General features: G+C 38.5%; 2 protein-coding genes across 4 annotated transcripts in view; both read right to left on the bottom strand.

Annotated features, from left to right (window-relative positions):
• LOC118985050 (putative selection and upkeep of intraepithelial T-cells protein 1 homolog) overlaps positions 1–26392 on the bottom strand; it is a 30599-nt gene extending 4207 nt beyond the window's left edge. The window contains exons 1-8 of the mRNA XM_037043355.1: positions 26198–26392; positions 20407–20487; positions 15914–16261; positions 13589–13870; positions 10661–10771; positions 7855–7944; positions 6952–7059; positions 57–179 (exon numbers count right to left, since the gene is read on the bottom strand). Of these exons, the coding sequence (XP_036899250.1) occupies positions 57–179; positions 6952–7059; positions 7855–7944; positions 10661–10771; positions 13589–13870; positions 15914–16261; positions 20407–20482 (1138 nt within the window). The 5' untranslated portion in view covers positions 20483–20487; positions 26198–26392. The remainder of the gene's footprint in view (positions 1–56; positions 180–6951; positions 7060–7854; positions 7945–10660; positions 10772–13588; positions 13871–15913; positions 16262–20406; positions 20488–26197) is intronic.
• Positions 26393–40778: 14386 nt separating this feature from the next.
• On the bottom strand, positions 40779–63728 carry LOC118985018 (selection and upkeep of intraepithelial T-cells protein 8-like). 3 transcript variants are annotated; one of them, XM_037043328.1, is made up of 10 exons: positions 63675–63728; positions 63185–63383; positions 62095–62238; positions 61167–61247; positions 54620–54967; positions 53793–54074; positions 49731–49841; positions 47606–47713; positions 43865–43987; positions 40779–40904 (listed from the first exon to the last, which is right to left on the bottom strand). In XM_037043328.1, exons 4-10 carry the CDS (start codon positions 61243–61245, stop codon positions 40819–40821), a joined length of 1137 nt encoding a protein of 378 aa, XP_036899223.1. In that variant the 5' UTR covers positions 61246–61247; positions 62095–62238; positions 63185–63383; positions 63675–63728; the 3' UTR covers positions 40779–40818. The 3 variants fall into 3 exon arrangements, with proteins under 3 accessions (XP_036899223.1, XP_036899225.1, XP_036899224.1); XM_037043330.1 differs by lacking the exon at positions 49731–49841; XM_037043329.1 differs by lacking the exon at positions 63675–63728 and having other exon boundaries at positions 63185–63405.
• Between the last annotated feature and the right edge of the window lie 8361 nt (positions 63729–72089).

Genomic DNA, 72089 nt, shown 5'->3' with positions numbered 1-72089 from the left:
AACACCTGGAGATCAGATGATACCTTCTGAGTTACCACCCTTCCCCTTCCACTTACCTCTGAATCTAAAGTAAATAAAGGAAATGAACATGGTGATGAAGACCGTCAGAACACACAGGACCATAGTCAAGTCCTCCAACAAGATGGCATCCAATTGGAAATGTGGATCTGAAACAGGAACTGAAAGAGGTGCAAGAATTAAGAGGGTCACAGACTTATAAGAGATTTACATTTCAAATTCTTATTCCTCTTTCTGGGCGGATAGGAGGATAGGGAAGAAGTGGGCTGAGCTATGAAGATGATCATGGGGACAAGTATGTTAGGGCTGAGTCTGTTAGAGGGTTGTGTAGAGGCAGATACACATTCTTCCACTCAAGCAGCATGGCAGTTGCTTTCTGTTTGACCAGTATTTGCAGTAGAGACAGACTCATTGTGTCTTTGTTGTTTCAGTTTGGTATTGTAGGCCTTCAAGAATAGTCTAAAACGAGCAGAATCTCTGAGATGGAGGAGATCTTAAAATTTTCAAAAGTCACCCTCTTACCTGGAGCAGAAGTCTCCTTTAAATAATCTTTTTTGGGTGTTTCTGAAGTAGAAAACATCCCCATCTCATAATATTGGTTAATATATCTTGTGATGGGAGCATTATTGCCAATGGTTAGGATATCTGTTTTATTACTGGGCAGCTATACCTACTTTCCTATATCAACTGTAGTTTGCCTCATTGACAGAGATTGTTCATTGATTCATACTGAATAGGTTCAAAACAGACCTCCCCAACATGTGCTGCTTTGGCATATGGATTACTTTGAGCTGAAGGCAGTCAAAACCATGTGAGCACAAGAAAAATTTTTACCTCTCCTTTAAGCAATATAAGTGAGGCCTTGCCCATTGTAAGAGTTATTACCAGAGATAATGATTTAGGACCTGTCTATAGGGCAGGGCAAATGTCTAGTTCCTTACCATTTGCTCTTCTTATTGTCCTATGAATTGCCCTTCTTCCCTCTGAAGCCCCAGGCATATGAACTTATTCCTTAGTTCAGTGTGTCGCATACACCTCATTTTACCATTCTGTCTCTAAACCTCTTAGGTATGTGAAGTGTCTGACTTTCTCACGTGTGTGGGGTTCTTGTATGCACATACGTTATATTTGGTTATTTTCTTTTGTTGATGTGTCTCATGTTAACTTAATTGTTAGACCAGCTGAAAGAGCCTAGAAGGGTACAGTAAAATTTCTTCCTCCTCTGACATGTCCTTTTTAAAAAATATATTTTATTTATTATGCTATTACAGTTGTCTCATTTCCCCCCCTTCATTCCCCTCCACCCTGCATACCCTCTCCCACCCACAATCCTTCTCTTTAGTTCACATCCATGTGTCTTAAGTTCTTTAGCTTTTACATTTCCCATACTATTCTTGCCTTCCCCCTGTCTATTTTCTACCTACCGTCTATGCTACTTATTCTCTGTACCTTCTCCCCCCTTCTCCTCCCACTCCCCTGTTGTTACCCCTCCATGTGATCTCCATTTCTGTGGTTCTGTTCCTGTTCTAGTTGTTTGCTTAGTTTGTTTTTAATTTTAGGTGTGGTTGTTAATTGTGAGTTTGCTGTCATTTTACTATACATGTTTTTATCTTCTTTTTCTTAGATAAGTCCCTTTAACATTTCATATAATAAGGGTTTGGTGATGATGAACTCCTTCAACTTGACCTTATCTGAGAAGCACTTTATCTGTCCTTCCATTCTAAATGAAACCTCTTGGATGTAGGTCCTTGTCTTTCATGACTTGGAATACTTCTTTCCAGCCCCTCCTTGCCTGTAAGGTCTCTTTTGAGAAATCAGCTGATAGTCTGATGGGAACTCCTTTGTAGGTAACTGTCTTTTATCTCTTGCTGCTTCTAGGATTCTCTCCTTCATTTTTATCTTGGCTAATGTAATTATGATGTGCCTTGGTGTGTTCCTCCTTGGGTCCAACTTCTTTGGGACTCTCTGATCTTCCTGGAATTCCTGGAAGTCAATTTCCTTTGCCAGATTGGGGAAATTCTCCTTTATTATTTCTTCAAATAAGTTTTCCACTTGTTGCTGTTCCTCTTCCCCTTTTGGTACCCCTATAATTCAGATGTTGGAACATTTAAAGATGTCCTGGAGGTTCCTAAGCCTCTCCTCATTTTTCTGAATTCCTGTTTCTTCATTCTGTTTTGGTTGAATGTTTCTTTCTTTCTTCTGGTTCACTTCATTGATTCAAGCCCCAATTTCCTTCCCATCACTATTGGTTCCCTGTGCATTTTGTATCATTTCACTTAGTGTAGCCTTCATTTTTTCATCTAATTTGTGACTAAAATCAACCAGTTCTGTGAGCATCCTGATCACCAGTATTTTGAACTGTGCATCTGATAGGTTAGTTATCTCTTTGTTGCTTAGAAGTATTGGCTGTGGGGCTTTGAGCTGTTCTTCTGCTTGAGCCATAATGTTTTGGTCTTGTCACACCTGTTAAGCATGAGGAGCAGAGCTTTAGGTGTTCACGGGGGTGGGGCAACCCAAGTCGCTGGGTTTTGATGCTGTATGTGAGGCGGGGTCTGAGAGGAAACAATGGCACTTTGCTCCACTCTCTGTTGCGCCTCAGTCCCTTCCACCAGTTCCCCCAAGCAAACTGGGCCTTTCTGATGCTGATCCCCATGTGGGTGGGCTTGTGTGTGCCTAGGACCCTGTGGCTCTCTCCAACAAACTCTCCTGGGAAGCTGGGAGTCTCTCCCTGTGCCTCAACCCCCACAGGTATTTTCAATTGGTGCTTTGAGGCTTTATTTCCTGGTGCTAGGACCCTGGATTGCTCCATCTTTCTTTCTGTCTCACTCCCCAATTTATCTGCGTGTGAATGTGGGACTGCTGGCCGATCAGTCAGCCACCTTGTGCACAACGCCCCGCTCCTCAATCAGTGCCTCGCGGGGTCTGCCCGTTGCCACCCCACACCCGGGGTCAGCTAGCTACCACCTGGGGCCCAGGGTCTGCCCAGTGCTGTCTTGCACGCTCAGAGTGCCTTGCGTGCCCGGTGTCACCGCTTCCTGTGCTGCAACCCCCTCTGCTCGTGCTCCCGACTCCGCCCCACCTACCACTCTGGGTGAACGTGTCTATTTTAATTCCTTGGTTGTTGGACTTCCATACAGTTCAATTTTCTCTCAGTTTTGGTTGTTATTTTGTTTCTAAATTGTTGTTATCCTTATTTTGGTTGTTCGAGGAGGCACAGTTTGTCTACCTACACCTCCACCTTGGCCAGAAGTCTGACATTTCTATCTTGTAGAGAAAGACAACCAAGATGGTGAGAATGGGGAAGTGGGGTCAGGGTGTCTCAAATTCGTGTCACTGAAACAGCAATTGAAATAACTGATGATAGTGTTATTAGAGAAGAGAAGACTTATAAGGCAGTATGATTGCTGGCCTCAACTCTCATATCATGGAGATAGAGGATCCAAAATACTCCACACGGTCTTAGACTGTACAAATGAGGAGGTAAAGCATTCAGCTAATTAATATCTACTTTCCCCCCATAATTTGAGATAAATTATTTGCCCTTGATGAGGTCAGAGATTCCTTTTACAATGTTAATAGAGTAAATTTTTAAATAAACAAAATTGCTCTGGATAGGTGTGCAAAAGGAATCAGAGTGAAGAGTCATCAAGTCTCTCTCCCAGTCACATGTATCTATTTTCCAAACATTAACATTTACAAGAATTTCAAGCTTCTTCTCATAAGGCATAGAAAATAATTTAAAACAAATCAAAGAAAAAACTTGGAAATAAAATAGTCCAAAAATGCTAGAATATTAACTCAGAGGAGTGTGTGCGTGTTTAAGCTAAGCTGAGTTTTTTCACTTTGTGATTGTGCTTCTTTTTATTATTATTATTATTCAAGTACAGTTGTCTCCATTTTTCCCCACCACTCCCCTGCACTCCACTCATCCCTACCTCCCACCCTCAATCCTACTCCTCCTTTGGCTTTGTCCGTGTGCTCTTTATTTATGTTTCTTGGTGACCATTCCCCTTTTTCCCCATTATCCTTATCTCCTCCCCTCTGGTCACTGTCTGTTTGTTCTTTATTTCAATGTCTCTGGTTATATTTTGTCTAAGCTGAGTTTTTCATTTCTTCTCCTCCTCCCATGACTAGAGCTATTTTATGCTTAGAAGGTAAGTTAAAGTCATGGAGGGAACACAAGTGAAGAAAGACATGGCATGAGCTCAGGAGGGAAGGGAGAAGGAGGATGGCAAGCACATGTAGTCCAGTCTTCCTACCATATGAGGTCACCAGAAAGGGATTTAGGAAAGAATTCATGGCTGATGCTAATAATAATGATAATGATAATAACAGCAAACAACAATATTGCTTGTACCATGTGCAAAGCCAGGCTGAATGATTTTGATATATTGACAAATTTAACTTAAAATAACATTATAAAGTATGTATATTTTATCAATATTTCACAGATGAGGAAACTGTAGTTCAGAGCCTAAATAACTTCCCCAAGTTCACACAGTTAATAGTATAACCAAGGAAGTCTGGCTCTCATCTGACACTGATTCTTGGAAATCAATGGTGTGTATCTCTTGAAGGTCTCTCTGTGCATAAACTCCACAGAGAACAGGCACAGTGGAATGTGTCTGCTGGGGACACCAATGCTGGCTATCTCTTTTTAGAAGAAACAATTACCTGCATTTAGGAAAGCAATCTGATTCACTGTAAAATATTGAGAAGAAGAGATGCATGGTTTGAATCCCAGGAATAATCCATCTTATTGCTTGTTAGATCAATTGATATAAGTTAATCAAATTTTATGTTCTTCTGTATCTGCATCATCTAGATAGATTATAATAAGAATATTACAGGATTATAGTACTCAGTGATTGAGGAACTTTCTGGCAATTCATGTTTGTTCAATGAATTAATAGGTGATTTCTCAATTGATAAGCACCAGGAAGAAAAATTAGTCCAGAAAAGGCAGGGCAAATAGAATGTTGCCTGGGTAGGGAGGAAGGTTGCTAAATGAGATGTTTATAAAGGAAGCAATATCCCCAAGGGAAAGTTTATTTTAAGTAAAGAGAAGCAGAGTCAGTAACAAGCAGAGAAGAGGGTAGTGGATGGGCCAGGGTTATCTTCCTATTATCAGGCATTGTCAGCGATGTGAAGTAGAGGTGGTAACTAAATTTTAAGTTCTCAGGGTAGCAAAAACAAAAATAAAGTTATCATCTCATGGATTTGAAGTCAGTTATGACAATGACCATGACCTAAAGCCTGTCTTGGGGCTTTTGGTTGTCTCCTGGATGCCCTATGAATCACTAAGTGCCCAGGCTACATTTCCCTGCAGTGATCTATTACTTTTCATAAAATAGCTATGACTAAATCTCTTTCTTTTTACTTCCTTTTAATTTCTTTTCATAGAGGAACAGTTCAATTGTTGACACATGGGGCCAAGCGATCTAAGTGCCAGAGCTGGGGTCCTGGCTCCACCATCAGCTGGCTGTGTAAATAAGCCGTCTCACTTCTTTGTGCACCAGGTTTCATCACCAATAAAATCTATGCCACTGGAGAGTAAGGACAGTTGACTCTTGTACAACTTGGGGGTGAGAGATGTGAATCCAATGACCCGTCAAAAATTTGAGTGCAACTTTTGACTCACCCAAAGTTAATTACTAACAGCCTATCCTGTTGACCAGAAGACTTACTGATCACATAAAAACTTAGCATATACTTTGTATGTTATATGTATTATATACTATATTCTTACAACAAAATAAGGTAGAGAAAAGAAAATGTTATTAAGGAAATCATAGGAAAATACATATGCATATTTTATGCATTCATGACACACGTAACTCTTATTTTTTGTCAGTATTTCCAGGCTACAAGTTTCATCTGCATGTTTTGCAAATTGTCTCAAATTTCCAAATAATTTTTTAATATTATTTATTGAAAAATATTTTCATATAAGTAGCTCCACACAGTTAACCCATGTTGTTTAAGGGTCAATGGTATATTAATCTAGATAAAATCCATAGAGCACCTAACACGTATATAATATATGTTACCTATTGCTATAGCATCTTGCTTATTTCCTCTGACACTGAGGACTATTGCACTGAATCTGCTAACACAATTAATATGTCAGACTTAGGTATGCACTTTCTTTGAGTGATATAAAAAGCAATTTCAGTTAGGTTTGACTTAAGGTCATTTGTGTCTTCATTTCACAGGAGAAAACTAGTAAATAAAATCCTCTGAATAACCCAGTCCTACTTTCTGACTTCTATATTGTAATTTTTTTTTACTGTAGCCTTACCTCCAGCTTATAATAAAGAATTACCTTACCTGACTGCTCATTACCTTATATATGTAATTTCCATGGGGACCTCAAAGATAAAGCTGAGGGCACTTTTCAAATGTGTTAGTTTCAATTATTCCAACACTTACATAACTACCATTATCAAAGAATTCACTCTCAAAGAAAGCCAAGAGGAGAAGGATCAATTTCAGGTGTCCATGCACACTATGAAATTGAGCAAAATATGTGTGGACATATGAATTATATAGACAAGAAGGTCCTTTGCTTTGCTTCCATCTCTAACAGAAATCTGTGACACCCCCAGAAGTTAAGATATACTGAATTATTACCTCCTCTAAGCTAAAAGTATGAAAAGAGTTGGAACATTTTACTAGGTGAAGTGATGACTGGAGCTATTAAAACTTAAACAATTATTTTCCTTTCCTAGGGGGCAGAAGCATTAGCAGTTCATATCATGAAACCCAAAATATCCAGGAGGCTGAAATCCAAACCCTATGACATGAGTCCCATTTTTTTTGTCCTGTAATTTAAACAAATATCATTCTTCTTTGGCTAAATGTTTTACCGGAGATTGAACATTGGGAAAGGAAATATTTTCAGGAAGTGTTGACCTTTTTGATCCCACATACCTCTGCTTTTGTAATGCAAATAGAGAATAAGTGAGATGAGTATACATAGCGAAGACAGTATTATTGCTGCGCCCATTACCAAAGGGCTTCTCCTTTTGCAGAGGCAATCTGAAGAAAGAGAGATATAATGATCATTAGTTATTGGTTTGGAGATGCTTTGGACTGGGAGAAAATGCACCAAACATGCAAGAGCTATATTATAATGCCATCCTTTTAGATTAATTTAGAATAGAAATAAGAAAAACCAAGAATAGGACTAAGGAGTTGTCTAAAGGAGCTAGCCAAAGGACCTAAAGGTTCTACAGGGTTAGGTTGAAAGCTGGTGGTGACCAGGGCAGCAAGCAGAGCTGTTTCTAGAATGAGACAGGTTTCTGACCAAGGCTAAATAGACCTGGAGAAAGGTGACTCATCTTATTTTTTCCCTTCATCTAGCCCATCAATCAATGTGTCTCATTAGAGAGCATAAGACAAGGGTTTGCACTGGTCATTATTTTGTCGAGTTTTAAAAGAGCCCAGAAGGATAGCTTTGGAGACCTCTTACTGCCTGAGAATCTCATGAATCAAAGGGTCATCAGATAACATATTATTTAAAATCTTGTTTAGCACATGTCATTATATTGTCATGTGGCTACCTAGTTTTTCCATGAAAATATTCTATGGTGTTGGGGTTTACTGCCACAGGTAGTGGCCACCCCCTTTTTTTGCTGGAGAATTATAAGCACAGTTTTACTTAGTGGTTAAATTATGGCATACAAAGGTCATGAGCATTACGGTGGCATAAGAGGTCCCTCATTCCCCCCATCAACAACAAAATTTGGCACCCATCTACAAACAGCTGTGTTTCTGTGGGAGTTGCGGGACACTGGGCCCTATACCAAGGAGCCTAGAAGGAGTCTTGCCCACCTGTGCATCGGGTAACAGGCTGATAGTCTCTGGTGCAGACTCTGGAATGTACAGAAGACTGCGAACTGCATCTGGCTCCCTTCTGCTGATCTAAAACACATGAAAACATTGACTTAAGCAATTATCTGCTACCTAAAAGAGAATCCTGTGCAAGTTCTTATTTCTCAAGGAGAGGTTCCTGCACTTCAGAGGAGGAAGAAGAAAAAAAATAAGAGAGAGAGAGGAGAGTGTGGATGCATTAGTGTGCTTAAGAGGATCAGCTTGACCCCTCCCCAAGTAGGAAGAGTTTTGGGCTAAATGAGATGGCTGTGATTTCTCCCTTGGGTGATGGGAGAGCCAGTGAGTAAATGCCTGTCTTCCCCTGCTGTGCAGGAGGCTTCCAAAAGACTCATTCATCTCTCAGAGTATCCGGTGTATTCAACCGGAAGCTCCATGAGTGGGAGGAGGGAACAGATCCAGAAAGTACATATCAGATTTAAGGAGGGCATTAATGGGGTGTGGTTCTTGCTGACTGCATTCTGAATTCCATGAAGAAGCCTTCCTGTGAGCTATGGAATAAATTTAACCCAAGGATCTTCCAAATCGGCCTGTTGGCACACCCAGCACCCCACCTGCCAAATCAATGCCTCCCTCGCTCTGTGGCTGGCTCCCACTTCCTGCTGGGTAGCCGTGAGAGCAAGCACTGGTCGATAAGGGTCATAAGCAGAAAGCGGGCCAGGGTGTGTGGGACAAGGAGAACTGTTTTGTTTCTCACTGAGGGAAATGAAAGAGACTGAGAGCAGCCAGCATTATGTATTGTAAAATCAAGAAAAGATACACAAGCTAAAGAATTCTGCCACAAAGGGTGTAAGTGTGGGGCAGGTATATCCATACAGAGCCTGAGAATCTATAGCAGTTACAATCATGTATCTGATAAGGGTTTTTTTTTTTTTTTACCAAAAGTATACAAGAAATTTATACAAGTCAATATAAAAAATCAATTTTAAAAACAGACAGAGAATCTGAATAAACATTTTTTCCAAAGATCTACAAATGGTCAAAGGTTACCTGAAAATATGCTCAATATCACTGATCAACAGGGAGATGCCAATCAAAACCACAATGAGTTATCACCTCATACCTGTTAGAATGGTTATTATTAAAACAAGAAATAAAACGTGTTGGCCAGAATGTGGAGAAAGGGGAAGGCTTGTGTACTGTTGGTGGGAATGTAAACTGGTGCAGCCACTATTGAAAACAGTATGGAGCTTCCTCAGTATGAAAATTAGGAATGCCATATGGTCCAGCAATTCAACGTCTGTGCCATGGACATTTATATCAACAACAGACCACAAGTATGATTGTGGCCCCATGAGATTATAATGGAGCTGAAAAACTTTTACCTCCTGGTAATAATGTCTTAGCCGTCACAATGTGGTGGTGCAATGCTTCACATGGACACACGCCATCATGTTACGGTTGCCAACAGTACTCAGTAGAGTGACATGCTGTGCAGATTTCTAGCCTAGGAGCTGTAGGGGACCGGACTTTGTCACCCCCAAAATACATCTATGTGGCACAAGACTTATTTTAGTTTTGTTAATATTACCGAGCAGACATGGGAGAAGCTCTGCAAACCAAGTACAAGACAGCCTTTGTAAAATGCATGTACCTTTGTAAGGGTGTCTTCCTAGTTTTACCAGGAAGGAGGGGATGGCCTTACCTCTGCAAACTTTTGTCAATGCAAAAGAAAATGACTTAAAATGCATAACCACTTTACACTTGTTTGCTGTGCTATTCTGGTAATCCCACATAATTGACTCCCCCAGTTATAGTATCTTCTTAGTCTTCAGCTGAAGATGGTGCTGGATTCAGCCATTTCATGGTTTTCCTGGGTCTCACCCATGTATGTAAGAAAAATACAGGATATTTAACTTTGGTTTGTTTTTCTCCTGTTAAACTGTTTTTTTAATTACAGTGATGATGTTTCAGATAAGAACACAGAAATGTAAAGGGGAAATTATTTTTCTCTTCTCCACAGAGCAATAAGCAATTCTTTATAGCCAAGGTGTGTGGTAGGTTATACCATCTAGTTTGTGTAAGTGCAGTGATGAAATTGCCTACGATGCATTGCTCAGAATGTATCCCTGTTGTTAAGTGGCACTTTGGATTTATTTAAAGAAAACAAAAATACTAACTTAAAACTGTATGCATCCCCATGTTCATTGCAGGATTATTTACAGTAACCAAGATATAGAAACAACCTGAATGCCCACCAATGAATGAATGGATAAAGAAAATGTGAGATAAACACACACACACACTGAAACAGGATCTTGCCACTTGCGTCAACATAAGCACTATGCTAAGTAAAGTCAGAAAGAAAAAGACAAATACTGTATGATGTCACTTACATGTGGAATCTAAAAAAAAACACAAAAATTTAAAGAAAGAAGCTTATAGATACAGAGAATAGAGTGTTCATTGCCAGAGACGGAGCATTTGGGGATGGGCCATATGGGTGAAATGAGTCAAAAGATACCAACTTCCATCTCAGTTAGAAAATAAACATCATGGGAATATAATATACAGCATAGCAATTAGCATAGCAATGATAATTAATAATACTGTATTACACATTTGAAAGTTGGTAAGAGAGTAGAACTTAGAAGTTCTGTTCACCAAATATATATAATATATATATATATATATATATATATATATATATATATATATATATATACAACTATAGTGATGGATGTTAACTAAATTGCTTACAGCTTTAGCTCTCCCATCCCCTTTGGTATCCTCCACCCTTTAAACTTACCTTTCAACCTGAAATGTAGATCAACAGAAGGCACCATGACAAAAAACAGCAGCAGAACCAGAATTGTGCTCAGAATCATTATCCAAATACTGTTCCATGGAAACAACTGATCTGAAACACAGAGCCACAGATTTTACCACTTAGGAAACATGGAGTGTTTGGACCCTTCAAACCAGGAATGCTAATTTATCCAAAGCATGTTTTCATTCAAGAGCCCACGGCCCAGGGATATCAGCCCTAAGCCAGTTTGGGAAGACAGTGACAACTGGCTCATTGAAAAGACGGGGTCTGGAGTGGGGCGGAGCCAGGTGTGAGCAAAGGTGAATGGAGGAATGCTCCCCTCCCCATTTCTTCCCATCCATTCTATCTCATGTTCTCCCTGACTAAAGGGGAATTGAACAGGCTAGTTTCTCCCAACCAAATCTCAGACCCAACTCAGTCCTTCATTCCTTTTGTCTAAGCAATCATTATAAGTGCAGCCCTGAATTCTCCAAAATATTCACTGGGTCTGGCATTATGATTCTGAATACATTTATAGACATATGTTTATATAAACTTTTCTTCTTTTCTATTGCATGCACAAATATCTTTGGCCCTCTGCTTGCACATACTAGGCATGGACCCTTGTCATTTTGTTTGGCAATCAATTCTTTCTTCCCAGGGAAAACTCTCTAGTCTACCTACAACACCCCATTATGTACAAGGAAGTAAACCCAAGAGGCTGCTAGAGAGCTAATTACAAATTCTGCCACTCATAGTTTTAGGTATGTTTGGTGGACAGGAACCTGGGTGGAGCTGGTGCAGTTTATGGGACCCAGAACCCCATTACTTTGGAGCCTTCTATCCAGATGAGCTTCCCTCCACTGCAACCCGGTGAGCTGAGGAAGAGCTTTGTCATGACGCTCCCAAGGCAGACAGGGGCAGAGTCTTAAGTGAGGCCGAATTTCGATTATGACCTTTTCTTTATCATAAGTTTTGGATCTTATTTATGTTTTGTGATGTTCAGTGAATGGAAAACAAGATCTCCCTCAGCTGTCTCTAATTCCCAGAACTTTAACTTGATCCCTAGAGTTTGTGTTAATTACATTTATTTTAATACATGTTTTAAAAAAGTTAATACCTATGTTAGGAATGTATGAACTCAGAAAATAGGCCTCTTGTTATTTACTGAAGTTGTGAATAACTAAACAAAGATTTTATCCATTTTCTTTTCTTTGTTTTCTACATATATATCCTGCTAAAAACTCTGGGAGCAGAGGGCAAGTAGTTCGGTCTTTCTTTATCCCATGTAACTGCTTGTCTTATAGAAGCATCTTGCTGTTCCTGACACACCCATACTATGAAGCTTGGGTTGTTTTCTGGAAAATCAAATGAGCTAATAAACATAAAAATAATCTAAAAGTAGCAGATTGTTAAGCCCACTAGGGAACTTTTTCCTATTATAATATTCTTGAATTAGAAGATTTCTTTCAGCACCTGGCTCCAACATTAATTTCATGGATATACACAAATACTGATACATATATATTTACTTGGTGGTTTATAAGGCACTCATTTTGTTTTGTTCCAGATAGGTAAGCAATATATACTGCTTACCTACTATGGGCCATGCAATACTTGAAGCAGTTGGAGTTTATCAAGTATATAAAAGCAACAAAGATGTCTATCTCCATGTGTTAGGGAGGTAGATGAGGGACAATAAAAATAATAAATAAGTTACAGGGTAAATTAAAGAATACAATACCAGGTTAAAAAAATAAAGCGGGGTAAGAAGATAAGAAACTCCAGACAGTAGGGTAGGTTGCATTTTTTAAATTGGCTTGTCGAACTTGTCCTTATGAAAAAGGTGAGAGTTGAGCATGGACTTGAAGAAGATAAAGAGATTCAGTGGAATTACAGTGTTCTGGAGAGACAGAGCAACCAGAGCAAAGACCCCCCACAGCAGGAGCTAGTCTGGCATGGCTGTGAGACAGCAAGGAGGTCAATACGACTAGACTAGAATGGAAAAGGAGAATATTTAGGGATGAGGTTAGATAGAAAATGGGGGCACAGATAATACAGGGCATTGTGGGGCGTTTTACTCTGAATAAAATGGGGAACCACCAGAGGGTTTTGAACAAAAGGTGATGTTGTGTGCCTCATGTTTTAAGTGGGTTCTCCTAGCTGTATGTTGAGAATATAGCATAGTGGACATGAGTGGAAAGAGAGAACTTTTCAGACTTTATTGCCAATATCCAGACTGTGGGTGATGGTATCTTGGACTTGGATGGCAGAAATTAAGTGGGGAGAAGTGGTGAGACTCTGGACTTATTTTAAAGGTAGAACTAATATAATATTTCTGACAGATATGATGTGGAATATACAAAGAATATGGGAGTCAAGAATGACTTTAAGGATTTTGTTCTTTGAAACAAGAATATGAAGCGTGATTGGAAAGGCAATAAATTACACAAGTCAGAAGGTGACTAGGAGTATAATGTTTGAGTGTGTGATTTGAAGTATTTATTAGACTTCCACATTAGGATGCTGAATTTAGTTTATCAATGAATATTAATAAATAATAACTCTTACACGTATTATTTTCATTGTCCCTTATCCATCTCCCTCTCTAACACATGGGAGAGAGGTCTGGGTAGGAGATACCACTGGAGAGCTACTGTCATATAGATGGCACATAAAGCCATGACATGAGACTAAGGTACAAGAGAAAATGCTCAAAAACTGAGTCTTAGGCAACTCCTATATCAAACAGGCAGAGATAGAAGGTAAAGTAGCAGAAGAAAATAAGAAAGAAAATGGGTGAGAGGATGGATAAAGCCAAGAAAATGTAATATTCTAGAAACCAAGTGAAGAAAGTGTATTGCTTTTTCTCTTTAGTTTATAAATTTTACAACAATGGCCATTTTTTGAAAAACACACAGATCTCACCTGATAGAACAATGCTGGTCCTTTCCTCTTGACCAGTTACAGGGTTTCGAAGGTAGCAAGTGATATTCTCACGAGAGCTCTGTGTAAGGAGAAGGGCTATCTTCATGTTGAACAATTTGTCCACATCCTGTGAATGGGACTCAGATGTAGTTGGAATGACCCCTCCTTTACTGTTTCTCCACTCCATTTGAGGCTGTGGGAACCAGCCTCTTGAATTACACTCCACTAAAAGACCTCTGATATTAGGAGGATGCACATGAATTTGTACTTCTAAGCTTGTAGCTAGTTGGAAAGAAAAGGGGGAAAACAGTAGTTTTAGGTGAAGAGAAGGGAAAACTGAACAGAGAAAGAAACTCCCCACCCCTACTCTGATCCCTGTTCCTGTAGACTTACTGATAGCCAAACATTTTGGGGCTCTGATTGTCCCTACAAACTAATCGCAGGGGAAATGGGATGAGTCAGACTGATGGGTTTGATGTACAAATAAAAACTCAGGGGAGAAAGTACCTGTCAGTTCCATTTATTAATTCAAAAATATGTGATATACTACTATTATAAAAATAAAGCAGGACATATCAGTTTAGAGAAAATAAACTAGTGTTTGAGAAATTTCAGGACATCATCTGGAACATAAGAACTTGACCAAATGTGTGGGCAACAAAAGAATAATAAAGATTTAAAGTGTAATGCAACAGTAGTTCTGCCCAGTAATAGTTTCTGCAATGATGGGAATACTCGATATCTGTGCTGTTTGATCCAGTAGCTGTTGGGAACCACTGTGCCTGGTTTCAGGAGTTGTAACTGCCCCCCATGGCTAAGGCTGAGTGAGCGACCTCTGGAACGTGAGCCACTAAGGAGACAAAGCTTGTCCCCTGCCTCCAATGCTTGGTCGGTTAGTCTATGACAGGTAGGACCCCCTCAGAGGGGGACAACCTAAGTCAGACACGATCACTTGGGAGTCCATTGTGAAAGGACTCGGGGGGCTGCAACAAAGGGGGAATGATGGACCCTCACCCCCCAACTATTCTGACATAGCCCGAGTCCCCATTTCCATCTGGGAGAAGTGCTTTCTGGCTCTAATCCACTTAAGCCTAAAAACCTATGATGGGGAAGGTGGTGCAGCCCTTTGCCGGCTAGAGCAGGATCCAGGTGATCAGGCCTAAGACAGAATATGTAAAATCCTGTGAAACCTGCTTTGTTTAGAATGTTCTCATTTAAACAATAAGGGTCCAAGCAAGAAGTTTGTTCCTCAAAGTTTTATGGCTCATTAGCTATCTGACCCTGACTGGAAATAAGCCCTCGTAGTTCTTTGAATGCTATCTATTGTTTGATCCTTACCTGTATTCTTGTGCAAAATGAACCCAATAAAAGCCTATTGAGGAAAAGGCTCTTGGCCTTTCTCCTCTGAGAGATTGGCCACCTCTCCTCCCCAAGCAGATCATGTCTTGGTAGTTTCACTTTCATCTGTGGTGGACAGGGGGACTTTGCAGGCAAAGCTACCCCAACAAGTAGCTATTTGCTACACAAGATTGTTAAGCACCTAAGAGTTGGTCAGTGAGACAGAGAATTGATTTTTAATTTTACCTAATTTAAATAGCCACATTGTGGCTAATGGCTGTCATATTGGGTAGCTCGTCTGTAAGCAATAGAACTGAGCGTCATATTAGCCTATGAAAACCCTAAGTGTGAGTGCGCCTAATGTCTTACACTAGTGCTCTCACATTTGTGAAACCTTTCAGTTCAGTTCAAGTCCTCCATCTCAACCACTGTTTCTTTGTCTTTCAAAATACTTCATGGGTGAGGTGGCTGATTTACATACAGTACTCTTGTATACAATACATATATGGCATATATATTTTAGAGGACACTAAACATAGTAGATGAAGGCTTTTTGAAATAGATTTAAGAAAATCAGTCTGAAACTAGTCAGTGAGTTGAATCAGGGAGAAATGGGAATAAAATTATCATTAGGTATACTGTTGTAAAGATTTAGGTAGTTTACCAAGATGGGTTTCACTAAAATGTTGTCAGGAATAATTAGAAGGATAGTACCAAATCCTGAAAGGGTTCTGTTGATACTTTACAGATCTAACAGTGCAGGTAGACACGGGAAAAGAGTTCTGGCTGATAGACGTAATATCTGCAGACACAATTTGCATTCTTAATCCTACACTCTCCTCAGTTCTAAGAAGAAATTTATGGATTTGAACTTGCTAAACATGTAATATAAAAACAGGCAGAAACACTGAGAATTTTCCTAATATCCAGCCTCAGATGGTTTGAGAATCACAGATGCATAGAAGCCTCAAAAGGTTCCACCCTCACCTGTAACCTTCACTTCTTTGATGGCTTCTTCATAGAAATCACCGTCTCTGAAGAAGCAGTGGTACTGTCCATCGTCATCAACGCTGACATTGAAGATCCTGAGGGTCACTTTACCTTCTTGGATAGCTCCTTTCAGGAGCTCTGTCCGCTCCACATACCTGGAGATAGTTTCTCCATACAGGTCTTTACCATTCTTGTACAGGTGAACAGGTTGAGTGTAGCGGTCCCGGAACCAGCGTATCTCCATGTGTTCTGCACTTTGTGGTGGGGACAGCTGACAGCTGAGCTCAGCTACTCCACCCAGTGGAGCCAAGATTTGCCCCTGTAAGCCAGTCACTGTAAAGTGTTCTGGGAAGGCAAATAATAACCAGTGAGAGTGTGAGCCAGGTCATACTTTGTATTTGAATCACTGTATACATATATGTAACCACATACACACATACATAAATGGCATTCCACATGCTTCAGTGAGGTGTTGGAAGCCATCCTACCACATTCACATATTGTACAAATATGCATATACATACCCATTACATATTTCTGTTCCTCATAATTCCACATCAGTTTTGTAACTTGACTTGTAAGGACAATCTGCATTTCTAACATTCTCAGTAACAATGGGTTCTAAACACCCCCTACAAATACCACCTATAGGACCATCTTACTGTTTTAGTACCTTGTCAAAGACCACAATTTAATTCTCATTAAGCTTAAGATGAAAGTTTCAAGAAAATAGAAAAAGAAAGACCAGTTAAAAGGGGCGTTCCACCAGTCTGTATTAAAGGACTCTGTGTACTAAGTGGTTAATCAAATACTGTATGTAGGCTGACCAACCAGCGCAGGCAAGTGAAGTCTTCTCCAGAAAATATTTGTGGTCATTATTCTTGCTCTTTCTCTTACCCTTGGGCCAACCACCAACCATTCCTGCTCAGACTGCAGAAATCTGCACTGACCTTGACACTTGACAGATTACCCTTTTTCACTCTTTTGAACACAAAGATCGCCCAGTAGGTAAGTTTGGTTTTTTTTTTAATTAAAAAGAAATATTCTGCATATCTCTCCAAGGATAATACCTCACTCTAATAGACTATGCAGGGGAGACTTCAGCACCATCCACAGTATGTTGTTCCCCACAGTTGCTGGAGGGTATTTTTAATCTTTGGAGTCAAAGGAGAATAAGAGTTTACAAAGTCATTGTATATCTCTTCCAAATGAATTTGTTAGTTTTTTGTTTCCTACAATAGAAAGCCACATACAGTTCCAACTACACGACATTCTAGAGAAAGCAGAAATATGCAGGCAGTAAAGACAGAAGTGTCTGTCAGGGCTTCAGGGGGAGGAAGAGATGAGTAGGTGAAGCATAAGGCATTTAATGTGGTAAATAATTCTGTATGGTACTATAATGGTGGATATATAACGTGTGTAGGTGGTAAATTGGATAATTGCAGGGCTGATAAAGGAAAAATACACAACCACAGGGTGGCAGTAGCACACAGTGAACTTGGATTCCAGCAACCCCACAGAGCTGCGCAAACACAAGCAGTCCTCCTGCCGGAGACCCTCTAGTGGCCCCGGGAGCACCAGCCCAGAGGGAGGAGGGCAAGGGGGAGAAGTGGGCTGAGAGGGGCTCTGTGTCTAGGTAACATCGTCCGTAGCACAGTGGGGAGTGAGGAGCTCCGAAGAAACGAAGTGGCTCGGGGCCTTCATGTTGGCTGGCAGAAAAGTTCCTTTAGTTTTTTCCATAAGATGGCTCTAGTAACTCTTAGTTGTCTTCCACTTTATTTGAAACCATTTGATGAGATCATATTGTGACAGCTATCATATCAGTGATTATTTATAAAAATCTTAACAAAATTGGTGAATTTTATGCAGCCATTTTAATATTGAAGATGGAAGAAGATATGCAACTTTTCACCATATTATGCTTTATTATTTCAAGAAAGGTAAAAAAGGCAACTGAAACACAAGAAAAATATTTGTGCAGTGTATGGAGAATGTGCTGTTACTGAATGAATGTGTCAAAAGTGGTTTGTGAAGTTTCTTGGTACTACTGACATTTTGGCCAAATAATTCTTTGCTGTGGGGCTGTCTTATGCATGGGAAGATGTTCAGCAGCACCCCTGGCCTCTACCCACTAGAAGCCAATAGCAGGAGATGGCCGACATATTCAAAATATCTGAATTAATAGTTATTGCTGAAAATGAAAAATGTGTCTTTTATTTTACAGATAAAACTAAATGGACTCTTTGGTCAACCCAATAGTTACAGGGCTTTGCTTATCTATGGCTAGCGAATGTTGGATGCAGCTTCATAGGGTATACAAAGCAGACAGTCATTAAGTTGCTAAAAGTATGTTTATGTGAGATATATTTAAAACAACTGGATGTGTAGATATTTGAATTTTGTTCTGGCAGAGTTTAAGGCTGCTGGGTCTCAGACTTCTGTAAAGGTGTAAGCAACATGGGGCCAAAAGCCATTTGGGTTCATTTATATGACAATTTGTTAAAAATCAGAAAGCTGTAAAACACAAAGGTGAACCCTAATGTAAACTTGGACTTTATTAATAATAATCTATCAACTTTGGTTCATTAATTATAATGTAAAATGTTAATAAGAGGGAAAACTTGCGAGGTGAGGAAAGAAAATGGGGTTATAGGGAAACTATGTACTTTTGGCACAGTTTTTCCATAAATCTAAAACTCCTCTAGAAAACAAAGTCTAGCAAAATTTTAAAAGTCAGTGAAGAGAGGAAGGGGGACTTGGGGTGGTGGTGGTAAGTGTTAAATCCATAAAGTAAAATAAAGAGTTCAAAACAAAACAAAATTCTGCATATCCAAAATGTAATTAGCAAGTCAATAAATTGAATTATAAACTAGTTTGGTATGAGGGGGAACCAAAAAACATGGGATTTATTGATTAAAAATTGAGTATTCTTACATGTTTAAACTTCAATCACCTTCAGAGTACTCTCCATTTGATGCAATACACCTGTCATGACTTTTTCTCACTGCTCAAAACAGTTTTGAACTTGTCAATTTTGATGCCTTGTAATGCTTCTGCTGTTTTTTGTTTCACTTCTTCCACATCAATGAAATACTTCCCTTTGAGTACTTTTCCCTTCCAGAAAAACAAAAAAAGCCTCTTGGGCAACATCAGGTGAACGGGGAGGGTGCGGCACAGGGGTCATGCTGGTTTGGGACAAAAACTGCTGAACACTCAGCACAGTGTGGGCAGGTGTGCTCACAACTCACCCATCATGAAATGGACAAATGCACTGAAAGAGTTTTAAAAAAAATTCACTGAAGCTGAATGCAGCTTCTCACAACACCACCAGCTGGTACACTGATACAGATGGTTTTCTGAAACTCTCATCTAGTGGGGGAAGACTGTACTACAAGGAGCCTGCCCTCTAAAAAAATTATTCTGGGTTTTTTGGGGTGGAACAAAAACAACAGATCAAAGACTAATTTCTAATATTGAAAAATCCTTAAAACCAACAAAAGAAAAATCAACAGTGCAAAAGAGACATATGCAGGCAGTTCTAGAAAAAAAAGAAATACATTTTTTGAAAGATACTAATTTTCACTCATTAATAAAATGGTAAAATGTAATCGCTATGAGATTCATTTCTCATCTGTAACTTTGGAAAATACGAAGAGCTCCAATACCTGTAATTCCTGTAGTATCTGAAATAGTACCGCCCCCTGACAAACTCACCTATGCTGCTGGTGGAAATGTACCTTAGTAACTAGTTCAGAATAACATTTGCAATGCAATAAAATAGCACATAACCTTGACCAGTAGTTCTACTCATAGGGATATTTCCTACCTATGTGCTCACAGGTTTGCTCAAAATACATGTGCAAGATGTTTGTGGCTCTGTTACTTTTCTCAACCAGAGACAGGTACAAAAAAACGTGCATCAATAAGCTTCTGCCATTTAACAAGTTACTTTTGCTAGAAAATTCTACCTTTCATGCCATTTATTGTCTCAGGCTTTTCTTTTACTTGTCTGCAACTAAATTCTATTTATTCCTGCTTTGCACAGATCCCTTTACACATGCAAATTGTATCGCCTGTCAAGCTCCCAGCAGCCTACTCCATCCTTCCTCATCAGATGCCCGACTGTACTGATTCGTCACAGGGATTCCGATGTGGATTCATGTCTTGAACCATTTACTCACTGTTTAAGTGACACACAAATTATGTCTCCTTGATACGAATATTGGGTTCTCACGGGCAAGTATTAGTTCTTCTTCATTTGTTTCTTCTCCCAGGAATTTAACACAAATTGAGGTATATGATCATGAAGACTTGCTGAGTAGAAATAATTCTCCCCAACCATAGCTGGATCCTACACCACACAGCCTAATTATATTACTAGCTATGAAACCTGAAGAACAATCGTTGAAAGAGCTTGACTCTCGTTTGGTTCTCACACTGTCTGCACACTTGATGTTACCTTGGTTCACACAGAGAGGAGAGAGTCATACCTGAGCTTGGTGCTACCATCTGAAGGAGGAGCAGGATAATAAAGTGTCTGGGGAGAGGGAGTCCTGTAGATTCCATTACACCTGTGGTAACAAGTGAGGAGGGTTCAGAAACAGGGATAACAGGAGCAAAAAGTTCCAGAAGCCACATATTTCTGCATCTTTTCTCTGCAGTAATGAACTCTCGGCTGGTGTTGCCAAAATATTATAAGAATCCCAGTTAAATTTGAATATAAAACAAACAGTTGTTCATATAAAAATGTCCAAACCTGTAGAGAATTCTTATGAGTATATTTGAGCCAAACTGATGACATATCCCAGGGATCAAGATTTTAAACGTTCTGGAGAGTAACACTTTTGCAGCTTCTCTTGTGCTTTTGAAGTTAAGGAGGACATATAAGGAAGATTACATGAAGGTGGGCAAAAGTAAGATGCGAAATGGATTATAGGATGGCCAATGAGAATATCAGCTTTCTTGACGTTTGTAGCATATTTCAAGTGTGTTAACCTAAATGTACAGAAACAATGAACAGAGCTTCCTTGGAGCAAAGACAAACCTTTTACTAAAAAGTTATATGCCTGGAGTGTGACTACCCACCATGACCCACCTAGTTAAGAATTTATGATCAGATCACCTTGTGAGGTTACTTTCCACAGAATCTCCCTTTTATTTGTCTGCACAGTGTATAATTTTCTGGTACACATATTTCCCATGTAATATTTGGCAGCCTGTAACTTTAATTTGCTAGACCTGGCAACCCTACCCTTAAGAATAGCCACTATCATGACTGGGTCTAGCCATTGGCTTCATTCCCACGACAGATTGCTTCCTCCAGGCTAGATGTTCATTGTCTTCTGGTGTATAAACTCCATCAGGTGAGCTGTTGCCCCAGGGAAAGTGGAGGCAGGTTTAGGACATAGGTCCCAACCCCACAAGCCTCAGTAGTTCAAACATATGCCACAGTTAGTTATATTGAGTTAGAAGAGTTTAAAGACAGAGTTATAGCCTCACTTTCCTGGAGGGATGAACCTGATGACCATTCAGAAGGAAATTTGACTTTCTTCAGTGGGCACAATCCCTCTGAATTTTCTGCTTCAGGAGAAATCATAATAAGAGACCGATGGATTGACCCCTATGTCTAGGAAAAGCTAGGAAAGAATGAAATTATCTTTCACAGTCAAACGGGAGGAAGGTTTTTTGGTCATTTCTAGAATGGTTGGCTGTTGACTCAGCACACAAATGTGACCATCATCCTTTCCTATCCGTCCTCCCATGCCCCCCTCCCCAAAATAAAGAGATTTGGAAAGTGCTAAGGTTATGGGGAAGTGACAAACAGGTGAATGGTTACGATAATATGCAAATACCATGCTATGCATGTGGCAGCTCTTAGGACCCCAGAGAGAGCAATTCAGTCCGCAGCCACAACGCAGCAAGAAGACCCAAGAAGGCTTGACTAGCGAGGTGGTGTCTACATTTTGAGAAATGAGGTGACTTTCTCATAAAGTATAAAGGCAATGAAGATACTTATCCAATTCAGCACGGGAAAGCACTACTGAACAAGGGGATTGAGGAAAATATATGTGCAGTAAGATTCAAGAGGAAGGTAGAGAGCTGATTGTGCAGGGGTTTATGCGCCTTGGGAATGAATTTAGACTCTGTTCTCCAGGCCAGGGAACTCCTAAGAAGCTGGAGGCAGTAGGCATGGTGGTTCAACCAAGGTTCTCGGTTTAAATATTGGCCTTGCTATTTAGTTATATGAGCTTAGGGTAGTCAGTAAAACTCTCACTGATCTGTTTTTTTTTTTAACCTGTCAATAGGGGACAATAATTTCTTGCTCAATATATTTATTATTAAAATTAATGGAATCACAGTATCTAAGGTGGTCAGAATTCTGCCTGATAAGTATGAACGCACAAGCACATAAAGTATGTAAGGAACATATAATATTTGTTTTTTTAGCACTTCTAGTAACACGCACGTTTGGTATTTTAGAGTGACGAAAGTGGGAATGTGGAACAAGACTTGTCCTGGCTCTGCTGCTCACTGGTCCTGTGACCCCGAGTTACTGATGGAACTGACCTGTGCCTCAGTTTACTATTTGGAACACAAATAATAAAGGTACATATTCCATCAGATTAAAATAGTTAAATATTCAGATTAAAAAGTGGACCATAACAAACGAAATGTCACCTCTGGCTGTTAAGGAAGACTTTATACTTGCAACAGTGTATTCAGAATTACATGTTTGGAATGTGATTCTGGAGAATAGGGAGAAGCCAGAGGAGGCGTGCCACAGGACAAGCTGCAACAAGTATGTCAGCCCACGTGGGTGAAGTTGGATAAGGAATGAAAGATCAGAGTGTGAGAGGTACAATAATTGTGTAACTGCTAGGACTCAATGAGTCTAAATGTGAGGAATGAGAGAAATGTATTTTCATGCCTCCTGGGTTTTCGGAATGTGTGATCGTGTGGATAAATGGTGTCATTCATCCTGACAGGAAGTGGGAAAAAAATCAATTGAGCATTTAAGAGGTCGAATTTTTGCTTTCTGTGTAATTGTTTTTAATTTACTGTGTTGAGTTTTTCATACATCATACTGCATTACGATTTTTAGGTCATGTACACATGACTTCACCATTAGGTCTTTAAGTGTTTGCATATTGGAAGTGTATCTTCTCATCCCAAAGTATGTCATGGAATTCTGCAGTGTGTCTAACATACACTGGCTGCTCTGGACATCTCCTGTTGGCTCTTGCTGATCCAGTCTGTGTTCTGCTCCTCCCAGCTCTGTTTCCCAGAGAGCTGACCTGTAAAGATTAGAACAATTCACTCCCTTCCCTCTGGGTTCTGGGTGCTGGGCGGATTTAGCAAGAATCAATAACAAGCAGGAGATTGCAGGAATGAAAGAGTGAGGCTGGACTGTTTGTTGTCTCAGCTCTCTTTCTTTCTGGGTTGCTGTGGTAAGCTGTATGCCTAACTAAAAATCATCATTTATACACACACACACACACACACACACACACACAGCCTTACTGTGCAGCCCTCATTGCCCTCAGGGTTTAATTACTGCTTTCTGCCTCTGTTCCTTCAGTCCCCCTAACCCCTCTATTTCAGTTCCAGGGTACTGCACTACTCCTAAGGGTTTCTCTACATCATGCTCATATAGTTGAAATAATCTTTTTATTTAATGCTCCTAAGACTTGGAAGCTAAGACTATCCCTTGGCTGCTCTGGGGCTTCTTATACCACAGAACCAAGATTAGGAAAGTGGGACCTGGCTGGTGTGGCTCAGTGAATTGAGTGCCAGCCTGAGAAATACCCATGTGTAGTTGCCTCTCATGCGCCCCCTACTGGGGTCCTGGCCCACGACCCAGGCATGTGCCCTGACTAGGAATCAAACCAGCAACACTTTGGTTCGCAGGACAGCGCAATCTTTAAATAAATAAATGAAAAGATCAGGAAACTGGGCCACTGGAGGGCTGGAGAGATGAACACAGGGGCCAGAGAGGTGTCCTGATCGATATAAAACTGAAACAACTCAAAGATCCATAGAAACAAAAATTTGAGGGATTCCATCAGGTTAAGAACCACATGTAGCTGAGGTACTGATGGAAGGGAGGGTGAATGCAAAATGAGCAGTGCAGGAAGGCAGTCACAGTGGTCACATTTGGTTTCGTGACCACCTGGGTCTAAACAGCAGTGTTTTATGTTTATTAACCATGACTTCTGCCCAGTTGCCCAGATACGTTATAAGACTAATATTAACTGTGATGATCTGGGTCCCAGGCAGGAAATCTGGCCAAAACAGTATCATTATATGGGAGCTCATAGGACTGGGATCCTCTCTGGTAAGGGTGCAAACTTCTCACTGAACTGAAGGGCAAGACTATGTTGTGGCTGCAGCTCTTGCTAAGAGGCAGAGGTGGTGGACTGTATTGGGTAGCTCCTTTAGCCCATCCACATCCATCCTCTATACCTCTCCAAAGGGAATTTGTGAGGAGATTAGGATGAAAGCGAATATGGATGTTAGAAACAGGAGTTAACAAGAGTGAATTTGCAATAGGAATATTCTTTGAAATTTGGCACAAATTTTAATCTTGCTCAAATGAAAATCCTGGTCAGGTACATATTTCATATAGTGTACATATATAATAGTTTTAAAACATATTTGAAAAATGCAGTCTTGGTGCTTCTTGGGTGCAGAGTTTCAGTTTGGGAAGATGGAACAGTTCTGAAGATGGGTGATGGTGATTGCTGCTCATCTGTATGATTGTAATGCAACTGAATGTAGACTTAATATGGTTAAAATAGCAAATTTTGTTATGTATATTGTAACAAAATATAAAAAAATAAATATTTTAACAAAAAGCAAATAAGACAACAAGGAACTACAAAAGTCAATACAAATCACATTCAATCTGAAAGCCAAGTAAATCTTATCACAAAAGAATATATATATATATATATTCTTTTGTGATATATAAAATATATATATATTCAGGAAGAAAATATGCATCCCTATGGGCATAACAGCATTATTTACAATAGCCAGGGTCTGGAAACAGCCCAGGTGTCCATCAGTAGATAAATGGACAAAAAAAGATGTGGTACATTTATACAATGGAATACTACCCAGCAGAAAGAAAGAACTCTTACCCTTTGTGACAGAATGAATGGACTTGGAGAATATTATGCTAAGCTAAATAAGCCAGTCAGAGAAAGACATGTGCCATGCAATCTCACTTATATGTGGAATCTAATGAACAAAATAAACTGATGAACAAAATAGAACCAGAGGCATGAAAACATGGAGCAGACTGACAGATTTTGGTGGGGAGGGGTGTGGGGGGACCGGAAGACATTAGCCAAAGAACATATATGCATATATTCATGGGTATGGACAATAATACGGAGAAGGCCAGAGGGGGAGGGTGCTGGGTGGAGGCAGTAAAAGGAGGGGAAATGAAAGACATCTGTAATAGTGTCAACAATAATAAAAAGATTTACCAAAAGGAAAAACAATCATCTTAACTAGTTCAGCATATTCTTTCATCTGATATGCTAACTTAACTCAAAAATAAAAATTAAACTTCAGGAATGAACTTAAAAAGAAGAGATGCTTGTCTTTAAACCAGCATTATCATAGCAATTTTCCTTTTATAGAAACAGTAATATCTAATTCACCCTTTTCTGTCAATTTCATTTTTAGTTTAAGGAAAGTTAAAGTGCTTTTTGATATACCCTCCTAGCCTATTGAGAGTGAGTTAAAATATTATTTATGAAGTTTATTCGTGTTATATTTTGATAGTCAATAATTGTATAGATATTTAATATTTTAAACCTCTTCATAAATATACCACAATGAGACATTTCTCCATACCTATTTTTGTTAACCTCAGACACCTACAACAAAGAACAGGACTCAGGTTGCAAAGAATACCGTGTGATGGTGACTGGCTGCACCGCCAGGAGACTGAGGAAGAACATGCCTAAGCAAAACATCTTCCCTATGCCTCACCGAGGCAACTCCAGAAATTGAGCCCAACATTTGCTGTGCCACAATACCGCGGAGTGAGCTTATGGCCCACAAAGAAACGTTGAGAGAAGATTTTCCTTACAGGTGACTGAGACCTCTCTGTTCACACCCTGTCACTGGTCTGTAAATATATCTAAGTCCCTGGAAATGCAGGGACAGGAGGTCTCCCAGAAGGCACAGGAAGAGGAAGGGTGGCAGAAGTGACGACCGTTTATGAAGCGAGAACTGGTCGTAAATCTTTTTTTTTTTTTCACTTACCAGTGATCCTGAGGCAGCTCACTGTTGTCCCTAGAATATGAATCCCAGGTGAGTCACCTGAAGTTCTGACAGCGCCAGAACCAGGTAGACTATTTGACAAAGCTCCTTCTGACTGCTGTCCTCCACCTCTGGACACCTGATTCTGCCAGCCTGATCCTGGGATTCCAGGGGGGATTCCAAGGAGACTGTCTGCTCCAGGCCGTGGGTAGGAGTCTTTGTTCCGCTCCAGGGACTGCACCTGGCACGTTGGAGCTCACATCACAAGTACTGACACGTGCGTCACTCTCAAAGGAAGCGACACACAACCTGATCTATGTATTTTAAGTAATTTGTTTTGAGTAAGAGCACTGAGGTAAAGAAATTTATTTTGACTGCTGTACTGCACTTGGAAAGGAAAGGAAGGGAGCTGTGGAAGCACAAATAAAGGGCACTAAATTCAGATCAGGCGTTCAAGAAGGCATCCAGGTGATCGTGGCTGAGAGGAGTCTCGAAATAAAATGAACAGTTAGCCCGTTTAAGAAGAGGAGCAGAAGGAACAAGACAGGTTTTCCACGCTGAAGGAGCAAGGGCTTGAAAGGCATTTGCGAGAGAAAATGTTCAATTCAGAAAGCTTCAAGTAGTTTACTGTCAACGGAATGGGATGTATGATCAGAGAATGAGGTGGATGAGCTGCACAGAGAAATAAAAGTAAAATTGTGATTTGGATTTCAGGAAGTATTATGTAATATATACATAAGTATATAGACACACATATACATACCTAATCCTCATATAATATAGATAATATATATACATGAGTATTAAAATATACAGCTTCATATATAAGCATATACTTGTGTGCACAATTATATGCATATATTTATAAAGAATTATACATATTTATGTATTTTGTGCATATGCACATTTACTGTAACGGTGTATATATGTACAATGCATGTATCCACGATGATATTTGCATATATGTATCTATACAAACATGCATGACTATGTTGGTGCATACACAAGCATATGGACTATATGGAACATATGGATATATGTTAAATAAAAACACACATCTATACATATATAAATCAATAATCAGGGATCAATACAATGAGAAGTTAAAGTAGTTGTAAAGCAGATAATGCATAGTTGGGAAGATTTGAGATCTGTTTAGGACATAGAATGGGAAGGTAGAATTGATTGAGTGAGGACGTTGAGGGACATGAAGACTTTCAGGACGTCTCCCAGAGTTCAGCATTTAACTGACTAGATGAGTGGAGAGAATATTATTCGAGATATGGCTTAAGGGAAGGGGAGCAATACATGAGGGCAAAATGTGGTGGTTGTGAATAAGTTTGCTCTGGAATAGATTGATTGTAAAGTACTTTTAGAATCCTAAGGAAGTTGAGGTCAAGAGGCACTTGGTTGGTAGAGTCTAGAGCTCATGGCTAATCTTTGCTTCCCTCTTTGGTAAAGGGCAGGAATTCCTTTGCCTCAGCAAAACACCCACCTTGCACTTCCAACATATTGGACTCTCCCAGATCACACATTTGAATCAACTTGAGAACATTTTAGAACTGCTTTGGAGTGGGGAATGCCATTGGCTTTATTTATTTATTTATTTACTTACTTATTTATTTTTCATTTTGCATATCTACCTTTAATTGAGAATAAAGTCACATAACATAAAATTTACTATTTATGAGTATACAAGTCAATGCATTTTAGTGTACTCACAATGCTGTAGAATCATCACCCCAAAAAGAAACCCATGCTTTCAATTTCCCTCTCTTTCCATTCCCTGGCAATCACTGACCTACTCCATCACTACTGATCTTATTCTAGACATTTCACATAAATGGGATCATACAATATGTGGCTTTTGTGACTGGCTTCTTTCACATAGCAAAAATGTTTTCAGGGTTCATCCATGTTACAGCAGGTATCAGTACTTCACCCTTTTCATGGGTGAGTAATATTCCATTTATGAATACACATTTTAAAACTGTTAACTAGTTTACAGATTTTATTGTTTTCATCTTTTTTCATCTTAACTCTGCATCCTTCATTATAGTGATGTTCTTTTATAAAATTTGAGATATAATTAACATATAACATTGTATACATTTAAAACATATAATATGTTGATTTGATACATTTATATAATGCAATATGGCTACTATCAAAGCATTAGCTAACACCTTTATCTGTTTACAATTGTTATTTCTTTTTTTGTGTGTTGTGAGAATAATTAAGACACAGTCTCTTAGAAACTTTGGAGTTTACACCAAAGTGTTATTGACCACGACAGCTGTGCTATGCACTAGATCTTCAGAACTTACTTATCTACCATTGCAAATTTGTGCCCTTTGACAACACCTCCCCAGTTCCCCAACTCTCAACCACTGGTAACCAGCATTCTATTCTATTTCTCTATAAGTTCTGTTTTTGTAGATGCCATTGGTAAGTTGTCAAGTTCCCTCCAGGTGATTGCTTTGGGCAAACCAGTTTGAAACTATGCCTCTATAGCTAATGGATATTTCTGACATGCCCTTATGATTTTTTCAGGGCTTCTGACAGAAAACTTTTGGGAAGTAGAGTAATGAAGTTTTCTCAGTTGGGAGTACTGGGAATCTTCCCAGTTCTATTAGTTCTGCTGAACTAACTTTATTCTCTTGTTCTGAGTGTAGGGCTATACTGTTATGGGAGAACAAGCTTCATCTTGCAGAGGAGAAGTGACTTCATGTGTTTTTATCTAAGTGTTGCCTAAGATAATGAGAACACTTGCTCTCGCTCTCTGTTTGAAGTCAGAGTTTTGACACGATGGAGGGAGAATTCCGCTCTCAACCACGTAGGAGGGTTTGTATGACCTTCAATTATTTCTTAGATTTGTCACACAGGCAATAACCAGAGAGGAAAAATAATGATGAATAAATCCTTGTTAAAATTTACAATTTTCTTTCATCCAAATATAATGTTAAAGATTTCTGGCTTCTGCTTAGGATCCATAAAGGTACAGTGTTGCTCCAAGCCTAAAAACAAATAAAAGCTGAAAGAAATATCATAACTTTTCTTTCTTGAACCCTCCTGAGTTTGCAAGGAAAAAGGTAGCCTGAAACTTCCAAGAACAGAGAGATGCAAGAATTGACTTACCTGGGCAGAGCGTAGGAAGAAGAGAAGACACCATGACCCAATGCTGAAACTGGTATGAAGATTGGAGCTAAACTTGTAAAGAGCAGACAAAGGCGGAGTGTGGGCTGCTGTGAGAGTATAGGCCCCTGGAAGATGCAGACACAAAAGGAGTTTGCCCCCACCTGCTGGATCTTCACAGTGTTTATTCGTGAGAAAGACCAGAGAAACGGGGTAGGAGACTGGAAAAAGCCACTCTGTGATCAGGCAGGGGAGGACAGTCACCTGTTTTGGGGAGAGGCAGAGGTTACACCCAGTTACTGGTCCCTTATGGAATGAAAGTGTTCAGATGCTGGCTATGACCAGCTCCTCCTCCCTTGTGGAATGAAAGTGTTCAGGTATCTAGAATATATAAGACTTATTTCTTTATATACATAAATAATGCTGCTATGAATGTTTTTGTATATGTCTTCTGGACAAAAACACTAAGTAGATACCTAGACATGGAGTGCTGGCTCATATGCTATACATATATTTACTTTTAATAGATATTGTCAAACACTTTTCCAAGTTGTAGCAAGCAATTTATACAATCGTACAAGCAAAATCCTACAATTTGTGACAATGTGGGTAAACCTGGAGGACATTGTGCTGAGTTAAGCCAGACACAGAAAGACAAATACTGTATGATCTCACGGGTATGTGAAATCTAAAACAGTCAAGCCCATCATAGTAGGGAGTGGAAGGGGCAGTGCTGGGGACTGACAGTGCAGGGGAAATGGGTCTTGTCAAATGGTACAAAGGTTCAGATGTGCAGGATGAACACATTCTGGAGGTCTAATGTATAGTATGGTGAGTACAGTTAATAATATTGTGCTGTACACTTGAAATTTTCACATGCACACACACACAAAAATGTAACTATGTGAGGTGATGCACATATCAAGACATCACGTTATACATCTTAAATATATGCCATTTTTACTTGTCAAGTATACTCAGTCGTGCTGGAATCGATCAATCAAAATTGTAGAAATGAAGGCCCTGGCTGGTGTAGCTCAGTGGATTGAGCACAGGCCTGCAAACCTGAGGATTGCGGTTCGATTCCCAGTCAGGGCACATGCCTGGGTTGCAGGCTGGTTCCCTACAGGCCAACTCCCAGCAGGAGACGCACAAAAGGCAACCATACATTGATGTTACTCTCCCTCTCTCCTTCCCCTCTAAAGATACATAAATAAATAAATCTTTGAAAAAAATTGTAGAAATGAGATACCCTTTCCTATGTCCTTCAGTGGGAGAATGAATAAACAAATGTGGTCCCTGCAATGGAAAACTACTCAGCAATAAAAGGGAATACACTATACACAACAGTATGGGTGAACATCAAAGCTTTATATTGAATGAAAGAAGCTTTTCTCCAAAGGCTACATACTGCATGATCCCATTCAGTGCTTTCTCAAAAACAAGACAGTGTTGCAAGGAGTTAGGGGGTGTGTGAGGGGACAACATAAAGGTGTTTCGGGGACTGATGGGACTTCTTGACGTTCTACCTGTGGTGGCAGTTACACAGTCTATACACGTGTTAGATTTGATGTAACTGTGCCAGAAAAGGAAAAAGTAAATATCACTGGATAATAATTAAACAAAAGCCAAAATTATCTGAAAAAATACAATTATTGGTTGGCAGGTTTTCTTTAACACTTAAAAAAATTTGCTCCTTTGTCTTCTGGTGTCCTTCGTTTCTGAGGACAAATCAGTAGTCATTTCAGTCTATCCATTTGAAATGTGTTTTTTCCACTTTAGCTATTTTCATCGTTCCCTTTGTATTTAAATATTTTGATATAATGTTCCTAGATGTGATTTCCTTCATATTTCTGCTGCTAGGTGTTTATGAGATTCTGAAATCGGTACCTATAAGTATTTTTCTGAATTAAAAATAATTTTGTCCCATTCTGTCTCTTCTACTTTCAGAATTCCAACTATATGCATGGTAGGCCATAGGTCATACAGATTTCTGATACTCTATTTATTTTTACTTAACTTTTTTCTCTGTGTTCTGATTGGTTAATGCTTTCCTTTCTTATTTTTGTTCCACCATTAATTAGGAACCTTCAAATAGGAAAGTGTAGATAAACAAATGCCCCTTCAAACTCTACCCTAGTTTCCTCAATTATTAATATCTTGCATAATGTAGACTTGGTATATTATATATTTTCAGAAATGTATCCATTTCTTCCAGGTTATTCATTTTTTACAGAGTGAATGTTCTTAATACTCTCTTAGGATACTTTACAGGTCTGTGGCATCAGGTGTAGTGTCCTGTTTAATTTTTAATTTTATTTATTTGAGTCTTCCCTCTTTCTCAGCCTACCTAAAGTTTTGACAGTATTGTTGGTCTTTCCTAAAACCCAATTTTAGTTTTGCTATTTTTCTACTGTTTTTCTATTCCCTATTTTAGTTACTTCTCCTCTGAACTTTGTCTTTCCTTCCTTCAGCCAACTTTAAGCTCTGTTTTTATTTATTCTAGTTCAATGAGGTAAGTTGTTTATTTGAAATCTTTCTTAATGTAGGCATTTATCCCTATAAACTTTCTCCTTAATACAGATTTTGCTGTGTCTTACACATTCTTGTATGTTGTGTTTTTATTTTCACTTGTTTCAAGAAACTTTTAAAGTTATATTTAGCACATTTGGCACATTGGTTGTTCAGGAATGTGTTGTTTAATTTCCACATATTTTTTGAGTTTTCCAATTTTCCTTTGGTCACTGATTTCTTTTTCTTTTCTTTTTTTCTTTTTATTGAAATCATTGGAGTGACACTGGTAAACAAAATTATACAGAATTCAGGTTCACAATTTGTACACTACAGTATGTAGTGTACAAATCAAGTCTCTGCCCATCACCATTTATCCCCTCTATAGCTGTCTGCACCCCCACCCCTGGCAATCATCACACTGTTGTTCATGTTCTTGTTTTTTCTCTTTTTTTTTCTTCTTAAAAATTTGTTGGCACTGTTACAGATGTCCCCCGTTCTCCCCTCCTTTGCCCATGCTCCCCCTTCTGGCCTTTACCACATTGTTACTCATGTCCATAGGCTATACATATACATTCTTTGGCCAATCTCTTCCAGTGCCCCCATATCCCTCCCCTCTGAGATCTGTCAGTCTGTTCCATGTATCCATGCCCTGGTTTTATTTTGTTCATCAGTTTATTTTTTCATTCAATTCCACATGTAAGTAAGATCATATGGTACGTGTCCTTCTCTGACTTGTTTCATTTAGCACAATAATCTCCAGGACCGTCCATGCGGCAACAATGCCCTGGTGTAAATATACCACAGCTTTTTGATCCACTCATTTACTGATGGGCATTTGGTCTGTTTCTAGACTTTGGCTATTATAAATAATGCTTCTGTGAATATTTTCAGGGGCACGTATATTCTTTCTTGGTGTTTTGAGATTCTTAGGGTATTTTCCAAGAAGTGGAATCTCTCAGTCAAAAGTAACTCTATTTTTAATGTTTTTTTAGGAAACTTCATACTGGTTTCCACAGTGGGTGCTTAAGTCTGCATTCCCACCAGTAGTGCACTAGGGTTCCCTGTTCTCTACATCCTGGCCAACACTTGTTGTTTGTTGATTTATTGATGATGGCCATTCTGACAGGTATGAGGTGATATCTCATTGTGGTTTTAACTTGCACACTCTGGCAATTAGTGACTCTGAGCATTTTTTAAAATATATATCCTCTTTGGAGAAGTATCTACTCAGGTACTTTGCTAATTTTTTAAAATTGGACTGTTTTTTTTCTGGTGTTGAGTTGTATAAGTTCTTTATATATTTTGGAAATTAACCTGTTACAGATGTATCATTGGCAAATATGTTCTCCCATACAGTGGGTTCCATTTTTATTTTGTTGATGGTTTCTTTTTCTGTGCAGAAGCTTTTTTATTTGTTGTAGTCTCATTTCTTTATTTTTTCTTTATTTCCCTTGCCTTAGGAGACATATCAGTAAAGATGTTGCTCCCAGGGATGTCTGGGATTTTACCGTCTGTGTTTTGTTCTAGGATTTTTATTGATTCACAACTTACATCTAAATCTTTTATCCATTTTGAGTTTATTTTTGTGAATGGTGTAAGTATAGTGTAGTTTCATTTATTTGCATGCACTGGTCCAATCTCCCCAACATCATTTATTGAAGAGACTATCTTTTCTCCATTGTATGATTTTTCCTCATTTGTCAAAAACTAATTGACCATAAAGGTGTGGGTTGATTCCTGGACCCTCTGTTCTCTTCCATTGACCTATGTGTCTGTTCTTATGCCAGTACCAGGCTGTTTTAATGACAATGGCCTAGTAGTGTCATTTGATATCAGGTATTGTGAGACCTCTAACTTTGTTCTTCTTTCTCAAGAAATTGCTGAGGCTATTCAGGTATTTTTGGTTCCATATACATTTTTGGTTCCATATACATATGTTCTAGGTCTGTGAAATATGCCATTGATATTTTAATAAGAATTGCATTGAATCGATAGATCACTTTGAGTAGTGCAGACATTTTAATGATGTTAATTCTTCCAACCTATCAACATGCCATATGCTTCCACTTATTTGTACCTTCCTCAATTTCTTTCTTCAATGTCCTATACTTTTCTGAGTACACATATTTTACCTCTGTGGTAAAATTTATTCATAGGCATTGGGAGTTTTTTATTACTACTTCAATTTCATTGCTAGCAATCAGTCTGTCTAGATTTTCTTTTTTTTAACAAAACAAAACACTTTTATTACAGAAGAAGTCCATATTCACTTTTAAAACTCACACAGTACTCATTGTTATAATAAAAAAAGTGAAGGTCCCCCTGCTTTGACTCCCTCCCATTTCCAGTGTGAAGCGACCACCACTCACAATCTGACAGGGTGCATCAGACATTTTTTTAACTAAAGGTGTTTTTTTAAATTCTTATTCAAGTACAGTTTTCTGTTTTATATTCACTGCCCTGTTCCACCCCCCCAGTGCTCCCCACCTCCCTCCCATTTCCGCCCCCCCACCTTAATTATTGTCCATGTGTCCTTTATACTTATTCATGTGAGTCCCTCCCCTTTTCCCCTATGATTCTCTCCCCTCTCCTCTCTGGACCCTGTCAGCCTGCTCATACGGAGCATCTTGTTGCTCATCTTCTTTGAGTGGAGTCAAGTGAGTTCTTTGTATATTTTGGAGATTAAACTTTTGTCTGAAGTATCATTGGCGAATATGTTTTCCCAAACAGTTGCTTCTCTTTTAATCTTGATACTGTTTTCCTTAGCCATGCAGAAGCTTTTAATTTTGATGAGATCCCATTTGTTTATTCTTTCCTTTATGTCCCTTGCTCTATGGGACATATCAGTAAAAATATTGCTGCGTGGAATATCTGAGATTTTCCTGCCAGTGTTCTCCTCTAGGGCTTTAATGGTTTCACGGCTTATATTTAAGTCTTTTATCCACCTTGAATTTATTTTGGTGTATGGTGTAAGTTGGTGCTCAAGTTTCATTTTTTTGCATGTAGCTGTCCAGTTCTCCCAACACCATTTGTTGAAAAGGCTGTCTTTACTCCATTTTATGTTATTGCCCCCTTTGTCGAATATTAATTGACTGTAGAGAGTTGGGTTTATTTCTGGGCTCTCTGTTCTATTCCATTGGTCTATGTGCCTGTTTTTGTGCCAGTACCAGGCTGTTTTGATTACAGTGGCCTTGTAATACAGTTTGATATCAGGTATTGTGATCCCTCCTACTTTGTTCTTCTTTCTCAAAATTGCAGCAGCTATTCGGGGTCTTTTCTGGTTCCATATAAATTTTTGAAGTGTTTGTTCTATGTCTGTGAAATACGCCATTGGTACTTTAATAGGTATTGCATTGAATCTGTAAATTGCTTTGGGTAGTATGGACATTTTGATGATGTTAATTCTTCCAATCCATGAACACGGTATATGTTTCCATTTATTTGTGTCTTCCTTGATTTCTTTCTTCAGTGTTGTGTAGTTTTCTGCATACAGGTCTTTTACCTCCTTGGTTAGGTTTATTCCCAGATATTTTATTTTTCTTTTTGCTATATCGAATGGGATTTTTTTCCTGATTTCTGCTTCTGCTGCTTCATTGTTGGTATACAAAAATGCCTTTGATTTCTGGATATTAACTTTGTATCCCGCTGTTATGCCAAATTCATTTATTAGTTCCAGCAGTTTTTTGGTAGAGGCTATAGGGTTTTCCATGTACACTATCATGTCATCTGCAAACAATGCCAGTTTTGTTTCCTCCTTTCCGATTTGGATGCCTTTTATTTCCTTTTCTTGTCTGATCGCTGCAGCTAGAACTTCTAATACTATATTGAATAGAAGTGGTGAAAGTGGGCAACCTTGTCTTGTACCTGATCTTAGTGGAAAAGCTTTTAGTTTTTGCCCATTGAGTATGATGTTGGCTGTAGGTCTTTCATATATGGCCTTTATTATATTGAGGAATGTTCCCTCTATTCCCACCTTGCTGAGTACCTTTATCATAAATGGGTGTTGTACCTTATCAAAAGCTTTTTCCGCATCTATTGATATGACCATGTGGTTTTTGTCTTTGCTTTTGTTTATTTCGTGTATTACATTTATTGATTTGCGTATATTGAACCATCCTTGCATCCCCGGGATGAATCCCACTTGGTCATGGTGTATGATCTTTTTGATGTATTGTTGGATGCGATTTGCCAATATTTTGTTGAGGATTTTAGCATCTATGTTCATCAGTGATATTGGTCTGTAATTTTCTTTCTTTGTTGTGTCTCTATCTGGCTTTGGGATTAGGGTGATGCTGGCTTCATAGAAAGAGTTGGGGAGTTTTCCCTCCTTTTGGATTTTTTGGAATAGTCTGTGAAGAATAGGGGTTAGCTCTTCCTTAAAAGCTTTGTAGAATTCTCCTGTGAAACCATCTGGCCCAGGGCTTTTGTGTGATGGGAGTTTTTTGATTACTTCTTCAATTTCATTTGCTGTTATTGGCCTGTTCAGGTTTTCTGCTTCTTTTTCATTGAGTTTTGGAAGATTATATTTTTCTAGAAATTTGTCCATTTCACCCAGGTTTTCAAATTTCTTGGCATACAGTTCCGCATAGTAATTTCTTACAATCCTTTCTATTTCTGTGGTATCAGTTGTAATCTCTCCTCTTTCATTTCTGATTGTGTTTATTTGTGTCCTCTCTCTTCTTTTCTTAATGAGCCTACTTAAAGGTTTGTCTATTTTGTTTATCTTTTCAAAAAACCAACTCCTGGATTCATTGATCTTTAGAATTGTGCTTTTAGTCTCTATGTCATTTAATTCTGCTTTGATCTTGGTTATTTCCTTCCTTCTACTTGCTCTGGGCTGTCTTTGTTGTTGTTCCTCGAGTTCTTGCAGGCGTTGGGTTAGGTTGTTTGTTTGAAATGTTTCTATCCTCTTTAGGTGAGCCTGTATCGCTATGAACTTCCCTCTCAGGACTGCCTTCACTGTGTCCCATAAATTTTGGGTTGTGGTGAGTTCATTTTCATTTGTTTCAAGGAGTTTTTTGATTTCCTCCCTAATTTCAATCTTGACCCATTCATTGTTCAATAGCCTACCATTCAGTCTCCATGATTTTGGGTGTTTTGGGTTTTTTCCTGTGGGGTTGGTTTCCAATTTCAGTCCCTTGTGATCAGAGAAGATGCTTGGTATGATTTCTATTTTCCTGAAGTTGTTGAGACTGGTTTTGTGTCCTATCATGTGATCTATCTTTGAAAATGTTCCATGTGCGTTTGAAAAGAAAGTGTATTTAGCTTCTTTGGGATGGAGGGCTCTATATATATCAATTAGGTCCATTTCTTCTAGAGTGTCGTTTAATGCTGCTATATCTTTGTTGATATTTTGTTTGGAAGATCTGTCCATTTTTGACAGTGGGGTGTTAAAATCCCCTACTATAATTGTGTTGCTGTCAATATCTTTCTTGAGGTCCTCCAGAATTTTCTTTATATATTTGGGTGCTCCTGTGTTGGGTGCATATATATTTATGATTTTAATGTCTTCTTGGTGGATTCTTCCCTTGAGTATTATGAAGTGACCTTCTGGGTCTCTCTTTATAGCCCTTTTTTTGAAGTCTATTTTGTCTGAAATGAGGATTGCTACCCCGGCTTTTTTTTTCTTGTCCATTTGCTTGGAATATTTGTTTCCATCCTTTCACTTTCAGTCTGTGGTGGTCTTTTGACCTGAGGTGGGTCTCTTATAGGCAGCATATGTGTGGCTCATGCTTTCTTATCCATTCAGCTATTCTATGGCTTTTAATTGGTGCATTTAATCCATTTACGTTTAAGGTTATTATTGAAAGGTACTTATTCATTGCCATTTATGTACCTGTGTTCCTCTCCGTCTCACTCTTTTCCTTCCTTTCCTTAAAGCAGCCCTTTTAGTAATTCTTGGAGAGCTGGTTTTGTGGAGGCATATTCTTTTAGACTTCTTTTGTCTCGAAAGCTCTTTATTTGGCCTTCTATCTTGATTGAGAGCCTTGCTGGGTACAGTAGCCTTGGTTGTAGGCCTCTGTTTCTCATTACTTAGAATATTTCCTGCCATTCTCTTCTTGCTTGGAATGTTTCCACTGAGAAGTCAGTAGCCAACCTTATTGGGACCCCCTTGTATGTTACTTCCTTTTTCTCCCTTGCTGCCTTTAGGATTCTCTCTTTGTGTTGGAGTTTTGCCATTTTAATGATGATGTGTCTTGCAGTAGGCCTCTTTGGGTTCCACCTGCCTGGGACTCTCTGCGATTCCTGGATTCGTGTGACTTTCTCTCTCCTCAACTTAGGAAAATTTTCCATTATTACTGTTTCAAGTAGGTTTTCTATCTCTTGTTCTTTTTCTTCTCCTTCTGGTATTCCTATTATTCGGATATTATTACATTTCATATTGTCTTGCATTTCTCTTAGATTCTCCTCATTTTTTCTGATTCTCTTTTCCATTACCTGGTCCGTCTGGGAGATTCTTTCCACCCTGTCTTCTAGCTCACTTATGTGGTCTTCCGCCTCATCAATCCTATTATTCATACCTTCTACTGTGTTCTTCAGTTCAGAAATTGTATTCTTCATTTCCTCTTGGCCTTTGCTGATGGTTTCTATTTCCTTTTTCATGTTGACATAGTTTGCGGAGAGTTCATTGTAGCTCCCCTGTAGTTTCTGGTAGCTTGTTGTGAGCTCTTTGAACTTCCTGATAACCAGTGCTTTGAATTCAATATCTGATAGTTGACTTGCCTCTATTTCATCTAACATTCTTTCTGAGACTTCCTCCTTTTCTTTCATTTGGGGATTGTTTCTTTGTCTTCCCATTCTTTGTGATGCTCTTCTTGTTGGCCTCAGCTTCTTAAATTGATCTGTTCTGATACCCTGAGTTTATAGTGTGAACTTCTGTGGTAGGATACCTGTGAAATTCAGTGGTGTAGTCTCCTGCAGGTATCTTGGTGTTCTCCGCTTCCACTACTCCTCTGGTTGGTTTCCAGCTGGTCAAACCTTTTCTTCTGGTCTCATTAGCTGCAGCAGCCTAAGGGCCTGTTAGTGTGGCTTTTCTTGTGCCTCGGTAAGCTCAACTGGTCTTGCCAGTACCCCCCCCCCCCCAAGATCCAGACTGGCGCCGCTCCCCTGAGCCCTACTGAGAGCAGATTTTCTCCCAGGCTTTCCAGCCCTGGTCTGGCGTGAGGGCACAAGCTCCCAGCCAGGCTTTCCTATTCTCGTAGGCTTGGGTGTGGACCTTTCCCCGTGTTATGACTGAACACACAGGGCAACTCACAATTCTCCCAAACCAACAGCCACAGCCTGACTCCCTGTGTTTCCCTGTCTGCACCAGCTGAGTAGGGATGGAGCTGGCCACTGGCTCTCTTCCAGGGGCCCAGCCAGCAGCCCGAGACTCCCTGAGACTGTTTGAGAGCCGATGCAGGTCCCGCGCCACAGGGATCGCCCGGGCGACTCTCAATTCCCCAAACCGAGAGCTGGCGCAGACCCTGCGCTGCCAGGAAAGCAGGGACAACTGGTGGTTCCCCAAGTCGAGGGCCTGCGCAGGCCCTGCGAGGCAGGGAAGGCACGGGCGACTGGCGGTTGGTCAAGCCGAGGGCTGGCGCGGCCCGCCGACCTGGGAGGCACGGGCGACCTGCAACCACCCAAGCGGCACCCAAGCAGCCACCCAAGCGGCACTGAAGGTCACGGCCTAACTCCCGGTGCCACCCAGTCTGTGCCGGCTGAGCAGGGATGGAGCTGGTCTGCGCCGGGTGAGTAGGGATGGAGCTCACAACTGACTCACTTCTAGAGGTCCTACCAGCAGCCCGAGACTCCCCGAGACTGTTCTCGAGTGTCAGCACAGGCCCCTCGAAGCAGGGAATGCTTGGGCAAGGGAATGCTTGGGCAACTCTCAGGTCTCCCAAGCCGGCAACCTGACTGCACGGGTTATCAGAGCTTTCCGGTTTGCTTCTGAATGCTTACTCCTCTCTCTGCCAATACTGGCAGACCGATCTCTTATGGTGTTTTCCAATCTGCGCCCTGCCAGATGGGGGTGGGGTTGCCGGTGACCAGTTCTCTCCCAGAGTCGGTGTTGCCCACCCTCAGCTCTCAGAGACCGGGGTGGCTGGCCAGGGCCCTGGCTCGGCCTGGCGGAGGACCTGCAGCCGCCTCTGCGCTGCTCCCTCGTACCTTGTTGATCCGCGGTCGTCTCCTCTCCTCAACCTCTGGTCATTCAGTGTCCGCTACACTCTCTGAAGACCTGCCTTCTTATATGCTGGGTCCCCATTTGGCATCTGCTGTGCTCCCCCGCAGATCAGCCAGGTCCTTCTCTGGTGCGTGGAGAGAAGCGAAATCCTTTGTCCTATTCCGCCACCATCTTCCTCCCCCTCCTAGATTTCCTAATTTGTCATAGTTCAGTCTTAGAAAGTGGTATGCTTCCATAAATTTATCCATTTCTTTTAGGTTGTTCACTTGTTGGCAAATAATTGCTCATAGTATTCTTTAATAATTCTTTGTCTTTCTGTGATGTTGGTTGTAATTTCCTGTTTAATTTTTTATGTTATTTATTTGGGCTATCAATATATTTTCCAATGAATTTGGCTAAAGTTTGTCACTTTTGTTCAACAGTGTATTGGTTTAAATAGACATCCAAATAAATGTACAAGTTGTAATTGGTTGATAAGCCTTTGACTAAAGAAACCATACAATTCCTAGTAAGGAAACCATAGAGCTAATCTGTTTTTTTAATTCTATTTTCCAGAAACGTTTATTGAAGAACCTGGATCATTTCTTTTTAAAAGAAAAGATTTTATTTATTAATTTTTAGAGAGAGGGGGAAAAGAAGGAGAAATAAAGGGAGAGAAACATTGATTTATGGGGAAAGTATTGATTGTTGTCTCCTCATGTGCCCCAACCTGGGATCAAACCTGCAACCCAGGCATGTGCCTTGACCAGGAATCAAACTGGAAACCTTTTGGATGACATTCAACCAACTGAGCCATGCTGGTCAGGGTGGATCATTTCGCATGTAGTGTTTCCATTTCTACATTTTGCTGCTTATGTATCTGCCGATTTTTTCCAAATATTTTTTTTCTTGAACATCCTACAAATTAGAGGTTAAAATAGAGGTTTACTCAGATTTGAGGTTATTCCTTTCTTCTGCCTGTGATATTAGCTGTCATTGGTGTTCAGTGACTAGGTTATTAATATATTGTTACTTTATTTAAGTAATTATATTGGCAACTATTACAACACTGTACTTATTTTTAAATTAATACTTTATTGATTAAATTGTTTTACTTATTTCTTACATATTAGTTATTCATCTATTTTAAACATATTGTCATTTCCATTTGAATTTCTTCTTAGATAGTTTTCATATAGTTTATGGTAATGGAATATTTTTATGTCCTTAACTATTACTTGCTCTTACTTATAATAAAGGACTTAGAATAGGTAAAAATTATGGGCTAAAAATATACTTACCCATTAGAATCTCTTATATATTGTTTTCGTTTCTTCTAACACCTAGTGACACACATACCTATTCACTGTTCATTTAATACACTGTTTAAGTTATAGCAAGAAAGCAACGAAAATTACTCATGGTTTTGTGAATTTAAATTGACTTTAAAGTAAATTTTGGGGGGAAAATTATATATCAGAAGACTTGTTTGCTCTCAGATATCTCAAAATTTTAGCATAAAAGGTCAAGAATTTTTAGCTTTCTACCTATTACTTGGGATTCCTGGTTGAGCAAAAGCAGAGAAATGGTGGAGACTTCCAGCCAAGATGGAGGCATAGGTGGAAACACTGTTTCTCCTCCCACAACCAAGTTTAAAGACAACAAAGTTTTAGTAACATAAATGCAGCCAAAACACAGAAAGTTGAATTATACAGAAGTCCAACAACAACGAACTGTTCAGCCAGACTGGTAAGAGGGGGAAGAGCCAGCAGTGGAGCGGATTCAGGCAGGAAAGATCCCCTGGACCAACCCAGGCATGCAGGCAGCGGGTCCCAGGTGTGGGGTAGCAACAGGCAGATCCAGTGAGGGCACAAGGTGGCAGGCTGACCATGGTCACACATTTGCGTGCAGATAAACCAGCGAAGGAGCGAGCAGTGAGACAGACCGTGCAGGCCTCAGCAGCGGGAAGCAGCAGAGAGGACCCCCATTGCCCCTCTTTGACCCCGCCCCCACATAAAGCATCACAACCCAGTGACTGAATTTCCCCACCACAGTGAACATCCAGGGCTCTGCCCCTCATACAAAACAGGCGAGAACAGACCAAAGCAAAGCTCAAAAAGAAATCAAAGCCCCAGAGCCAGTAAATTTAAGCAACCAAGAAATAGCCAACCTATCAGATGCACAGTTCAAAATAGTGGTGATCAGGATGCTCAGAGAACTGGTTGATTTTAGTCACAAATTAGAGGGACAAATGCAGGCTAAACTAAGTGAAATGAAGGGAAATGCACAGGAAACCAATAGTGATGGATAGGAAACTGGGACTCAAATCAAGGGAGTGGACCAGAAGGAGAAAAAAATGACCAAACAGAAAAATATGAAGAAGCAAGAATTCAAAAAAATGAGGAGAGGCTTAGGAACCTCCAGAACATCTTTAAATGTCCCAACATCTGAATTACAGAGGTACCAGGAGGGAAAGAAGAACAACCACAAGTGGAAAACTTATTTGAACAAATAATAAAGGAGAACTTCCCCAATCTGGCAAAGGAAATAGACTTCTGGGAAATCCAGGAAGCTCAGGGAGTCCCAAAAAAGTTGGACCCAAGGAGGAACACACCAAGGCACATCATCATTACATTAGCCGAGATGAAAATGAAGGAGATAATCCTAGAAGCAGCAAGAGATAAGGGGACAGTCACCTACAAAGGAGATCCCATCAGACTGTCAGCAGATTTCTCAAAAGAGACCTTACAGGCAAGAAGGGGCTGGAAAGAAGTATTCTGAGTCATGAATCCAAAGACCTATATCCAAGATTGCTCTATCCAGCAAAGCTTTCATTTAGAATGGAAGGGCAGATAAAGTGCTTCTCAGATAAGATCAAATTCAAGGAGTTCATCATCACCAAGTCCTTATTATATGAAGTGTTAAAGGGACTTATGTAAGAAAAAGAAGATAAAAAATATGAACAGTGAAAGGACAGCAAACTCACAGTTATTAACAACCACATCTAAAACAAAAGCAAACTAAGAGGACAGCTAGATCAGGAGCAGAACCATAGAAATGAAGACCACATGCAGGGTTAGCAACAGGGGAGTGGGAGGAGGAGAAGGGGGGAGAAGGTAGAGAAAATAAGTAGCATAGCTGGTAGGTAGAAAATAGGGGGGAGGGCAAGAATAGTAGAGGAAATATAGAATCTAAAGAACCTGAGACAGGTGGACATAAACTAAAGGGGGGGAATGGTGGGGGAGGGAGTGTGCAGGGTGGAGGGGCATGAAGGGGGGTAAATGGGACAACTGTAGTGGCATAATCAATAAAGTATATTAAAAAGAAAAAAATCGAAAAAGCAGAGAAATGGTGAAATTCATTCAAGGAGGTAGAGTGAGCAGAGTTAAAAATGTCAAAATCTAATCAAGTCTTTGCTATTTTACGTGGATAGAATAACATAAGCACTGGATAATTTAATCTGTGTGTACAGCAATGTCCTGACACGAGCTTGGAGAGACCTGCACCGCACTTTTTTAGGGTGCTAGAGACCCAGAGGTCAGCATCAGAACTGACCTGCATGCTGCAGGAGGACAGTGGTAAATCTGGGAGAACAGCTAGGATTCTGCCTGTTAGTAGCTGAAGTACAGAGCGGAAGACGTCTGAAGATCAGGACAGAGATGTCACTCTTCATGCACTTGAGATGAGATAACTTAACCTTGGTATATCAATGTATAACTTGACAAAACAGATTTTGGGACTTACATTGTTTTCCCTCTGAAAAGAGGATGAACCTTGGGCTAATAAGCTGGCAGAAAATGGGGCCTTACAAGAAATAGAACAAAAATATGTGCTGGAAAAATGATAGGTTAGAGCGATGACTAACCCTGACCACTTACCTTTTATTGACAGGTACAAACAAAAGATAAGTCCACAATAAAAAAACATCAGCATAACCACCACTTTTGAAACATTCCATATCCAGTCATTGTATAAAAAAAACAAAGGATCTGAAAGAGACACTGAGAAAGGCATACAAATTAGAAAATTAGTTAAAGTGAGAACTAGGAGAAGAGAATATTCTGGAACCAGTTTTTAATATAACTTATTTGATCTGATAACTTATTCTTTTTGTTCTTGTTGTTCAAGTACACTTGTCTCTATTTTCTCCCCGCCCCACCCCAGCCATCTCCACCTCCCACCCCTGATCCCACCCACCTTGGTTTTGTCCATGTGTCCTTCATACATGTTTCTGAAAATCCTTCTCCCTTTCTCCCCATTACCCCCTTCTCCCTTCCCTCTGGTTACTGTCAATTTGGTCTTAAAATTTTAATGTCTCTGGTTGTAGTTTGCTTGCTTGTTTGTTTTGTTGATTAGATTCCACTTATTAGTGAGATCATATGGTATTATTCTTTAGCAGTTATCATTTGAGTACTAAAAATGTACCAATTCGATTAACCATCACAACTATATAAAATAGACCCTTTAATATTCTTTTGTTATCTTATTAATTTTGAGTTGGTGTTATAACAAGATGCCATGTGAATGAGTAGAGTGGACCTTGACTTTGGGAGAGCTGTGAATACTTGGAGAGAAAACAGACTGTCATAGGCAGGGTGGACATCCCCCCCAAAAGACCTATTCTCCAATTCCTGAACCTGTAAATATGTTACACTGTATGAAAAAAAGAGACTTTGCAGATAAAATTAAGATTATGAAGTTTAAAATAAGAACATTATTCAGGAATATTTAGGTGAGGAAAATTAATCATGTGAGCTCAGAAAAGCAGAGACTTTCTCTGGCTGCAGTCAGAAATATGTGGCAGAAGAAGTAAGAGACTTCAGATGCTGACAGGGACTTGACCTGTTGCTGCTGGCAGAGCATCATGCAAACCAGTGAAGAGATCCAGGCAGCCTCTTGGCCCCCTGATGACAGTCAGCAAGGACATGGGACTTAAGTCCCACAACTGCAAGGAATTGATATTGTCCAATGAACTAAATCAATTTGGAGGCATATGAGTGAGGCTTTGAGTATAATCTATCCTGGTGTAAAATTCCTTTTCATCATGAACTGTGGAACTAAAAAAAATTACCTGCCTTAAAATATCATGGTGCAATAAGCATAAGAAAATAGTTGTACACATTCCCAGTAAAAGGCAGAGAAAATGGGAAAAAAAAGTAGTTACTACTCTTGAGCAATTTCAAAATTTGGGCAAACTCCATTAGGTCTCAAGTCCTGAGGATGATCCTCTGTGAGTCATGGGCTGAAGGCTGAATAATGGACTTCAAAGATATTCCACACCTAACGCATGGTACTTCATGTGGTAAAAGAGTATTTGCAGATGTTACTAGTGAAGGATCTTAGACAGTGAGATGATTCTGAATAGTCTGGCTGGGCCCAGTGCAATCACTAGTACCCTTATAAGAGGGAAGCAGTTTATTTTATACACAGATGAAGAACATTGTACTTCACTTACATGTGGAATCTAAATAATTAAACTAATGAACAAACACAACAAAACAAACAGACTCATAGACACACAGTACAAACTTATAGTTGCCAGAGGGTTGAATGATGGATGAGGGAGATGGACAGAAAAGTGAAGTGAATGAGACTGAGAGGACAAACTCATAACAGAAATAAATCACCGAGATGTAACGTACAACATAGGGAATGCAGCCAATAATATCTAATTAATAACTTGGGGGGTCGATGGTTACTAGACTACTCATGGTGGTCACTTCCCAAGGTATATAAATGTCAAATCACTGTTTTGTACACCTAAAACTGATATAATATTGTATGTCAACTATAATTTAAAAGAACTTTGTATTTCAGAATGAAAAAAAAAAGATAGAATTCCTAGGGATAAAATGACAAAATAGAGTTGTACACTGTAAAGCATGAAACATTGTTGAAAGTAATTATATAATATCTAAATAGAATGATATCCACATTCTTTTTACTCAATGTTTATAACAGAATTATTAATAGTAGCTAAAATCGAAAACAACTCAAGTTACATTAATTGAAGAATGGATAAATAAAATGTTCTGTATTCATATAATGGACTATTATTCAGAAATAAAAAGAATGAAGAACTGATACATACTAAAACATGAATAACCTTTAAAATAATATGCTAAGTTGAAGAAATCAGTCAAAAGAATAAATATCATTTGATTCCATTTATATGAAATGCTTAGAAAAAGCAAATTAAAACCAAGATGAGATACCACTACAAACACTGATCTAAAGTTAGAGAGACTGCAGGAACCAAATATTGATAACATGAGGAAGTAAGTGTTCTCTTATCCGTTGCTGGTGATGTGTAAAGTGATACAGACACTTGAGCTGTTTGTTGTAAAATTAAACATACACGTAACACATGGTCCAGCTCAATTTCTAGATATCTATTTAAATAAATGCTGATCACAGCTATGTGGTCATTAAACATAAAAATCCCTTCACAATCAGGAATAATTTAATTTGCCTCAGACATCTCTTACAGTGGTTGAGTTGGCTTGTGTCCTGCTCTCTTCAGGAGTAATAACTGACACTTAGTTGAAATTAAGATGTCCTGGGAAATGCGACTTGTGTTTACTGTTTTTTCCCCACATTTTACCCAGGTACTTGATTTGTTTACACTAACACTAATTTTCCTTGAGTACTGAAAATTTGGTCTTTTTATCCATCACTTTGGTAGGTTTGAAGGCAGGGTTTCACAATTTTCAGTGGAAAGAGTTGAAAAAAAAGCCCCTGTAAGTTGCCGTTCAAGGCCTACTGAGCATGAGGATGAGGATGGGAACTGAGGTATAGAGAGAGTCCTGCTATGACCGCCCCAACTCTCTATACTTCTCTGTGATTTGAAAGCAATGCCTCAGATAAAACAGAGGGTATTTTTCCCTTTGTTTGATGGTAAGTGTCCTGTGTATCCATTTCCTTAGAATCCTCTAGACAATTAAGAATTATAACAATGAAACACAATCTGATTTAAGCAATTGGTATTTTAAATATTTTATATCTCTTAGAAAATCAAATTTTATGGAGAAAACTTTTTGTTGTTAATAAATTAGAAATATAAACACATATTAGCTTAAAAATAGAATTGTCAAGTGTCAAAAGCACATTTTTGAATGATTTATTACATTAATCTACCAACTTTACCTCTATGTGATAGCCTCATTTCATAGGCAATAGGCCCAAGAAAGGATTTCCATGTTCCATAATCTTTCTGAAATTGCATGCAAACTGAAGAGGTATCTTTGAATATAACTATCATATGGAAAAACATTTATGTCTGGTATCGTGTACTCAGTCTAGGCGCTCCGCCCCAAGTAGACAAGAAACGGTGACCAGAGTCATGAACATGCACCGTCAGTGGCCCCAGTAAAGTTAATGAGTGGTTGCACCCAACCATATTTTCTGGAGCCAGAATGGTTTTCCCTCCTTGCAGCAGGAGGCGCTATGTCCTTAAGCAGCAGTTATTGGACCTTCAGTCCTTGACACCCACAACAATCTAGTGTTGGAATTTGGTCCTTTGTAGCGTCACCCAAACCACTGTTCTTCTTGGTGATGGTGAAAGAGTCACACAGTTTTGGATAAACAACCCAGATTTCCCCACTACTGACCTGACTTACCTCTTCTCCGGAATAGCACATATATAATGGGCATTATACAAGAGCATCCAAAACATAGTAATTGAGCATAACTTGTGTTCAACAAATGAATGAAGTCATACCGGGAACCTAGAACAGAGAGAGATAGTATTAACAAATGAGGGCTGCAGGCATCCGGAGACATCACTGACCTAAGGAGCATTATCAGAAAAAACATAGTCATTGTCCCACGTGCACTCGACCTAGATAAGGCTCAGGATGCACATTTACTTTGTGGGTGATGTCAGGACCTAGGAGGACTGGATTGGTAGCTCTAACAGGGCTAAGAGCAGTTTCCTTTCCTAGTTCTCAGCACCTAACCTAGCACAACCTGACCTTCCTTAATCTGTCTGGGGGCCTGGGGAGAGGGCCTAGGAGATGTCATCAGACATGTGGGGCTTCTGAGGGTTGTGAGACTGACCAAATGTCACTGTGGTGACACTGAGTTGGCTGAAAGAAAAAAACTGTGTCATGTCCACAGACTCTGAACGTACTTACGCCTTTCAGCTTGAATCCCACTGTCAAGGGGCTGATTTCTACAAGCTAAACAGAGATGATTAAATGTTTTTCAATATATTACTAAAATATGTAATATATATTACATATTTTATTCTTCGGCTTGTATCACCTTCCAGAGGAAAGTATGGTACAATCAGGTACTTTCTAAAGAAACTCAATTGTAGTAAAGTTATGATCTCGGTTCATTAAAAGACTTTCGTGAGGAAGTGGGAGAAAGCTAACTGGAAGATATCATGTATCAGCAGATTAGATTTTCAAAATGAAGAAAATTCCCACAATTACTATGCAACAGAGCTGATAACATCCTCAGCCACTAAGTGGCTGTGCAGGCAGAAACCTGACACTAAACCCCGGAGGGAAGCACAGTGATCAGAGCCCGAGAGCTGGAGCCAAGCACATCTACGTTCCCACCTCGGTTCTGCCACTTGCGAGCTAGGTGAGCCACCACATCTCGTCTATAAAATGCTGACGATAATAGCACTGCCTATTAGGGCTAATTTAGATAAATTCTGTAAAATGACTATCACAATGCCTAGCATAAGGTAGACACTGAATAAACATGGTAGCAGGTTTTAAGGATCTGGTAGAAAAATGAGCGCAATGGATGGTATCTTCTCCTTTGACTCATCTCCATCAAATCATCTACTCAGTCTCCAAATTCATGTCCCTTATCTCGTAGTTTACTCAACTGTATATGAGCTATTTTGCTTGGTCATATTTTGGGGGAAAAAGTTGTTCTTAATGTTCTTGTAGCTAATGAGCCACAATATCCTCTCCAGTATTCAATGATATATTCATAAAGAAAAGTGATACAGTCATTTAGTTCAGCCATAAAAGGCAAAGAAACAGTCTGGTTAGAAAGGATTTATTAGTTTGGAGACCTATTTCTTTTTCATGTTAGTTTTGTTCAAGTCCTTGAATGCAGGTAGTATCTCAGAAATTAATGGCAATCCGTGCAGGAAGAAAGACTGCTATCGAATGAAGAGTATCCCAGAAAGGCCCTGGCTGGCCTGGCTCAGTGGATTGAGCACGGGCCTGCAAACCAGACGATCGCAGTTCAATTCCGGGCACATGCCTGGGTTGCAGGCCGGTTCCTTGCAGGCTAACTACCAGCAGGGGATGCACAAAAGGCAACCATACATTGATGTTTCTCTCCCTCTCTCCTTCCCCTCTAAAAATAAATAAATAAATAAATAGAATCTTAAGAGTATCCCAGAGAAAACTCAGGATTTGGCCCTCACTGAGTTATTTTGACTGAAGCAGAGGTTGGCTCTACTTCATTTCAATTGAATACACTCTTGTCTAAGAGAGAAGAAGCTCCTTTGTGGGCACAGAAGTGACTGGGGGCCTGAGCAGCTCAGGAGACATACTGACCTCAGTCCTCAAACAATCCTTGTCCTAAGAGGCTCATAAGTGACAGGTGTGAAGTCTAACAGGTCTAAAGTGAGAAACAAGCCCTAAGTCATTCTATGCAGGGCGTGGCACATTCTGACAAATGTTGGACAGCGTTGCTTAAGCACCCCATGTGACTTGGGCATCACACTAAAAGAGGTGCCCTAAGTGGTGACACCCTTGTTGCGGCAGTTACCTGTTAGTTTGAGACACTGACAGAGTAGGAGCACACCAATCAAGAGTACTGCCACAAAGAAAATTGAAATTAAAACTATCAGCCAGATGTGGACTGGATGAAACAGGGCGTCTGAAAGAAAGAGCAGAACAATCAGAAGTTTGATAAACCCATGACATGCACCACTATTGAATTAGGGGTTTTACTTCTAATAAGGAGCATTTTCTTTCAAATCCTGAATTTTCTTAATTTTTATTTTTATTACTTTTGTGTATGAGTCAGGGCTAAAGATCAGTGGAACTATTTTACTGGCAAGTACGGAGCCTGGGATTGTGTTTTGGGGATGGAATTTAACCTGAGGCTATAATGGAGTGAAGTCTCTTCTTCGTCTCTTCTACATTCCAGTGCATTGGCTCCCTGATTATAAAGGAAACAACCCAGCAGAACCTTGGACACCATAACTCATGCTGGGAGTTGAGAAGCTCCATGGCCCTAAGACAGCCTCAGAATTGCCTCTAGGGAGCTCTTAAGGTGTAATGAAGACAAATAGATCTTTCTTTTCTTTCATGGTTTGCATTTTTAACTTCTCTGTAATACAGTATTTTCCTCCAAAAGTGCTTGTTTCAGTTGCAGCACTTAACTTCTAACCTGTATGAAATTTATTTTTGTATAAAGTTATATGCAGGAGTCTTTTTCTTCCTGAGGTATTGTTAATTATTGCAACATCACATAGGAACTGTTCCATCTTTTTAGTAATGCATTAAAATTCATGCATTACAGTTTGGTATACACTGTTTCCTTATGACCTGGATCTCATTCTACCCTCCTTATTTTTTATTATTGGTTCAATGGCCTTTTCCTTTGACAGTAAACAAGAGTCTGTGGTCATAAATTGCCACAAATTATTTAACTGTTCATTGTTAAAAATCATTTTCTTCATTTAAAGACATTTCAGATAGAAATCCTTTGGAGATCTTTTTAAAAAAATAAAGTTGGATAAAATAATATTGAAGTTAGTATGGAAGAATGAATATCTGTAAGTGGTAGAGAAAAGGTTAGTGAATAAGGAGATAGAATTTATTTTATCAGATTATAAAAACTGAATATAATACAAGGGGATGTAAAGCACAGCATAGGAAATACAGTCAATAATATTGTAATAACTGTGTATGGTGCAAGATTGGTACTGGCTTTATCAGAGTGATCACTTTGTAAGTTATATAAATCTCCAATCACTATGTTTTTCACCTGAAACTAATATATTGTATGTTAATTATAATTAAAAAACAAAATGCATGTATTTATCATTTTACTTATAAAATTAAAACGATAAATTTCTAATTTCTAATTAAATTATAAATTTTATATAATTGTATGTGAAATTTGATATAAAATCTATATAACATATAGAATTTAATATAAAGTGTATAATTTTAAAACTGACTATAATGAAGTGATTATATTGATTCTGGGTTGTGTTTGTCTTTATGGACACAAATATTCCCATTCAAAACACTATTCTTCCATAACTATGTATGTTTTTCTGAGGCCTTTCAGGCAGAATATGTATTGTTTGCAAGTAGATTCTGTATCTGGCTTGTAACTCTTTGCATTTTATGGCTAATGTTAAATGCATGCTATTTTTTCCAAGATTTTCATTGGGTGTTTTTGCCTTTTATTATTATTTTTGTTCTAGTGCATAATTAAGAAAATATATATTTGTCTTTTGGTTGCATATTTGCCTGTACCATATATTTGGTACTTTTTAATGATAGCAATAACATTTTTTCAGGAAAAGCAAAGTTTACCATGCAATGTTTGTGCAGATTTCATGTTTATGTTAAATTTTAACCAGTTTAATACTTGTGAATTTAATAAAGGTTTGAGATCTTTACTTAGTACATAGAATGTAAAAAGTGATAGCAACATTGCTCACATAGTTCATGAAAGTCTTTTTCTTCAAAATTTATTATGTAATTTGACTTTGGTTATTATTCATTTAATTGCAACAGATAGGGCTCTTTTTTCAAATATTATGCTTATTTTAAATCCTATTCCAGTTTGAATTCTATCTGAAACTAATATTTGAATTTATCTATCATATACAATTCTTATTAATTTATATAGGAAAAAACTGTCTTTGGTGAAACAGTATGAAACATTAGGAAGATTAAAAAGAGGTTAAAATGGAAATTTTTTTTCTCATTGACCAGAGAATGAGTTCAAAACAAATACTTCTAAATACTGCTCTTTGCCTGCGCTTTGTTTTTTCCCTCCCTCTTTCCTTATTTTCTCAGATACTTTGCAGGTTTCTCTCATTCGCCCAAAGGGCATCTAAAAGGTATGCTCCAAAATTCAGTTCTAGAACTCTGTTTTTTAATTTTTTTGTTCTCATTCTTTTTGTGGTTGAAGATATTCACATTATATCTCAAGCCTCCTCTCTTCCACAGAATTTTAACGCATATCTACCTCCTAGTTAACATTTTCATTTTATGTCTTATAGGCATGGTCTTGTCTCCAAGATATGCTCATCTCACAAACTTCTCCATCTCAGTAGGTGAAAACCTATCTTTCTTGACTCAAGCCCTGAACTTTAGAATTGTATTTCATCCCTTTCGCTCTCTCATCATGCATTTGATTCATCACTAAGTCCCGTCAGCACTGCATTTAAAATATTCTTAGAATCTTACTGTTACCACCTTTTCTGCCATACCTATTTCCCAGATCATTGTTATGGACTCCAATCTAGTCAGGGTAACACCCTCTTTTTTTTCAGTCCATTTTATAATCCTCCAAGAAGATTAGAAAAGGTATTTAAGATAAAAGGCTGTGCCTTCTGACTAGAAGGAGACTCCCTAAAGTGACATGTGAGGACCCACCACTGTCTTCCCATAATCAGCCTAGACTTCTCTGTGTAGGTGTTAGCTGAGGGTACATTTGTCACACATAAGACATAGCCTTTTCCTCTTTGGCCTTTGATGTCCAGCCACCGTGCTTCTGAAGGTGATGTATCGACCAGTAGTCAGAAACCTGTGCTTTAGTTCCACATTTTACTTGATGTTGATTTGACTGGCTTCTCTTAACATCTATTTACCTATAAATGGCCACAATAATCTTTTCTTACTGAATTTTCAGGAAGTTTTTGAGAGATGGTGTTAGTACAGAATATTAGATAATGCTAAACAAAGATTTTTGCTTCTACTAATACATTTGTATTACAACATGTCACAAAAACCCATGAAGTATGATTATACTTCTTTCCAAGATGAGAAAACTATAGTTAGGAAGGTAAATGACATCCTTTAAGTCACCGAGCTAAAAGCTTGTTAAGCTTGCACATGAATACTGAGAATGAAAATGGGGCTCTGTAATAAATCAGTGACCAAAAGTAACCTCACGGGGTGATTTGATCATGAAGTCCTAACTGGGCAGGTCATGGTGGGTAATCATACCTTAGGCCTATAACCTCTTTAGCAAAATGTATATTTTCACCTTAATCCAGCCATATCCAATGTTCTGGTGCCTCTAGATGAACAGAACTTTGAAATGCCAGAATACTCTTTTTCAGACTCCTGGGAGGCATAACCACTCTCAATGGATGACAATCTTGTTAAGTATCATATAACCTAATGATAGAGATTTCCCTCGCTGGCTTTCTCCCACCTCTGTGTAATTTCCTCATGTTTCTTCCTTAATTCAAAGTGTATTAAAAAAAACTGCAAAGATGTCATTCTTGTGAGCATTTGGAATCTTGCTTCTGGGCATACACCAGTTTGGCTCGAAAATTCTCTCCAGGTTTGGACATTCTTGTGTTGACAATATTTTGAGGGTATAACGAGATAATGAACTTCCCTTTAAAGCTGTAATGTGTATTTCAGTTATGGGTTGTTGTTACCCTTCTAATTCTTTCCTCTAAAGTTCTCCTCTCAGCACCTGACAATATCTGTGTACAAAAACCCATAACAATTTTAAAGTCACATTCAAATACTGCTTCATAATGTACAAGGCTTTTTAATATGAATTATCTCATTTATTTTCTCTATATGTTGCTGTATTGACAACCAAACCCTGCCAGACACTCACCAGCTAAGAAGATACTTATTTGCTTCTCTTCACTTGACAAAGGGTTGCGAATGTAGCAAATCACATTGCCCTGTGATTTGTTTGTGAGGAAAACAATCATCTTCACATAGAATAATCCAACTTCATCCTGTGAATAGGATTTCGATAAATGTGGAACTACCTCTCCCTTGTCGTCTCTCCACTCCATCTGGGGCTGCGGGAACCAGCCTCCTGAATTACATTCCACCATAAGTCCACCAGTGCTAGGAGCCTGAATACAGATCTGTGTCTCCAAGCCTAATGCTGGGTAAATGAGACAGAAATCACGATGGTTATTGCGTTGAGACTGAGTCATAGATAGAGAACAGGCTGACAGCTGTGGGGGTGGGATTGGGGGTGGAGGGATCAAGCTTAAAAGAACAAGGACTTATGCACATGGACAACGACCTGTGTGGTGATTCTGGGGGTGGAGACGGTTGGGTGGAGGTGGAAGAAGGTATGAGAGGGATAAATGGTAATGGAAAAATGTAATAAAAATAAACTATTATTAAAAAAGAAAGTTGAAAGTAAAAGGGTCTCATTGATATTGTATTCTGCAATATAAGAAGGGGTAATACTCAAATCCACACCCAAGCTACAAATTAGACTATATTTGGTCACCCAGCTCTGTTTGTTTACTACATAGTATACTTTTGCAGTAGATATAGGGGGTTTTCTCACTATTTATCACATTTGAAGTATTGTGTAAAAGTAAAAGAGACAAAAAATAAAAAAGTTATATATTTTCTGCACATTTAACTCATGGGGCCATGAGACCATTGTTATGCAATGTTCCACCATACACGTACCTGTGACACTCAGGTTCATGACAGCCACACCCCTGAATTCACTGTCCTTGAATGAACACTGATATAGTCCATTATCAGAAATGCTGATATTATGAAGTCGGAGAGTCACTTTGCCATCCTCAATGGCCTCTTTCACAAACTCTATGCGATCCATGTATTCTGGGGCAGTCTTCCCATTCACTTCACGGCCATCTCTGTATAGATGAACAAGCTTGAAATGACTACCCTTGAACCAGGATACCTCCATGTGTTCTGCACTTTGTGGTGGGGACAACTGGCAGCTAAGCTCAGCCTGTCCTCCTACTGTAGCCATCAAGTGTCCTGTGGAAGTGACCACTGTCCACTCTTCTGTAGGGAAAGATAAAAAACTAGGATAAATTTGAGGCCAACAGCATCTCTATTGCTATATATTCAAGGACATACTGTATCTTCCCATCTGACCTGGCCATTTTAAATGTCCCCTTCTGTGTAAATCAACATTTTATTTATTGAAAAGACCAATGTTACTACATTATTTTCTCTAAAATATACTCACTTGGGTTCTGGGAAGATGGCAGCGCAAAAAGTACCAGGAATATGACTCCCTACTTAGACAATGATTACACTGGCAGAATCTGCCTGAGGTAACTGTTTTAGAACTTTGGGGTCTATTGGAGGCCTTCAACTTCCAGGGGAAAGGTTGGATGGTAAATTGCGTTAATTTTGGTCAATTTCATCTTCTATTACAGTAGGATCTACCCATTGCCCACCCTCAGCCTCATGGCAGGCAGCTGGGCACTCTCCCTGGAGCAGCTCTCACATAGATTATGGGAGCCAGAGTAAGCAAAAAAGAAAACAAAACAAAAAACCTGTCCTTCAAATACTGGGCATCTGTGCTGTGATCACTGATTGATGCTTCCAACCACAGAGATTGGAAGACAAAGAGGCAAGCGGCCATTGTGATGTACTTTCTCCTCTTTTTTCAAGCCTGTCAAACACCTAGGGAATTTAAAGGGTCAGCATCCTTTCATTCACTCCTTCTGATACAGAGAGATCTGATCAGATCACTGGGAAGGATTAGGGAGAGGCCACAGGAGGAGGTTGCAGTGGTAAAAGTCTAGGACTTGACTGACTGAGAAGCTGTACATTTCCAGAGTGTGTGGTATCATGGGCCAGAAGATTTAAAATAAAAGGAGGGCAGAGACTGGCTCTTGGGCTCTCTTCCTTTAGGATGCCTGGATGATTGTGCTGCAGCTGCCTGCATTTCCCAAAGGATGGTATTTTGGATGGATTTTGGATGGGAGGAGAAACTACAGGCACAACCTAGGATGAGGCTGGACTAGCATAGGGTTGCAGGGTTATTCTTATTTGGGTGCTCTAGAAGGGATGGGCTTTGAGGCAGAAGACCCATTCTTCTAAAATTGTGTAGCTTTTGTTATCTTATGTTGTTTTAGTTTTTGTAAACTAATTCTATAGACATAAGATCATTAGAAACTAACAGGAGAAATGGTAGGAGAACTCCGGAGTTAAAAAGTTTAGCCTTAATTCAAAGGCTTAAGTGATTAAAGCTGTAACTAAAGAGTTAAAGATTTTACCCTCAAAAGCTGTTATTCCAAAATTGTGCAGCTTTTGAATAAAGACTCCTTTCCTTTTCACCAAACTTATGCCTCTGGAATTTTGCCTAGAGGGTGGCAGCCAGCAGCAGGTCCCTACTTGCTGTTTGGTAACAATTCATTTTTCTCTTTTCCCATTTTGGGAGCAAGACATTAAAGATTAGAATATTCAAAAGCAAATGCATATATGTGGAAAATTAGAAAGTGACCACACATGTCCAAGAAAAGGGACAGGCTTATAAAAGCTTGAGAAGACCTGAAGTTAACACCTCATAGTGATCCTTGGCACACAGACAGCCTATAACAATAAAATAAAACAAAATAAAAACAATAAACAAAACAACAAAAAAGCCAACAGATCTTGAAAAAAGAGGGGAGCAAAGTTTTGAGTTAGCACATTAAATTCCAATGTCCAGTTTCCATTTAAAAAATTCACAAAATATACAAAGAAACAGGAAAATATGCCACATCCCAAGAACAAAGAAATCAAACAGAAACTGTTCTGAAAAAAGACCTGATGGCAGATCTACAATTAAAGACTTTAAAAGAAGTATCTTAAGATGCTGAAAAAAAAAAACCATAGGAAGAGATGAGAAAGTCAAGAAAAAAATGTATGAACAAAATGGAAATATAAATAATGACCTAAAAACTTGAAAAGAAAACAAAAAGGAATTCTGGAGCTAAAAAACACAACTGAAATGAACAATTCACTGGTGGGATTCAAAGGCAGATTAAAACAGAAAAAAAAAAAGAATCAGTGTACTCAAAAGCAGGACGATGGAAATTATTAAGTCTGGAGAACAGAAAGAGGAAAAGATTGAAAAGAGTGAACAGAGCTTAAGGGATTTGTGGGACATCATTGACTAGACCAATATATTTATTGTGGGAGTCCCAAAAGGAGAAGAGAGAGAGAATGAGACAGAAAGAACATTTGGTATAATAATGGCTGAAAACTCCCCAAATGTAATAAAAGACATGACTCTAAACATCCATGAAATTCAACAAAATCTAACTAAGAAGAACTCAAAGAGAATCACAAGTAGACACTTTCAAATCAGACTTTCAAAAGACAAAGACAGAATCTGGAGAGCAGCAAAGAAGAAGCAACTGATCACACATGAGGGAGTATAAGCAGATTTCTCATCAGACCTTTGGAAACCAGAAGGCAGTGGAAAAAATATATACAAAGTACTGAAAGGAAAACAAAACAAAACACTGTTAGCCAAGAATCATATGTCCAGCAAAGTGTCCAGAACTGAATAAGTTAAGTTATTCCCAGAAAAATGTGAAGGAATTTGTAAACATTGGGTCTGCCCTACAACAACAAAAACAATGCTCAAGGGAGTTGACAGTGACCTGAAATTAAATAAATAAAGTACCCAATAAAGGTAAATACATGAGCAATTATATGAGTTATTATTATTATGACAATGGTTTCTTTTTATTGATTGATTTTTTTTTTGAAAGAGAGAGATGTGACAGGGAATTGAACCCACAACCTTGGTGTATGAGGACAAAACTCTAACCAACTGAGCTACCTGGCCAGAGTGTAACAATAATTTCAAGCTCCACTTTTTGTTTTCAATGTCATTTAAAAACTAATACATATTTTAAAAAGTTATTAGTCTAAAAGCTACCATTATTGTAACTTTGGTTTGTAAGTCCACATTTTATATAATATAATATAAAAAACTAATATAATTACAAGAATTATTAGTTTATGTCTTGGGGTATACAATATATGAAGATATAATTTTGCATTATCAAGTAAAGGGATAGGTACAAAGCAGTTAAAAAATAGTTTTTTATGTTATTAAAGTTAAGCTGTTATATATTCAAATTACAGCACCATTATTTTAGGGGTTTAAATGCAGTCCTCATGATAACCCCCCCAAATACCTAAAGAATATGTAAAAAAAGAAATAAGGAAGGAATTTAAATGTTTCAATACAAACAATCAACTAAACAAAAAAAGAAGGTTGTCCTGGGTGGTGTGGCTCAGTGGATTGAATGCCAGACTGCAAACCAAAAAGTTGCCAGTTTGATTCCCAGTCAGGGCACATGCCTGGGTTGTGGGCCAGGTCCCCAGCTGGGGGTGTGCAAGAGCCAATCAATCAGTGTATCTCTTGATGATTTTCTCCCTCTCTTTCTCCCTCTTTTCCCCCTCTCTAAAAATAAATAAATAAAATCTTTAAAAAAAGAAGGTAGTGAAGAAAATGAGACACAATAAAGCTAAATGGCATACAAAAAATAAATAACAAAATGACAAAAGTAATTCATTACTTCTAAAAACACAACATGCAATCATATGCTATCTGCAAAAGACTTACTTAGATCCACAGACTCAAATGAATTGCAAGTGAAGAGATAAAAAAAGATAATCCATGCAAGAGGAAATCATGGTGATGATTGAAAAAATGTTATGCATTTAATATTAGTGAATTGTATAATCAAAATTAGCTAAGATAGTTAATGTAATTTTATGTGTATTTCAGGAAATGAAATATAACCAGATTAATATGTAACATATTATATATTACATATTATATAACATATTATATATTGCATATTAATATAACATATATTTCATGAAATGAAATATAATATGAAATGAAATATGTGGTTTTATTTTCTATCAAGTATAAATTTTATGTGTATTCCATTTCATGAAATACACATAAAATTTATACTTGATAGAAAATAAAACCACATATGTCAAAAAAGAATAACAGCCAAGAAAAAGGGTAACAAACAGCAAACAGTAAAAAATATGTTACATATTAATCTGGTTATATTAATAATCACTTTAAATATCAGCGGTCTCTGTACACCAGTTAAAAGACAGACTGTCAGAATAATTTTTAAAAAACCAATGATATGTCATCTACAAGAAGCCCACTTTTAATATACAATTTCAGCTTTACAAGAGGAAAAATGTGACAGACACAAAACTGGGATGTTATTTGGGCTTAAAAAATAAAATTGGTTCCTGTGCTATGACATGAATGAACCTGGAAGATAATATATTAAATTAAATAAGCCAGTTACAGAAGGACAAATACTGCATAATCCCACTTATATGAGGTATCTAACATAGTCAAACTCACAGCAGCAGAGTAGAATGATAGTTTTTTGTGATTGAAAGGAGGGAAAAATGGAGAATTGTTTCTCAATAGGTATTTTGAAAAACCATGCTATACTGTTTTATGGGTAATGCAAATAATAAGAATTTTTAGGACTTCTGGTCAAGAAGAAGGCATGGCAATAACTAAACATGGCTTGCCTCCTCACGCAACTACATCAAAACTACAACTAAACTAGAACAACCATCACTCAGAACTGTCAGAAATCAAGTTGAATGGAAGTCTGATAACTACACAATTGAAGAAACCACATCCCTTCAGACTGGTAGGAGGGGCAGAGGTACGAGACTTCTTTTAACATATCTTGTAAGCTCTGTAAGTGAGCTGGGTCCCTCCCCGTGCTTCTTTTGAGACTTTTTCTTTCATCTTCTGCAGTTTTAATATGATATGCCTTAATGTAACTTTGTTGCTATTGTTGTTAGTTGGTTGGTTGGTCAGTTTTTAGTATTTACCCTGCTTAGTGTACTCTAAGCTTCCTGGATGTATGGTTTGGTGCCTGACATTAATTTAGGGAAATTCTTTGCCATTATTGTTTCAAATATTCCTTCTATTCCTTTCTCTTTTTCTTCTCTTCTGTTATTCCCGTTACATGTATAGCACACTTTTTATATTGACTCATAGATATTGGATTTTCTCTTCCTCTTAAAACTCCTTTTTTTTCTATTTGTTTTCCAGTTTTGAAAGTTTCCATTGATGTATCTTCTAACTCAAGATATTCTTTCTTCATTCGTATCTAGTCTACTAGATATGAGTCCATGAAAGGCATTCTTCATTTCTGTTACAACGTTTCTGATCTCTATAATTTTTTAAATTCTTTCTTAGAATTTACATTTTTCTGCTTGCATTTCCCATCTGATCATGCATGTTGCCAGCTGTTTTCATTAGAGCCTTTAGCATAGTAAATATAATTATTATATTAAATCCCAAAATGTTACTATATCAAAGTCTGGTTTTGATGTTTGCCCTGTCCCTTTAAACTGTATTTTTTGCCTTTTAGTAGGCCTTGCAACTTTTGGTTGAAAGCCGAACATGATACAATGGGTAAAAGGAACTCTGGTTAAAGGCTTTTCGTGATGGAATAAGTGTAGGGGGAGGATAGTATCCTTTAATCCTGTGATTAGACCTCAGTCTTTTATTGAGCCTATGTCCTTGGCTGTGAACTTCACAAGTGCATCTCAGTCTCCTCCTCACCCTTAGCGAGGCTGAAGTTGGATATTTCTCTACTTCCAAGTCAGTCAGACTGACGAAACACTAATAGTTCAGTCTCTGGTAAAGTAGTCTGTCTTGAAGATAGGCCTTGTTAAGAAGATCATATTTCAAAAAATGGTTACTCTTCACCTCTCTCTGCCTAAAACATAAGGGGATTTTTTTCCCTCCAATATTTACAGTGAGATCCTAGTAAAAATCCTGGAGGTAAAATTCACAAAAGGGAATTCTCTTACTAATACGGGCCTTCTTAGAGTCTTTAACTCAGACTTGTCCACAATGAGCCCCCAGCAATTCAGTAATCACAGCTTAGAACTTCCTACCCTGCTTCTGGTTCCCACAGAGTTCTACTCTGAAAGCTGTGAGTTTCTAACTCTGCCATTTGTCTAAGTTGCCCATTTGGGAGACAGCAATTTGTCTTATGACCTCACTCCCTCATTGGACCTAAAAAGACTTGTTGATCTGGGGGGAACTTTTTCAGCTTTTTAACTTGATGTTAGGAGGCAATGATGACTTCCAAGCTCTTTCCATGCTGAACTGGACACTGGAAGTCTGCCCTAGGTTCTTTCCATAGTTGTGACTCAGTAAGAAAAAAGATGTTCTCACCTGGTGTTGATGTCATCACTTGTAGGAAAAGAAAGCCCATATAATACCCAGAAAAATAAGAGTACTTAGGCTTCATCATGCCTGGAAAAAAGACAAGAAGAAAGTCATAGACTATGAGATACTAGTAGGAATTGTCAACATACATGAAATTAAATCAAGGACATGAAAGGGGACAACCTCTCAATGTTCAACAAAATGACATGTCTCCCCAAAGTGTTCGATCAGAAAAGGTCTTTTCAGTCCCTTTCTCCTACTAAGTCACACTTTACTTTTTATTCCTTACTTTGTAACCTAACTTACTAAGTGACCATTTTCTCCAGTAGGCATAATAAATGGAGCAGAAAAAATATTCAAGTGAATGAATTGGGGGAGGGAAAAAATGGCAAGTACAAACGCACAAATGCATAAATGTGCATGGTAAAGTAAGGAAAGTATTTTTTTTATTCCATTTCTTTGAACAATTAAGATAAGACCAAATTGTGGTGGAACTGAAAAAGCTTGTTAATAATTTTATACATTATTTATTAAAAAGGAAAAGCTGCTGAAATATTAGCTGGACATCCCATGGTTTATGTGCAACCTACTCTAATTCATAGTCACAAACATGAGTTGATTCAAAGGGTCAATAAATAAAAAAAATACATAAAACCAACAACCAAAAAGTGGTTAAAGCAATATATATCTTAAAGGGAGACATAGAACTTTATTAAAATCATAGCCATAAGGGGATTTTTAGTGTCTAGGGTCCTATGGTCCTAGACACTAACTAAATCTATCTACTATTGAAAAAAAAGAGAGAGGTCTATGTGGCCTATATAAAGCCAATGTGAAAAAAACTAAAGTTATGGTGCTTTATAATTTAATATTTTACATATCTGTTGGATAAGACAAATGATACTGAGTAACACTGGCCCAATACACTACTCACATTTGTGGAGGTCGGTTGGCACAGCACCCAGAAAGAAGATTACGATTTCCAAAGAGATGGAGTAATCTCTAGGTGATTTATAGTTGCTCTGGTACCTCCATCCTTTACCACTCCTACTCAGAATCAGCAACTTAAACCTCGAATCTGTGAAAGACAAATACTCATTTTTAAAGACCAACTATAAGAAATAAAAGGACATGTCTGTATTACAGCTTGTATCCAAGTGTTAATAATAGCTTTATTTGTCAACAACTGGAAATAATTCAAAATTTTATTTATGATGAGTGGACAAACAAGGTGTGCTGCATCTATATGATATAATACATGAAACAATAAAAAGGAATAAACTATTTTTACACACGTGTGAATCTCAAAAGGACTGTGCTGTGTTAACGAAGCCAGACAGAAAGGAAAATAGTCCATACTGTGTGATTTCATGAATATAAAATTCTAGAAATTGCAATTAATCTCTATAAAAGTAGATCAGTGGTTGCTTAAGGAAGGAAAAACAGAGAGAAGGGAACAATTACAAAAGTACTTGAATTTTTCATCACTTTTAGAAGTGATGGATATGTTATATTGATTAGTGATAATTTCGCAGGTAGATACATAGGTAAACTGTTCACCTTAAACATATGCAGTTTGTTGCATGTATATCATACTTCAACAAATCTGTTTTTTGTAAAGTCTACTTTTAAAATCTACTTTTAAAACACATTGAAATCTTAATAATAACCTTTTGGGAGGTAGTGATATTTAACAACTGGACCATTTACAGCAGGTCTGAAACACTGGCATCACTGTAAGCTTTCTTTGAGTTCTTTACAAAAGAGACTGGGGCAGGGGCACCAATTCTGGGACCCAGGGCAGATAGACCCTGTTTTTAATTTTTAGCAATCTAATACTAAAATTTGAAAGCAGATCTTCTCTTTGGAAACACCTCACTGCCTGTTAACTGTCCACATTGCAGACATTACATTTCTGTGATGAAAAGACTTATGGAATTAGAACTAAAAGGAGCACAAACACCAGGCTTTAGGAGGCAAGAGTTAGCCTGTCCACAACCTTCATTCACAATTTGATCACTTACTTGAGCTCCAGGATCCAGAGAAAATTTCCTTCCGGGTCTTCAGAAAGTCGTCTCCATGTCTGAAGGTGATTTAGCAGTGTTCTTCCACCAACAGTTGGTCACAGGCAAACTACAGTCAAAGTGGGCACTCTGTTAACCACAGCTTGCATCTATTGGTGCCAGTGGAACATTTTCTCAGGCTGATCTGAAATCAAACTCCCTTCACGGGAAAAACAACAGGGTATCTGTTTCATGTATTATAAAATTCATTTGCAGCTACACCTTGTGTCACCCAAAAGGACTCTGCACTATGTTTGCCTGAGACATGTCCCAACAAGACACACCTTAGTCTGAGATGATATCTGAGCGCAGGAGTTTTTCTATATGCATTTTCCCTGGATCTTTCCCCGTCATGAGAATGCTGGGAGAAACCTAAGGGGAATTCTTGCTCTTGTTAACAGTGATATGTCCTTTATGTTATCTTCATAAACACAATTTAGTTTCATCTCACCCATCCGCCCCAAATGAACACTCTTTTCTATGTTCCATACCAGTGCTGTTTTCTTCCTCAAAACCGCATTCTATTCAACTTAGAGAAGAGCACAGAACAAGAACCTGGGAAGTAATATTCCAAGCTCTTTCAAATTAACCAAACACTGCAATTTTTAAACTAAGAGGAACCTGGATGAAGTTTAGGTAGTTTGTGCTGGGAGTGATCAGCTCTAAAAAGAGGCCTGGACAGGCCACTGCCACAAAGTCCAGGTGTAAAACAAGGCCTACTGAGGACAGAATTTACAGACTGGTAAGTAGAAGACTATAGGCAGACCTCTGGATTCTCCGTATTCTAGGGAAAGCTATGCTTAGGCCAGACATGGCTGGACTGCAGGTTCAGGGCCAGTGTTTCATGGAGAGGAACTCCTTGCTGTTGTAATGCTGTACTTTGAAGGGAAGAAAAGTAAGAAACATTTACATGACTCTAAAACAAAAGTGGCTCCAGTATCAAAGGAATGATTAGCCTGACACTGTTTGTTATGCTAACTCAGACCTCCTGAGCCATCTCTCTGCTGAACTACTGAAAGGGAGGGTTGGAAATGAGCCCCCAGGGCCATCTAGATTTCCTCAGTACCTCTGTGACACTTGAAGGTTGAGTACATATTCCTTTTCCTCGTAATTCGCTGCCTGCAGGAATAGCAGAAGGCTGTTTGGAGGCAGTCCTCCATATTTGTAATAAGAAAAAGACACAGAATCACCCTAAAAAGAGGGGTACTGAAAGCTAACCAGATTCTGTCAATTACCCCTCCCTTCCCTGGAATTTAGCAGGACTAATCCATTCCTGGACAGAGTAAAAAGTTGAACAGGTATCCCAAAGTTTTTATTCTTTCTTCAGATAAACTTTAGAATTACCTAACAATTTGTAGCTTTAAAAAGACTTGCTGGGATTTTGACTGAACACCATTGTGTTGGGAACCATCCTGCCCAGTTTCAGAAGCTGTAACCGCCCCCCCCCCGCCCCCCATGGCTAAGGCTGAGTGAGTGAGCTTCAGACCCTAAGCCACTAAGAAGACAAAGCTTATCTCCTTGGCATGAGCACTGCTTCTGTTCCTTTTAGTTCATCCATAAATGGCCCCAATGCTTGATCTGTTAGCCAATGATGGGTAAGATTCCTCAAAGGGGGAACAACTTAAGGTACAATCACAGGGAGGCCCCAGGGAAGGACTTATGTATTTGCTTAAAAATTAAGCAAATACATAAATTCGGGTATGTTATTAATATGCATATTCTTTAGTACTTGGTATTGTTAATACTTTATTTGGTTTATTTTCTCTTTGGACCAAAATTTGTGTAGGAAAAGGCTTGATTTTTTTTTCTTTCAACTTTTCCAAGTTTTTATGTCTATTTCTATTTTTGTTAACAATTTCCTTTTGTATGACATTTGATCAGCCAATTTCATCATTGTTTTCTTCAGATAATTTAGTAAAGTTTTGTATTCCTGGATTAACAAAGAATCAGAAATGGAGTCAATAAATGTTAACTAAAATCATTATGAATTATTAGATTTCACTTGCCATGGTGTAGATATTGGATTAAATGATGAGATTGAAAATTTTTAGTCAGAGAGATTATTTTAGGTGATTATTACTGTAATATCACTGAGAAGTTACTGTACACTCAAATTATAGAAGAGTCCATGTTATAGTTATTTTGTAAACATCCCACAAGGTCTTTGAAAAAATAAAAACAGTAATATACAACAAGTACTCAGTGTCTCCTGTTGCCAGGTATGTGTTCAAGGTCCCAAAGCCAGTAAACGGCGAACTCAGAATTAAGATCCAAGATTTGCACCCCAAGACTGGGATTGGCCACGACCTTCCTCATAAGGCCCCTGAGCACATACCCGGGGACCAGCTGCAGACCCCCCACCCCTTAGCTTCCCTCCTCCCAGACCTATGTTCCTGGCTGCTTCATTTGCCTCTTTTTTTCCTTCTTTTAATTATTTTGCCCAAATTACAATTACTTTTCCCTAATGTGTTGGAAATGGCCTTTTTGTCTTGCACAAATAGCTGCACATTTACTGAGGAAATTTAGGAGAGTCCATGTTTAGCTCTAAAGGGAACTTTTACAACACTCACTAGTAAAGCTACTGATGCAGATGGACCTCATGGTTGTTGGAAAACCTCTGGTGTGGAAAAAGCGTGTTTTTCCTCTTGTACATTTCCCCCTTTTAATGGTTATTAAACAAGAAAGCTTATATACCTGTAAAATTTTCAAAAATCTGAGATTTGTGTGACTGTCAAATCTGTGCTATTTTCACAGTCCCTGACTTCCTCTTTTTCAAAAATCACACTTAAACATTTCTCCCCAAATTCTCCATAAACTGCATGTATTTTCCACATGGTACGCATGGCTTTTCATTTTCTGTTCATCAGTAATCAGTAAGTAATCATGCAAAATATATGTACACCTCTCAGCAAACATTTCCCCAGTTAGTATGTGTAACTTTTGTGTAGGAGTTTCCTTTGAAATTGAGACCTCAGACTATTTATTTACTGAAGAGAAAAGGAATTCACCCTTCATTTTAATGAACCAATTGAGCAATACATCCTACTAAACAGGCTCTAAGTCCACAGTTGCAAAACCTATTGACACAAAAATATAGAAAGTGTCACTCACAACGAACAGTATTAACAAACAGATGGAAAAGAATCTAAGGTCTACACAGACCAAGAGAAAGTACGGAGCTTCAAGTCTGAGGATCTGTTTTGGAATCCCACCATGAGATCTGGAGCAAAACAAAATCCTTGAGTCCATTTCATAATCTTTAGAGTAGAGATATAGAGATAATTACATATTACAGCCAAACCTCTGTGTGTATGACAGTGAAATATTTTCTCAATAAACAAGATTCCCTAGGACAATGGATAAACATAAACAATTCCCAGAAATAGAAAAATATGGCAACACAAGATGATGCCACAATGTACCACCCACGTGATGTAACTAGAGTTACTAATATTTCATTGAATGTGTATTGACCACATTGTCTTTATTCATTTATCTGTTGATGGAGACTTGGGTTGTTTGCATATCATGGTTGTTGTGCATGACGCTGCAATGAACATGGGAGTAGAGATAGCTCTTCCAGATCCTGACTTCAATTCTTTTAGAGATGGACCTTGAAACAGAACTGGTGAATCATAGGTAGTTCTATTTTTAATGTTTTGAGAGATAACTATATTTTTCATAGTTGTTGCAACATTTGACATTCCCACCAACAGTGTATAAAGGTTTCAATTTCTCTACAACCCATATGGAAATACTTCCACTTCCAACAACATGGATGAATATGGAGGACACTATTCTAAGTGAATAAAGTTAGTTGTGGAAGGACAAATACTGCATGATTCCACCTATATGAGGTGTCCAAAATAGTTTAACTATCTTCTATCTGCTTCTGATAGAAGCAGAAAATATCTAGTGGTCGACAGGGGCTGCTTGGGAGGGGCTAAGAGAAATGAGTTTTATTCAGTGTGCTTAAATTTTGATAAATAAGTAAATTCTAGAGATCTGTTGTACAACAGTGCCTGTAGTTAACAGTGTGGAACCTATCAAGGACACATGGACAAAACCAAGGCAGGTGGAAACAGGGGAGGGAGGTGGGGATATCTGGGGTGGGGAGAGAGTGGTGGGGGGTAAATGCAGACAACTGTAATTGAACAATAATAAAATAATTAAAAAACAAACTGTGAAATCATGCACCTCAAAATTTATTAAAAGTGTAGGCCTCATGTTAAGTGTTCATATAACAACACACACACACACAGTCAAAAAAACAAAAGGGTACAAGGAAGCTCTGATGGTATCGGCCATGTGTATTACCTTGATTGCTGTGAGAGTATTACAACTGTCTGCATTTGCCCAAACTCATTAAATTGTACACATTAAACATGTGCAGTTCTTTGTATACCAATTATACCTCAATACAGCTCTTTAAAAAAGAGTTAATAATTAAATTACAAATGCTTGCTCTCCAAAGTTATTGACAGAAATGTTGCCTATTGGTACTAACAAAGATTCTTTGCTTAATCATAATTCATTCAGCGTTTTGAACTTTCTTCTCTGCCCATTGGTGCATTTCCTTGTAAAATCCAGTTTCAGCAAGAACACTGCTAAATCCGTTTAACCAGAACCCCCACCCACAACATGTGATCACCCTCCGCATCTGATCAATGCCTTCCTCCACCATTCGCACGTGATGTCTAATCACCCTGACCTATGTTCAGCAAAGAATCCTGTCAGGTTGGTTTAGCTAAAAACTCCCTTACTTCTGATGTTTCCTTTTAGCAATTTTCTATTCACTGATGTCCACCCTGCTCTTTGGTAATAAATTCTCGGTTGCCCATGCTGCATGTGAGGTTGAACCCAATCTCTCTCTCCTACTGTAAAATCTCATTGTAGAGGTCCATATGCCTATTACAGTGATGCTGAATAAAGTCTGCCTTATCATCTTTAACAGATGTCATCAAACAATTTTTTCTTTAATAGGAACATGCTGACACCCTTGAGGAAATACTTTGGGACTTTATCCTGGTGGTCTTCAGTATTTTCCTCATGTATCCTGTAAAAGGATTTGAGCAAGTCTATATTCCCTTATATATTTATATTAATATCTAGACCTTTTAAAAAAGATTTTACTTATTCATCTTTAGAGGAGAAGGGAAGGAGAGAGGGAGAAAGATATCAATGTATGGTTGCCTCTTGCACATCCCCGGTTGGGAACTGGCCTGCAACCCAGGCATGTGCCCTGACTGGGAATCAAACCGCGATCCTTTGGTTCACAGGCTCATGCTCAATCCACTGAGCTACACCAGCCAGGGCAATATCTAGACTTTTATGCAAGTTGAAGTAGTTGCAAAAGGTATAATTTCCAGACTTTTGTAAGTATTGATGCTTTAAAGTAAAGCTTCCTCAGATTTTATATCAGTATGAATATAATAAGCTTGAGAATGTTTATTGATAACCCTATCATAAATTTCTGTTATAAAATTATAAATTAATTTATATTTGTGATCATAAGGTTAAAAATTCTCCTTTACTGATTTAGTATTATAATTTCTATCAGAACACATCTGATAAAACATTATAAATATATTATCAATTTTGATAAAAAATATTAAAGGTAAAAAGTAAAATTTCCTTAGAATCAAACCTCTTAAGATGATTAGACTGTTTCAAAAAATGAATCTATCCTTGGATTAATATTGATTATGGATATAATGAAGCAGGATTAGCAACAATTCTGTGCTTATCTGTGATGGTTAATTTTATGTGTAAGCTTGGCTAGGCTTTGACGCTAATTTTTTTGGTGAAACAGCTTCCCAGATGTTGTTGTGAAGGTATTTTTTTTTAGACTTTAAAAAAAGTAGAATATTTTTCACAATCTTGGTGGTCCTAATCCAATCAGTTGAAGGCCTTAAGGACAAAGACTGAAGTTTCCCAGAGAAGAAACAAATCAGCCAAAAAATTATAACATAGAAACTCTGCTTGTTTTCCCAGTTTGTAGGCCTGTCCTACAGATTTCAGAGTCAAGACTTCACCACCAACTTTTACCCGAATCTTTAGCCTGCTGGTCTTCCCCGCAGATTTTGAACTTGCCAGCTCCAGCAACAATCATGTGAGACAATTTCATGTTCATTATATTTTCAGAGTGAGACAAAGGAGGTTTACAGTTGTTCATATGGAAAATAATACAGTAATTAATAAATAATAATACAAGAATAAACTGCCTCATGTACTCACATCTGTAACCTACTTTTAAACCCTGTATATATTTATTATGTATATATTCATGAGAGAGAATATTAACTAAGACATTTTAAAAAATTAAAATTAATATAATTCCTTTCCCTGATCCAAAAGGAAGGATAAAGGATAAAATTTTATCCTAAAGGATAAAAGGATTTAGAGTACTTTTGCATCCCTATTTTAAGAAATACCAAGATCAGATATAAATATATTAGGAATGTACTCTAGGAAATATTTGCTCTTGAAATCAAGACAGTGAACCAATTAAAATAGCTGACTTACAAAGACTAACAACTTTTACATCAAGATTTTGAGACTCTTACCTCACTGCACCCATCACTCCTGAGTCCTGCTCAGTCCTAACCAGTTCAGCTCCTGGAGAGATTCATCTTCAAATCACTGAGCCCATGCCCTAAAATCCTAAGGATATCTTTGCTTTATTGGCTAGATCAGCTACTTTTCTCTCTGTTGGTCATTTGGAAACCTGAGATTGGCATCTTTCATTGTATTTTTACAGATATAAATGCTGGTTCAAGTTTTCCAGAAACTAGCACTATTGTTCAACTTCTACAGCTCCATTGCAAAATATAAACTAATCCAGAAGTTACTTCTTCAAGAAAGACACAATTGACAATTCTTTAGCAATACTGATCAGAAAAAAATAGAAGAATATGCAATATTAAGATTGCAAATCACAATTTAATTGCGAAAGCAGGAAAAAATTAAGGTGATAAGATTAAAAGAATGATTGTGTACCAACATATTTGGAACAGACAAAATGAAGAAAATCATTAAAAAGAGATCAACTAGTCAAATATAAGTGTGAATGGTGGTCCCGCTCCAAGGAAACACCCATAAAGAGAAAATATGTTCCTTTCTTTTTGAGCTGTTCCTTTTGCTTGGATACTGTCGTGAACCACATGGTGGAACCCACATATTGAGGACAGGAAAACAACATTTTTGAAGAAATTTCAGTTACTGGTGAGTGTGGAATGGACGTCCTGCATTAGTGAGAGGGAAAAAAAAGTCACCTTGTTTAAGCCATAGTTACTTATAGGTTACAGTCATCTGCAACTAAATTCAATCACTGAATAAAATTGATAAATTGGATTTCACCAAAAGTTAACACTTCCTATCAAAAACATTATTAAAAAATAAATAAAAACTTAAACCAGAAGAAAAACTTGTACATATACATCTGATAAAGAGTTTGTATCCAGAATATGTAAATAACATCTACAACTCAATCATAATTTTACACCAACTCAGTTTAAAAAAGGTATGAAATGGCCAATAAGTATATTAAAATGTGCTCAATATTATTATCTATTAGGGAATTGCAAAGTAAAATTACAGAGAGATACTAAGGAGCTAAAATGAAAATCACCAACGACACAAAATGTTGGCAAAGATGTGACTACTGAAAATCCCACACATTGCTTTTGTGTCAAAGACTAGCAGTTTCTTATAAAGTAAAGCATATATCTACCCAACTGTTGGCATCAAATTGGCACCAACAATCCTACTCCCAGGAACTAATGCCAGAAAAAATGAAAACATATCCACAAATTTCTTTGTATGCTAATGCTCACAGCAGTCTTATTCACAATAGCTAAAAACTAGAAACAGTCCTGCCTGGTGCCCGTCCACAAGCAAATGAATAAACTATGCTGTATTCTGACACTGAAGTAATAGCAGCAACGAAGAAAAACTAATGATACCTGGAACAACATGGATGAATCTCAAAACATTATGCTGAATAAAAGAAGCCACAAGAAAATACGTTTTGTATGATTTCATGTGTATGAACTTCTAGAACAGGGAAAGCCAATCTAAGTTGTCAAACAGAATGGTCATCACTGGAAGAGAAGGATTGACTAGAAGGGTGTGAACGCTAAGAGAAAAAAAAAAAGACCTACTGGGAAGGGCTTCTGGCAGCCAGCTGGGCTCAAATTAAAAAATATAGAGCCTAGCAGGTATTTCTACACAGTGGCCTCTCATGCAAACTGCATTTCAGGAGACCTGTGCAGGACTGCCTGCCTGCACTCTGTTTCTGTCATCCGAGCAAACCCTGGAGTCCAATGGAATCCAATTTCAACCAAAAAGACTGAGGCTTTCCTCATTCCATCAGAGCTGTGCAATCCAGCCAATCAGAGTAACTCTATGCTGACCAATCAAGACAGTGCCTTTTGGACCAAACTGCAAGGATTGGAGTCTTCACTTGCATGAGAATGAACCAGTCAGGGACCAGGAGTAGGTAGGGACTTCTATGTCTATATTAGCCGGCTCCCTTCTGGCTCTAGTTGCGTGCTCTTCTAATCCACTAGAGACTGAAGACTGCATCTCTCTGGCTGAATTAAAATAGAAGATGTCTCATCAGAGCAGAGCAGAGCAGACTAGTGCAGCACAAAGCAGATTGGCATGAAGCAGAACACAGCAGACCACCAAGCAGAGCAGGTCTGTCTAGTTGAAGAGGGACCTGGTCCCAGGGCTGCCTCACAGCCATGCTGTTTTCACAGTTGTTTTGTATCACAATTGAGCTGTTGTATTACAGTGGATAAAATTTCCTTCTTCACCTCACTTCAAGTTTGTGAGTCCCGTTGGCATCAAATTGGCACCAATA

Source organism: Sturnira hondurensis, unplaced genomic scaffold (genome assembly GCF_014824575.4).
Source record: "Sturnira hondurensis isolate 20B ecotype Veracruz unplaced genomic scaffold, ASM1482457v3 Scaffold0004068, whole genome shotgun sequence".
Lineage (NCBI taxonomy): Eukaryota > Metazoa > Chordata > Mammalia > Chiroptera > Phyllostomidae > Sturnira > Sturnira hondurensis.
This window is presented reverse-complemented; position numbering and strand designations above follow the sequence as displayed.

Bases quoted from the DNA above. Each gene is read 5' to 3' on its own strand.
- LOC118985018 (XM_037043328.1), bottom strand. From the start codon at position 61,245: ATGATGAAGCCTAAGTACTCTTATTTTTCTGGGTATTATATGGGCTTT. The intron at 54,075-54,619 runs GTACGTGTATGG...TCATTTACCCAG, and splicing joins CATGAACCTGAGTGTCACAG to CATTAGGCTTGGAGACACAG. The intron at 49,842-53,792 runs GTGAGTGTCTGG...TCTTTCTTTCAG, and splicing joins AATAAGTATCTTCTTAGCTG to ACGCCCTGTTTCATCCAGTC.